This window comes from Lagopus muta, chromosome 2 (genome assembly GCF_023343835.1).
Source record: "Lagopus muta isolate bLagMut1 chromosome 2, bLagMut1 primary, whole genome shotgun sequence".
In the NCBI taxonomy this organism is placed as follows: Eukaryota; Metazoa; Chordata; class Aves; order Galliformes; family Phasianidae; genus Lagopus; species Lagopus muta.
The window spans coordinates 12,805,466-12,877,554 of NC_064434.1; positions in this window are offsets into that span (position 1 = coordinate 12,805,466).

The following is a 72,089-nucleotide window of genomic DNA, read 5'->3' on the forward strand; positions in this document are numbered from 1 at the left end:
CTTGTAGTGCTTAAGACTGATCCTATCTAACGCTGTTTACTGACTTTTAGCACTCTGTCAGGCTTTTAGAACAAACCATGGAGCTACTACAAATTTTAGATTTTTTTATTCCCTCAGTGGATAACTACAAACTGGCACTTATAGGGACATTACAAAAGGTTTGTTTCATGTATTGCATTGAGATAGAAATTCTGGCAGCCCAAAATTTCATCAATTCAGCCTAGAAGGCATGAATAAAGTTAATTAAGTCTAACAAGAAGGCACTGGGAAGAAGTGCAGAGAATTGAGAGCTGTTATCTCTTCTTTAAGATTGAGCTTTTAATGCATTTTGGTCTCATTTTGGGTACATATTCTAGGAATCAGTGGTCTGATAGATAAACATGCAAACCATTTTTAATATGAAATTAAAAGGAGCTGTATTTCTAAACTACAAAATTATAATTCTAAGTTATGAGAATCCTTCTTTGTTTTTTTTTTGGTTCAAAGCTTGCTTCCTTAGGTATTTTGTTGAGGAGGCAAGTGATGGATTTTGTGTGGCAATCAACATTGCTGTGTGGACAATTTTACATCTTTGGAGCTGTTTGCCTCCGGAAGATAATGCTCAGGACTGTTTACTGGCAAAAGATCTAGCCTGTTACCAAATAACTCCTGTTTGCTATGGAAGGCTGGGGAACAATGCCACTGTATCCTGCGAAGGTAAGGATACCTCTTATCTGCTGGCAAGGCCAGGAAGATAAGAACAAAGAAGTTTCCTGCTGAGGTCCCAGAGCCAGAAGGTGCCACTCCAAGGAGAGCTGACAACTACTTTGGATTTGCGCTGTCACTCCAAAGACAACTGACTCGACCACTTTGAAACTATTGAAAAGGGGCCGTCATCGTGCTTTGACGTAGTCGTCGTCAATAGAACAACTCTGCCCGACGACCCACCACTACTGAAGATCAAAGACTGAACTATGAACCTCGCTGGATCCGTGGTGGTGACTATGTCCCTCTTGCTGCCTATAAAGACTCCTTGCTTCTTCTCTTCTATCTTTTCTATCTCCCTCCTTCCCTTCCCCATTACCCTAATCATAATAGTGTCCGTCCTCCCCTTCCCCATTTCCCTGATTAAGATTTGTAATAAACTGGTTGGACCAACATTTGAATCATTGTTTCTTAATCTCACGCCGGGTATATAGATAATAAAAGAACCTCCTCTCCCTCCTATAAATTGGAGCGAGACGTAAGTACTTTGAAAAATCAAGCTATAATCATTTTATATTGGGTACCTGAAGACAATATTTTGTTAAATGTAAAATTGGAAAATTTCTAAATCAATTGCTGATCTTCATATGATGGAAAACCTTCCTACGACCTTATCTTTCTATCCTCTTGGGAATATCTTATCTTCCAAATTCATAACTATAGCACTCAAGTACACGTGCTCAAATGAATGATAAAAGTGTTATACTGATATTTCTAATGGTGGGTTTTATAATTCTAGATTCTTAACTTGATTTGAATATGCTATCTCAAATAAGGCCTATTGGCTATGTGTAATACAATGCGTACAAAGTGAGTAATTGAAATTGCATTCATTGAAAGGGAGGAGAAACAGTAGAACTGGTCCATGAAGAAAACAAGAGAGGAGACTATGGGGATAGTCAGAGCTGTGACCTGGGCATAGTCCTGCAGGATCTGAGCAGAGAAGGGAAGGAAATCAGTCTTGTCTAGGGTTTATGAGGTTAGTAATAGAAGGACATAGGTCCAGAAACAGAACTGGAGACAAAGCAACCTACACTGAATATCCAGCTAGGAAGAACAGAATACAGATAAGCACATCTACAAGCTGTTGGCCTTGAGCTAAGCTGAAATAGGATTTTGGTGATGTGCAAGTGTATGGGAAGTACATGAAAGGACTGCCTAGGGCTAGGAAAATTTTGTGGGGTCCTGAAAAACCATTTCAAACAGTTGTCGTGTTGTTGGGTAACATGCTTGGTCATCTTCTGAACAAGTTGTTCTATTTGGCCAGATGAGAAATTGAGCTGAAAATGAAAAGGTAATGTTAATCCTCATTTTTGCTAACTTGCAATCTTTTCTTTTTTTCTGTTGTAGTTTATTAAAGATCATATTTAAGCAATGTAAAGTTTCTTTATTTTTTTTTATTACCCATTCCCCCTCCTCAACCCCATCCTCTGTGACATAATTAAGGTAATAAGGTCTTGAAACTGAAAAACAAAATGTCATGGTTTTATGATTTTTGGTTATCAGTATTCCACATCATAACATCATGTAGTGCACTGGGAGTTAAAGTGTTAATGCTCCATTTCTGGGTACCTGTCCCTGGAAAGAAGAACTACATTCCCCAGAAGACTGTTTGCTGTGCTGTTATAATTTCTTCTACGGGGGAGCAGATATAAGGCTTTGGTAAGTCTCTGATGGTTCTGCTTCATCAGGCTTTCCTCCCTGCTGCTTAACTGGACTACACATCTCACCTCAGCATTATGGTCAGGCCTATCCACCTTTCGGACACTCTCTCTCATTATATTTGATCTATTAGCTTCAATTCTAATTATACTGTATGATAGTATGTTATCTTGCATACCAATACCATATTTAGTAAATTAGTTTGTTTCTCCTCAGATCATTGCTGCTGTTTTCAATTATTTTGAAATATGTATTCCCTTTTTCAGAGGTGCAGATTTTGCAAAATCCCTCCAGCCCACTAGTCATGGAACCGGGCCGAACCAGCCCGTCAACCGTTGACACAAAACAAAACAAAATAAAATAAAAAACAAAATGGCAACAGCAAACACACACAAAAGAAAGAAAGGAAACAAATCTACAGCCTCTAGGAATCAGGTACGCTCTTCACATCATCTAAAAATAGAGCAGTTGAGAAATGTGAAAATGAGGCAGGCACTTGACTTTATAAAGCCTCCGATTTTAGCTACTGAACAACTACAGGTACAAATACATCACCTCACAGTTTTATTCTGTTTTATGTGTCCCTTCTCATGCTGCTGATGGCTGTCAGATGAGAAGCTCAGTAGAGATAATACAAAAAATTCTTTAATCTTCTATAGCAATAGATATATCTTCTATAGCAATAGAAGAGGCACAAGAAAGTTATTGTCTCAAGAAAAATAATTCTGAGTGACTCGTGCTATTTCTGGGAAATTTTCATAACTATAAAAACTAGCAATTAACAAATATTTTGCTTCATTGGAACATATGCTAACATTTATGTTTCCCTGTATAACTTATTCTCTTAAAGTATTTGGTTTGATAGTGAAACTAATTTTACAAACCTTTCCTAGTTAATTCTTTTTTTCACCTTCTTAGTTCAACAATTTCTTACATAGAGCATCATAAATGTCTATTCAAAAGACATTAGACAAGGAGCAGGACCACTGATTACAAAGAAACTGAGTTGGTTAAAAGGACATGGAAATATGCTCTAGTTTACATTTAACATTTAAACTTGATTGAATTCAGGGAATGGGGGAAACTGATTGAGTTGATTTCTGAAGTGCACAAACCATACTGCCTCAGCATCACATGATTTTTAGTGACGTTGTGTGGATAAATAACATGATCATCTAATATTTTCTAGCAGAAAGAAACAAGATGTCAAGAGAATATAAGTAAAAAAAAGAAAAAAAATAAAAAGGGAAAAGACGCTAAAAAAGACATTGCCAGGAACATTAAAATTAGGAAAAGTTTTAATCTCCATTTATGTTCAAATGTTTGTTTCAGAAATGTCTTAGTGATGTGTGTTAGTCTTCACTGGTCTGGCTAAACTGCATTCTGTACCCAGAATAGTAACACTAAATCTAGATCAGAAATTTGAATCTTTGCTTAGCCATACTCAAAACCTTGAGCAACAACATCAGTTTCAAGATAAAGGGTCCCATTACAGTCTTGGCACAAGGACAGGCAAAGGAAGAAGACACATCCTTCAGGGTGAAATGCATTCAACTAATCTTCCACTGGAAATCTGCTCTAGTCTGACCAACTTCAGGGTAGTGGATTTCCTGGTACTGATATTTGACATCACTCACAAATACTTACATGAGCAGAAACACAATACACTCAAATAAATGGCTGTATGTATCACCTCAGACTTTTCAGGATGAAAGCTTCTTGTGGGATTTCTGTAACTTTGGCTAAACTTTTGAAGGCATACTTCAAAACTGATACACACAATTATATTTATAAAGTTCTTAAATTCTCTTGGCCCAGACTGACAGTCCTATGGAGTATACCAATATATAAACTAATTTTATTTGATTTCTGTTAACAGTACATTCTTTTTCACTGAATGCTACTTTTTTCCTATATGATTGGCATTGAAGATAGACCTACTCAGGGGATTTCCCTAAAGTTGTTTGTTTTGAGTCGAGAATAAATCAATCTCAAGAGTTAAATTATTGGCAAAATATATAAGCAGCTGATGATGGAACCTTTTATTGCTAAATACCAAGTAGATCTCATAAAAAGGATGTGTTGAGTATCATTCAGGATACTCAAAGCAAGGTTGAGAATATTATTGACAAGAATTTAGTAAACAGTAAGTAATAAAACTGATATGAGTCAAAACTGGTAATGAATCAAGCAAATAGAATTTAATATCATCTTCTCCTAACAACCTCCAAAACATAGCTAAGGATAAAAACATTTAAAATAGAAATGCTGTTTAGGAAATTTTAAGAAAAATGCTAATAGGATGACCTTAATGAAAGTATGGAGAGATTACAAAAATGTAGGTTACACAAAATAATCTCAGAAAGTAAATAGACTCTGAAAGTAATGAGTTTTGTAACTGATTTTGAGAAAAAAAGATTGAATTAATAGTGGAAAATTTTGTAAGATCTCTGCTTTTACTGCAAAGTTGTAAAGCATCTGATGTCTAGAAATTTGTGGAGCTGCTGCCCTTAGTGTTCGTTTAGCTGCTTTTCATTGGTTCTGTGGACTAGGACATATGACTGCAAAGTTTATGGGACAAGAATGGGTGGCAAATCATCAGTCCCTGAGGCATTCTTACTTGGAGTAATGCTGGGTGATCAAAAAGGAAAAATGAATCCCCATGTCTGGATTGCTCAGAAAATCTCAAGACTTTTTACAGCTCCACGCTGATTGAGTTTCTCAGATCTATGGACAACTGGATTCATAAGTTTTCAGGAGCACATATAGACAAATTCTGTGCATGTTTCTGCCTTGTTTTGCCTCATTCATACAAGCATTCTTGACTCCATTTCAGTCTCTCATTTGTTCCAGACTAGAGGTCTGATTTCCTTCCATCAAAATTTGGAGTAATTACCATTTTTCCAGTAGGCTTTCTTTACCTTATATTATATCCTTTCTATCTTCTCTGTTGCTAATCAGTGATTCTTTTTTTAATAAAATTTTAATCTGTTTAATTAGGCAGACGTGCCATTACCCATTAAAAGACAGATTTAAAATGGATGTGTGAGAGATTTTTCTATTTGTAGATTCTATTTAAAGTTAAGTAAGGACACATATGTGGTTAAGTACAAAGTATGCAAGAATTTACCGGTGTACTCATGGGCTTCATTTCTGTGTGTAGGTAAAAGCAGATCATGTTCACAGTTAAAATACACTGTACATTCTAAAATACAAAAAGATATTTCCCAGTCTTAAATACAATTTACATATTAGAAAATATTCTTGAAATCATACGAATGGAGGAAGCTTTTCATTTTTCCTTTTTGTTTTTCTTTTTTCTTTCTATGAAACTGATTAATTTCTAGTATTAAAATCCCTGTGGATCTTTCTGGCTCATAAACTTACTTTTCATCACTTGGCTAAAGGTGAAAATATCACACTTCTCTAACTCATCGTGGATTTGCAGATAAAACATATTAAAGAATGTCTGTATTTTCAAAATGTCATTAAGGATGGAAGAAATTAATCTAGTTCTGAGAGAAGACTATTTCAGAACACTGAATGTTGTTATTATTATGGTCTCTCTGGCCTCAGAGAATAGAGAAGCATCTATCAGGCTTACCATATCATTAAAATTTTGTTTGTTTTATCTCACCAAGTTTCTCTTTCTTTCTACAAGTGCTGAACTAAATAGGTTTCTGTGAAATAACACTGTCCTTTTATGTTATGGTCTATCATTTTAATACTTGATTTTCCGACCCTGAAGAATTTACCTTTCTTGTTTTGGAGACCAGTAATGAGTTTGCCCACGTTATAATGACTTAATTTAAATGTAAATGAAAAGTTTGAGTATAAACATTTTTTCCTAGGCCTGATAAGGCTCACATATAAGAAAAGGTGAAAAGGAAGACATTCATCCTTGGAAAAAATACATCTGCAAAACAAAATAGTAATCAAAATAGTAAATATCCTAATAGTTTCATACCTCTTTAAAATTAATTGAGAAAATAAATGAAAATTAGTTAGTAGAATTGTTTATACAGGCAAACATCAGTTACTTATTTCTGGTTGCTCTAGAAACATTTCCAACTCTAACTATTTGAAATTCACTTGCCATATGACATTAATTCTACAACTATAAGTATTTAAAACTTCTGGTAAGCTATTCAGAATATTATAAGCTTACTCTTGTTGTTGTGGAGTGGTATACTTGGTACCTCAGTTTGAACTGTTTTGGTCATTGTCCTGTTAACTACTCAAACTTTATAGAAACATCAGATCCTGCGACACAGCTCTTCCAAGAAGCCGCTGGATTAGGGATGACAGAAAGATGACAGAAAGAAAAAAATTATGATCATGACTACCTAAATAATTTGGCCTGTCTAATCAGAATCATGCGCCAGAAAAGGAAAACACACTCTATACAACCCTTTAAAATTATGCAGATAAAACAAATATAGTTATATAAATATTTAAAACGCAAACACAACCTCTGTGGAAATATTGTCACATGTAACAGTGTAACAAGATGGGGATTTTTTAAAACTTTGAATATCTGATTTTACCAGGTGACTAGTGTTTAAAATGGATGACTTTTTCTGAAACAGTTTTTTTCTGGAGGTCTCAAGTTCATTAGAACCTCTGTGGAAAATCAAATACTGGTTAGAGTGACATTATAATCTGGAAAATGTCAATGTATCTGCATGGAGACAAGAACAATTATATAAAACTTCTTTTAGCCCTTCTGTGCTGCCAGACCATTTGTGTGCTTGATTTGATTTTGTATTCTATTGTCCGTCAGCTGCATTATTTCAAAAGTACTAGCTCCAAAAGCAAACTCTAGTTAATTACATCCCTGCAATCCCAGCTACCTCAGTAACTAGGTTTGTTGAGTTTTCCTGTCTATCCTAGAGTCCAATGACAGAAAAATGTAACTGTAATTTCTAATTTGAATATAAGATAGAAATATGAGTGAGTGAGCACTAAAACACTGTGATTCTTTTTTCTCAGGTTATCTGACTAAAGATTGCTTAATATAAAAGAAATAACAAATATGGAAAGTGATAAACACATGAACTGAAACATTAAGGAGCAACTGCTAACAGAGGCAGTAAGATCAAAGCTTTTCAGTCACTTTCAGATTGCCCATTAGAAGAGTTACTTAGGAACAGCTTTCAAAGGGGTTAGCCTGAGATTTGCAACAGGTAAGGATGGGGAAACATGATAGCTGTGAGTATTGTGGGATACATAAAGTGGCTTGTGGAAAAACAAAATACAGGGATGGAAAAGGAAAGACCAGGATAGATCAGTGAAGAACAGATACTCATAACATCCTTCACAGTGTGAGATTTCCTCTAGCACAGTGATATGAATCTGACAAGGATGGGGGAAGAGTTTAATATACAACTCTGACAAAGTCAGAATTATGGAGAAAATAATAATTCCAGGTGAGCACCAGAACAACGAAAGCTTGGAGTCATAAATATGTCAAATACCACCTAGAAAAAAAGAAAATGTAAACAACACAAACATAATTTTTTGCTGTAGTCACATTGCTTTTGAGAAGTCTGTGATAGACTCATGCTCAAAAGCTGTTACACTTAACTTACGTCTGAAAGAAAAGAGCTTCCAAAAGAAAGAGATTTTCAAAAACTGTTTTTATTTTCACTTGCTTGGCAGTGTTCTAAAAATGATCTCTTACTGTGCAGTTACAGTACTGTTTGATGCTTTTTATTGCATGTTGTCAAGAGTGTAAGAGGTCTGCTTTAAGATCGACAGTTCCAGTGTTGTGAGTGACTTATAGTAGCCTTTTATTTCAAGGATAAAACTGCAGCATCTGAAATAAAGGATTTTAAATTCAGAGTTAGTGCCAGGTTTGTTGTTGTTGTTGTTGTGATCAAAACCTCATTATTTTCCTCTTTAATTGAAGTTCTACTTCATGAAACAGTTTAAAGTTCCTATAAGAATTCTGTAAATATTCATCTATAAGGAGAGGAAGGAAAACAAAATCCCGTCAAAAAGACCTTGAGCAATGTCAGGGGAGTGATCTTTAAATAATTTCAGTTGACAACAGAGCTCCATTTCTCCCCTGCAACTTGCAACATGCAGACTCCAGACAGTTTGCATGAACTATCTTCAGATGGAAAAGGAAATGAACATGGGAGATACTGAGCAGAACATTAAAACTGAGTCCAGTATTTGGCAGGAAGCTGAACATGAGGGGAAAAAAATAAAATAAAATAAAATAAAATAAAATAAAATAAAATAAAATAAAATAAAATAAAATAAAATAAAATAAAATAAATACCTCACAACAATAATAATTTGATTAGAACATAAAAAAACAAACAACCCAAAACATTATGAAACCATTGCCAGGCCAATGAGATCATACCTACCTACACATTTTCTCTGCTACAAAGCCAATGGAGAATAAGAAATTGTTCACGAAACAATACTGACCAGATGGATGAGCAAATATTCATACTGAAAATATTGTAAGCCTGTGAATGTGAAGTATAAGATTACACGTTTGCCATACATGAAAAATCACCATCCTAAGATGATATGGAACCTGGATTGCATTGAATGACATTGAATCTAACGCATCCAAACATATTTTCATGACATACACTACACTTTCATGGTAGCAATGCAAGACATGTGTTGCAAGAAACAGATAAATTTACTCTTTTTCCCTACACAATATATCATTTAATCAGTTTCAACAAATTGTTTCCAGTTTATTGCTTATGTATAGGTCACTTGGAGATCTGCATAATGAAGAGCTCTATTCCATTCCTTCTGTCAGAATCCATGAATGGTAAGCTGCGAAAGTGTTAGTAACCACAGTTACTACTGAAGATTTATGTAATACTTCTAAATTGTTTCCTCATGCTGAAAACTAAATCATTCACTGTCTTGAATAGCTGTCTCTCTCCATTGACTTGAATGGGAGTATGTCTTAGATATAGCAATTTGAAGGGCTTAAATTTGTTATGATGTATTCTTATTCAATACTTTTGACAAAATCTGTATAAAAAAATTGTTCCAGAAACCAAAGCAGAGCCTGAAACATTGTCCTATAATCACTTCTTTGAAGTAAGGAATTATTTACTCCTTCCTTCTGTAAAGTCTAACAAGGATTCCAAAGACATTGTCACTACACAGCATTTTCTCCTTCCTTCTGTAAAGTCTAACAAGGATTCCAAAGACATTGTCACTACACAGCATTTTATCTGTGTCTTTCCCCCCCTTCCCTCACCCCCCAGAAAAGTGGAGAAAAGGAATAAACAATTTTGTGAAAACTACCCAAGACAGATCAGTTGGGTTTTATCAAGATATAGTTAACTTTAGTGTAGACATAGATGTACAGTAATGTTGAAAAAACTTTAAAACTGCTGTAACATATTATTAACTTTGTTTGAAAAATTTTCCCATCAGAGGGAAAAAAATCCATTTCTTTCATAGAAACAATGCATATTGAATCTGCAAATGCTTAGCCAACCAGCTGCCATGCAGTTGTGCAGTTGAAACTAGAGAAGAAATCAATATATCATTCTTTAGCTCTTAAATGTATTCTAGACATTTTCTCTATGCTCAAGATAAATAAAAATATTTTTTCTACTTCATTTCTATTAGTAATATTTGAAAAAGTAAAATAAGAATTGCAAAGTTTTCGACAATGACAAAAATAGAGGGTTATGGTATGCTGTGAAAACATTAGGCAAATACTGTCAGATACCTTTGACCTTCTGAATTATTGTGCCTGTAACCTCAATGTCCAACACAGTCCTGCAATCAATCTTTATCAGACTTACTGCCAAGACCAAAAATCAATTTGCCCGAGGGATGAACACTGCTTTTTCCAAGTGATTCTTTGAGCAGTGACATGCCATAAAGGTCTTAGAAAAAAAGAAAGCTAGTTCAGATAGGATGAAATTCAAAGAAAACAGCATTCCTTAAATAAAAAGAATTTTAAAAGTCCATTCCTAGAGTTAGGCTGATGCATCTTGTATATTTTTAATAGTAATGAAATAGGAGTAGGATAGATAATTTAAAGACAGGTTAGTTGCCTGGTGCCATACTTTTTAGGTATACGACGGAGTGTACCATACTAAAACTTGTATCTGGAGAAAGTGTGTTGGAGCTTTTGGAGGAGTGGAAGGTGGTCAGGCTGTATCCATGGTGAATCCTTCTGTCTGAACCCTTCCAATTTTGTCTGCTAGAATCAAGTGTAGTGTCCTTCACAGATTCCTAGAGAGACTGAAAGATCCTTGAGAAGGATCCCTAAATATTTCCCTTTTCTAAAGATGGGTGAGAATCTCCTCTGCAAATGGTGTAAATGGAACCACAGTGAAGTATCTGTTGCTCCAACTCTGAGAGTCTACGCTTTAGTTCTGATGGAGGATTGCCACTTCAGTGTCTTATAATCAAAGGAAATATAGTCATTATCTTCCAAAACCCTTAGAAATCTCAGTTGTGCTGAGAAGTTATACTGTCCTCTGAAATTGCCTATATCTGTCAGTATGATAGGAAAAAAACATGCACAGTGCTCAGTAAAGTTTAATGCCTCTTAAGGTAGGTTAAATATAATGTGGTAAAATGTTTCTCTTACACATTAGAGGTATCTGACAACAGCCATGCAGTGTACTGAATGGAAATCAACCACCATCAATGATGAGCATGGAGTTTGAAATATGTGAGCTGGTCCAGAAACATAACACAGACCACAGGAAAAAAGAATCTCAATAATGAATAAGTAATATTTTGAGCTATGTAGCTATAAATATAAATAAACAATAGCCTAAACAGCTCACCACAAGTCTAAGGATGCTCACCCCTATGGTGGCTTTGAAGAACTCAGAGAGATTGGCATGTCCTGTCTATGTACATACAAGGAGTGCTCATGAATAAAGCTACTAGCAACCTTACAGATATACTGTTGAACTATTTCCCACTTCTGTAGCTTGTATAGTTGTACATTCATAGTGTGAATATATGTAGAGAAAGAAAGATATAGAGAAACAGACATACCAAGTTTGGCTTATCACCTTCTGTGTGGTAAATGAAGTCAGTATAAACATATTTAAAACCTGTCCATCGTTTTGATCTGAGAATATTCCTCATCATCATGGGGAACATATTCTGCTTAAGGCTGGTAAAACAGTGTTTTCAATAAACGAAATAGAAATATTTTATAAGATTGTAGATATAATTTAGTTTATTAGAAAATTTTAATTTTTATTATTAGTTTGTGCTTTGTTTAGATAGACCAATCTGCTCCAGCTCCTGGGGCACTGGTAAAGAGTTCTGATCGGCTGCCATTACGCTCAGGTTTCAACAACAAATTATTGTAAATTTGGCTCTACTTTGTTGGAGAAAAAGTTTTGAATGTATTAAAAGGGAAAAAAAAAAAAAAAAAAAAAAAAAAAAAAAAAAAAAAAAAAAAAAAAAAAAAAAAAAAAAAAAAAAAAAAAAGAGAGAGAAACCAGAAATGTATGCAACAAAAAATGTATGAAAAAAAAGTACTGACTACTAAGCTGACAAAGCATCTAATACCAGAAATCTGGTAATAACTGGAAGAAAGAGAAGGCAATCTCATATGATGACATTTTGGGTGTTTGGATGTTTATAATAATAATTAAAAACAAACAAACAAACAATACTTTAAACATTAATATAAGCTTAGAAGTCAGGGGTGCTGATGCAAAATTAAAGAAATATCAAGTCTGTTCATTCTGTTGTATATTGTTATTAAAAAAAAGTATCCTGCAGTTAAATAACAGTTAGCAATAGAAGCATGTTAACTTTTTATTTATATTTCAAAATGGAAAAATGTTCATTGTATGGTACAAAGAAATCTTTAAAATTTTGACATGAATTCATAAATTTCCCTTCCCTATTCGGCAAATATTCTAATATTACTTGAAATAGCTAGCATACTCTTTGAAAAGAAGCAAACAGTAAACTAAATTTTGTTACTATTTTTATACTATATATACCCATATGTTTATTGTGTAGTCAGCTTACATAATAGGTAACCAACTAATACTGCTAATGGTGAATGAGGAGTAAAGATTTCTAAATTAAATTGATAGGTTGTCAACCTGAAAAAGTTTCCTTACGCTCTTGTAGCAAATCAGAAGTTTCTAGCTGGAAGAAGTATTGTTAGGAAAATAGATCTTGTGAGTTTTCATCTCCAAGCTGCATCACTACACTGTGATTTTGTTCTTACTGTGTCTTACTGTGAAATGTGTCACATTCTGTAAAGGAAGGTTTTGTTGCAATTAAAGCCATACTTCTGTCTCTGAAGGCTTGAATCTCCTTCATTTTCTGTGACTGACTCCTTTGTTTCCTTTTGGATTTTATTATGGGCTTCACCTTTAGCCATATTAGTACAATTTAAAGTAGATTTACTTTAATAGTTCTTATGAATGTGTTGAATTAGTTAAATAATCTAGTTTTCCAGTATTCTGTAATTTCTTGAATTTGCAAAGTTTTCCTTAATTTGATTCACTGCAGTGATGTCAACTTTAATTTTAATTCCACTTATCAAATATGATAAGAAGAAAACTCTTGAATAACCTCAGATACTTAGCTTATATTAATATAATGTATCCTCCTTCCCTATGGGGACAAATTTAATATTTCATACTTTACTGACACTACCATGTGCAGTAAGTATAATGTCCACTTTTCCCAGTTATGACAGAGTTCAACAGCAGTTCAGAGAATTTCTAGTGTCACATTACTAATCACTAGGCTTGTTTTATTTGCATTATTAACATTATTTTCTTTTTTTTCCAAACCACAGAAATTAAAGCAGGCTGAACATAAATCATTAAAATTTATGGAATTCCTCTATTTAAAATGAAAATTGTAAAATGACTATTGAAATCACTGTTTAAGAGATTCCTATGAATTTTCCCCCAAATTAAGTAATATGTAATTAATTTACTAGCATAAAACTTGAAAGCACAACGTGCAATTACATTATCAATTACTTCCTATTAAAATCTTGTTTTAGAGTTTTTTAAAATTTTCTCAACCATATCACCTGGTTTAAATTCTCAATTCCTAGTATCTGGCTCCAGCTGAGATTTTTGAAGGTTTTCAGTGATTTGTACGTGTATGTGTTTTCAGAGAAAAGAGACAAAGGAACAAACAAAAAACCACAAGCATGTTAAAAACTATTATGGTAAAGATCACTTTGGAAATGTACGGTGTTCTCACATGTAATGGAACAAGTATTTTGATGTTTTTTAATGAAAACACTCTCAAGGATTTGTAATTCATTTTGTGATGTTCTTTAATAGGAAATAATTTATTTTGTTTTGCCTTGTTTTTCTTCTCTGGCAAAAAAAAAAATATTTGGTGAAATTACACTATTTGTAATTTAACATTTAAAATATAAATTCTATGTTGGATATTCTCTGTATATAGTCATTACAATGGTTGCCTTCAAATCTATTTAGTTTTAATTGTGTTTGCACTGTTTGCAAAATCTGTGGATTTTGTGTTTCTTTGCTTTTTGTTTGTTTTTCTTTTAAAGGCATGTATATGTATGGTCATTTCTGAGCCATGCTTCGGTGCTCTCTAGGTGAAAGTTAGTTAGAATAAGGAAAAACTGTATCAGAAATGTAACAATATTCATGCCTGTAGACTTTGTATTATGCCCATGCCTTCTCTCTGTATCACCCATGTTCTTTCCTGATTCTTTCCTCCAGTATCTTAAATGAAGGTATCTGATGCAAATACAAAACAGAAAAGAGTTGGAATATGGAAGAAAAAGAGAACAGACAGTATGATTCCTTGCAAGAAGGAGGAAAAAAAGACAGGAATTATGTAAAGAAAAGAGTTTGCTACCATATCAGGAAGAAAGTTAAAAACAAGCAAGGGAAAATGCGCAGGACAAAACTCACTGTTGAACAGTCTAAAAACCATTCATCTAGGAGATAGAGAAGAGGGCAAATAGAGTAATGAGACCTGGGAACTGCACAATACTTCATGTTTTCAATATGAAGTTAACATATGTCTTCACACACTTTTGCATGGATTTCAGGATGGCTAATTATCTCTGTAATTATCTCTATACAGATTCATAATTTTTCTTCTGCAGGGAATTTAAAAGAGGATAAATCTCAGCTCAGTCTAGTCAACAACAAGAGGTAACTAGTCCAAACACATTAGCCTATATTTCCTGAACGTTGGATGAGGGCATCTCTTGTGGGCAAGCAATGTCATCTTAAGATAGTTATCTGAGTTAATGGAAATGCCAATCCTGAACTGCTAGGAAGCCTGCCTATTGATTGTTTAGGTGGCCAAAGTTTGATGAGATCAACCACACCTATCAAGGAAAAAGTCTGGGTACAACATGGGCATGCACACATTTTAGAAAAAAAAAAAATAAAGGACATTTTAAATATTGTTTATTCATATGTTTTTTCATATGTCTAGAAAACTTTATCTTGTAATATTTGAAGAATGTAAAAAAAAAAAAAAAAAAAAAGATAAAAAAGGTGCTTGAGTTCAATTTCCTTAGTTTTGTCTCTTCTTCCAACAAGATTTACATTGCCATATTTTGTAACTGTAATTCAAAACACATACTTTAAATTAAATCAGCCTTCTCTTCTCCAGGCTGAGCAGTTTCAAGTCTTTCAGTCTTTCTTCATACAGGAAATGCTCTGGGCCTCTCTCATCTTTGTGGCTCTCTGCTGGACTACATCCAGTAGTTTCCTGTCTTTTTGAACTGAAGAGGCCAGAATCGGACCCAGTACTCCAGATATGGTCTTACCAGAGCAGAGTAGAGAGGGGGAGGATCACTTCCCTAAGCCCGGTGGCCACATTTTTTATAATGCACCCCAGGGTGCCATGGCCTTCTTGGCCACATGGGCACACTGCTGGCTCTTGGTCAATCTATTGTCCATGAGGACGCCCAGATTCTTCTCTGTAGAGCTCCTCTCCAGCAGGTCAGCCCCTGACTTGTACTCTTGTATGCATTTATTCCTCCCCAAGACTCCACGTTTGCCCTTGTTGAACCTCATGAGGTTCTTCCACACTCAGCTCTCCAGCTCGTCTACGTCTTGCTGAATGGCAGCACAGCCTTCCAGTGTGTCAGCCACACCTCACAGCTTTCTATCAGCACACCTAAGGAGTTCTACTTTGTATGTTAAAAAAATATTGCCTTGCCACTCTTCTCCTGTTTTGTCCTTAACTCACATCAGATTGTATGTCTGTTTTAGTCATGTTGTGAGAAAATTCTTAAAACTCTTGTATATAATAAAGTGTATAGAAACTCCAGTATCCCACAGTTCTGTGCATTTGGATGACTGTCACACTTTGATATTTTGAAACCTAGTAAGCGTGCTTATGATTCTTACATTATTTATTCTATTATGGATTGTCTGCCAGTTAACAGTAACCATAGCCCTGACCTTACTCCACAAATTGTCAATGACATTTTTGATTTCTGTCTTCATATGTACGTGTAAAATCCTTCTCTATGTTGGCTCACACTCACCAGGTCAAGGTGAAATACATTATCTGTAAAAGCTCAGTTAGGATTTTACCATCAATACTGGGTAGCTGTCAAAAGTGATATGTTACTTCTGGAATATCATCCTCCTTAATACATGAGAGGATTTTTTAAAATAGTAATACATTTACTAAAGCAGAAGCATTTGGGCATATATTTCGTACTAGAGATAAAAGCTGTATATCCCAGGGGTCAGTACTGGCTTCAATCATTAATTATTTGGATGATGGAGCAGAGGGCACCTTCAGAAAGTTTGCAGAAGACATAAAACTGAAAGGAGTTGCTGGTGTGTCAGGGGGTTGTATTGCCATCCAGAGGGACCTAGGCAGATAGAACAATCAGAGAATCAGCATCAGTTTCACAGTTCAAAACTTCTTTCCATCTACTCCTTACCCCAGTTTCTCTGTTTATAGGTTTTGTTGGTTTTTTGTTGTTGTTGTTGTTGTTTTTTGTTTGTTTTTTTGTTGGTTTCCTTGTCCTTTCTTGAGGATTTTTCTCAGCCTCTACCATCTCTTCCTATGGTATTAATGAAATAAAATTATTCCTCTGCTCTGTATTTATTGTAAGGCTACCCATTACAAGCTGTAGACCATATCTCAGGCATTTTTTATTGCTGACTTCTAAACAAAGTATTCGGTAGTTTCTTTCTTTAGCCAGAATGTTGAAAGCTGCAAAATAAACTTAATAATCAATGTACACCAGCAGCAAAACTGTAATAACAGACACAAGAAAATTATGATCTGCTTAGAAATTTTCATGAGTTGAAGAAGAGGGAGAAAATTAAAACAGAAAATAAGCTAGTATTTGTGAGTGATTCAAATCCCAACACTGTCAATAATGAAAAATACAATACACAGTAACCATCCTCAAATTGGACCCTGTAGACTATGCTATTAAACTAGAAATGTGTCCTGCTGTTAACAATGATATATTCCAAGTTTTTGCTTGTGTTTTACTCCCTCCATACTGTCAAGTAATTTAATCCATTGGTCTATAGAGATTCAGATTTTTTTCTTCTGAGCAGTATTCTATGATTCTACAATTCTATGATTAATTCAAAACTAGATTATGAGAGACTACAACAGTATAGTTTCACAGAAGCTATAACAGTACACTGTTCAAGTGTTACTGAATTAGACTGATTTTAAGACAGTACCTGACAGTTTGGACAGGAAGATCAACATTTGCTTTAATAACTGAAAAAATCAACTCATAGCCCACAGTCCTCTGTATTCAATATTGATGAAGAAAACTGCAAAAACTGGATTCAGAAATGGTAAAATGCAACATGAATGATGTTCCTTTACTTAAAAACAAAGTAGTTTTCTTCCATGTGGTATTATTAATTTACAAATTATGCACATAACAACTTGCTACCTGGAACTGCAGGGAATAAAATATTCCAGTTCATCAGTTTTTTCCCCTCAACTTTTAGCCAAAATCTAAATATTACTCAGAAATATCCTTCATACAATACTTGAAAAAGTATGGTTGTTATTACTGATCTGGCTAAACTTCCTAAGAGTAATCCTTTAAGAGTAGTTCTTTTTTCCTTCACGTTTACTGTCTTTCGAAATAAAAATAATAGAAAGTTTCTCAAAGACCTGCACTGGCCATGTTACATAATGCTGAGTAATGAAAAATCATAACAATTCTGGTTGAATAGATCTCTGGAGATTATCCAGTCCAATCCACTTTCAAGCCAGGACCCACTAAATTGGTACATAATATTCTTTATTTCAGATGAGCATCAAATCTCTGGAAATTTACCCCATCGTTTGGAAGATCCAGTGAGAAATGAGGCTTAATGGTCTATAGTTTCTGTGTCTACCTTTCTCTCTTTCTTGAAAATGCAAATGATGTTTCCCATTTTTCAGTCATCAGAGATTTCGTCTGACAGTCACAGTCAGTCACAAATATGACGGAGAGCAGCTCAGCAACCACATCAGCCCGTTTCTTCAGAACACTGGGACACATGTCATCAGATCCCATAGACTCATTTCTCTTATAGTCATTTTGATTACATTTTTGCTTTCTGAGGTTCATCTTCAACTAAAAGGGACATTGCAAATAATGTCTACCTTGCCCAGCTGGACAAATCTGCAAAATCTATTTGTTACCAGTTTTTTTTTTTTTTTTTTTTTTTTTAGAGCATATGGATGCATGGGGATTATTCCATTCCAGGAGCCAAATTTTGAATTTGTCTTTGCTAAAATTCATATTATACTTAAACCATTTCTACAGAATGACAATGCCTGACTGAATAGTGAAATTTTCCTCTAGCACAGTCAATGATTCTCTCAAATTTTTATCATCCACAAATTTGCTTTCATTCCACCGGATTCTCCATGTCATTAATAAAGGCAGTGAAGACTAATACTTGTTTACGAACCCCTGAGGAATGCTGCTTGTCAGTGGTCACTATATGGAGTTTGTACTGCATCATAAATCCCAGTGTTAAATCTATTTCTTAGGTGACCTGCCTAAACCATACCTCACCATTCAATTAAAACAAACAGCAGCAGTAACTCTTTTTTCATTCACAAAGCCAATCACATTTTCACAAAAAGCTATTAGTTTTGTCAGACATGATTTGCTAGATATTCCCAGTCACCCTCCTGTGCTGTAGCATTGTCCTTTGCTATATATTCAGTTCCTCATTCCTTATGGCAACTGTATCATGCAAATGATCAAACGAAAAGGATATATTTGTAAACTGCTCCCTCAGGTTTACTATTTTGCAGTTTTTCAGTCACATGGGATAAAGGAAATTCATCAGTTTAAAATAAATCCTTTTTGTTTGTTTTCAAAATCTCTTCATGCATATGATAAAAAAAAAGAAAAAGCAAACCATAAGACCCTGCTTAATTGAGGGGATAATTTTAACAAAAAGCAAAATGTAAGAAGAAATAACTTGCTGTGAACATCAAATAATCCTTTGATTCCATAATTAATTTTTTGTCTAATTTTTATTTGCATTTTCCATAATAAAATCTGAAACAAATCTGATTACTAAGGAAGACACTTTAGAAACCTGAAAACACTACTGAGAATAACTTTAAGCATTCTGCAAATGGACTTACTGATAAACTATGTACAAGGGAAACAACAACTCATTAAATAGTTAGAATGAAATTAAATTTAGCTCAGCTACTTCATTCATAGTTTTCTGTGCACAACGAATGATACAGTAGTTTTTTTTTTAATAAATACATGTGATTGAATATATCATACTAAATATACATTAGGGATAAAAATATGGTCAGACGCATATGTGATTTTACTCGATACTGTCACCTTGTTTACTTATAAATATGTTTACACAAATAGAATTAGATAGATGTATAAATGTTCATATGCATGGTGAATTGCACCATTCTACTCCCATAACTATCATTTTACTCCCTAACTTTTCTTATTTTGGCATTTTCTATAATTCCCATTCCAGCAACTATACTCTTATATAAATGTCTGTACCTTGCCTAGTCCTACTCACTAAAGTTATAAAACAGATTCATAAAGTGAAAGAAAAACAGAATATTTACTAATTGTGTCTGACCTCCTCCATACATCACAGGCTGTAGGATTTGCATGTGTTTTTGAAATATAATTTCCAAAGCTGTCAAAAGATGTGAGGTGCTGCCACTTTTCTTGGTATTTTATTAGAATTATACATTATTCTTATTTTCCAAATTGAACGTATTCTGTTTAAACTTCTAGTACTTATTTCCACTTTTCTGATAGCTTTTATAGCCATCTGTACCTAGTGGTCTGTTTATGTGAAGAAAATTATATACTGTAATGAAGTTAGCATTCAGTCTTCTTTTTACAGAATATATAGATACAGGTCATCATGATCATAACTTACTGTAGCACATTAATCCTCCAAATCTCCTTTTTGCACATGTCATATTTTTTTGCCTCCTGATATTTCCCTCAGAAAACCAAATGCTAAATGCCTAAGTATATATTATGTAGAAAAGCAGACTTCCAGAATTTTTGGTGTACAATGCTCCTGCTATTCTTATTATTACATTTTTATTAATTCTATAAAATAACAGTTGTAATTTTTTTGGCTGAAGATCCTTGATTTGTAAACAAATTAATGAGGTATTATTTCCATATCTGCGCTTCTTACTGAATATATAATAACCAGTTTACTTGAACTTCAGCTCACTAATTATTCCTGGAATTATGTTCATTTATAAACAAATAAGTAAAATGAGATATTGAAACTGATGTTAGCTTTATTCTTTATGAAGATTTCAGTATAATTTACTGTTGGTTTGGGAATGCATTGGATATTCTTCAGTATGCTTATTCAACTTCTATTAAAGGAAACAGAATAGTAATATTTGCTGATGTGTTATTTCTGCCAGATGCAGTGGGAATAGCTGTTTCAAAGCAAATGAAGAGTTTCTAGAAGCAGCAAAAGAGAGTTCAACAGATGCAGAAAATTGTTTCTTGTATTCTTTTTATTTTAAGCTCTGTGGGTTAGAATTTATTAACTTACTGGAGTGCAGAATACATCTGTGTAGAAAACAATTATTAGAGTGCTTTGTCACTGAGGCATATGAGCTGACATTGCAGGGCATTATCCTTGTGATGTTTTCATATATATAGTCCACTGGTAAAATTTCCATTTTTACTACTGACAGATTTAATTGTACTTCTACAAGGACAACATCATAGATGTTCTGTGGATTTCCTGAACAGTAATGAAATGATGGAGTAAAAGCCTACAGGGAACATACATGTTCCAAGTTAAAACTGGGGGGAAAAAAAAAGGAAACTTTGAAACTGGAAAATAAAATTTAAACCTATAGTCAGAAAATGTACCATTTTATAAGCACAACACAATGTTTATCCCTAGCTGAGGTTTACATTGGTAAATACTGGAAAACATCAGTGAAAAGAGATGATAGCAATGATTATGAGAGGTCTTTAAACTCCTAGTGAAAAGGAAGATTGAATTCATCAACACACACTTGAGACTTCCCCACTGAAACATGTTGGGCCCTGCTTGAGTTCTGCATCCAGTCTGGTAAGGGTTCCTATGGCACAGGCTGGAGCTGAGGGATGCCACAGGTATCTGGCATGAGCTGTGTGAGCCAGTGGTGAGACACTCCTGGGGCAATCCTCTGCCTGTGGGCTGTGCTTCAGCCCCAGTTCTCACCTCTACAGCTGGTCATACTTGCTCACTACTGACACCTCCCAGCTGGACCTGATGAAAATTCTAGTTTTGGGATTGAACTTCAGTTCTGCTTTTCTGGCTCTCTGCAAATTGACAGAAGGAATAATCGCGAAAGGAAGAGAAATAAAAATTCAAGGAGTGGATTTCAATTGACAATTTCAGTTTATATTTTTAATGTTGGTGTTTGAGTTAGTGAACCAATAATTCCTTAAAATGTAGTGCAAAAAAAATAGGCACAACTAGAGAAACATCTAATCCTAAACATGCAGTCCAGTTGGATGGATATCTGAAATGGCTTATTTGTCTATTAGGTCAACTAGAATAGAGAAAGATGTGAGTGTATCTCAATAAAATGAAAGCACTCCTTATTGTCCCAGTCTGAACAATGCTTGGCACCTTGGGAGAAGACTAGAATAGAAAACTTAACTTTTAGACCGTGATATTGACAGACACAGACAAGTCCATAGAAAAATAATTCTCATTTGATTAACTCCATGAACATGAGAATGGAACTTCTTTTGCTCTTATAAGCTGTAAGACAGTGTCTCTTACCTGTACTACATCATTTGAATCTTGCAGAACATAATGAACAAAGAATTTTGGATGAGCAAGGCAAAGTAGATTACACAGTACCCTAAAGCCAGTAAAGTTTTCTTAATTCATTAGGAAAAAAAAAAGGAAAAAGAAAAAAGTTTTTTTTTTAGAATTTAGATAGTATATGGCAGATGTTCCTTCCAAAAATAATTAAACTAAATAGTTTTCACAAAACTTTATTTATTATGGGATGTGGCAGACCTCTAACTTAGAATGGAATTAAGGATGTTATAAGCAAATCTTAATCTTCCATTTGAGCTTAATAAATAAATTATAATTAAAAAAAATGTCTTTGGGCCATCTCTTCTGTATTCACAGTACCTTTGATTTTGTCTAGCCTAGAAATATGGCCAAAATTACTTGCTTTCAGTTCAGAAGACTGAAAAACAGGGCAAATGAAAGTCAATGCCTTTATTTTATTCATGACAGACAAAACTTCAGGTGAGGTCAACAAGTAAGGAAGGAAATTTTAGAAAAGGCATAAAAATAAGATAAAAGATTATTTTATTGTTTGAAAACTTATGTAATTAAAAGCAATGCAAAGGAAGAAATAATTGAAGTATGATTATAAAGTAATTTTTGTTATAAGTAGTTTGTATGATTGCCTACAATTCAGGTAATGAGGAAAAAAAGATAATCTCTTTCAAAGTGCAGTGACCAAGTATTGTTTAGCAGGCAAGACCAGTCATTTCAGTGAACATGAGTACTCCGCTCCTTTCCATTTGTTCATTGTTGATTACAATTCACAAAATGATTTAGAGTATTACAAATTGAGTCATTACTCTAGAGCTATATTTATAGCTTTTTTTTCTGCTTCAGAAAGGTTCTTTTCATAACCTGAAGCATCTGAAGCAATCTACATAGCTCAAGGTCTTAGAACTTTCTGATGAAAATGATCATAAAAAATTTATGCAGTAGAAAACTTTGATGAGGTCGTATAACATGCAATTCTGTTCTGCAGTTTCCATCTTAAATTGTTGTACGAGATTGAATTTTTGCATAGTTTTGTTGGGTCACAAGAACTTCATAATACATCCTTCTGGAATGTGATTTTGAGGTTTAAAAGGAGAATGGTTGCAAAATAGTTTGAAGGTGAATTGTTAAAATTTCACTCTTCGCCCTTATTTCTCACCTGGAATGTTACATGCATTAGAAAAGTTTCAGGAATTGAAAAAAAAAAAAAAATTAAAATTAAAAAATTTGTTCTTTTGTTCTCCTTTTAGGCACTTTCTCCAGATTTTGCAGTGCTCTTTTTTTACATGCTCTCTGTCTCAACAAAAATTCAAATGGAGGTAAGTACTTGAGAATTTCTGAAATCATAGACAAGCATTTCAAGAAATCTGTTGACTGTTGAAAAAGAATTCTAGATTTTAACACTTAAGATAAAATGTATTCGGGGTTTAGTTATTGCAGTTAATTATATACGCACATATGTTTCATTTCAAATATATATACATTTTAATATTTCTACATTCCTTTTCCAGGATAGGAAAGAATTACTCCTTAACCATTTTTATAAATTACAGTCTGTATTATCACCAATACAGCACTTTACATAATGAAATTATTATCTCTCCATACTAATCTTTATCATGATGAAACTGGATGGGGCTCTGAGTGCCTGGTTGAGTTGTAGGTGTCACTGTTCATTACAGATGATTTGGACTAGGTAGCCTTTTAAGTTCTCTTCCATCTCAAATGATTTTGTGATTCTGTGATTCTGTGATTTCTTATTAATGTCAAATGAAACTTACTGAATGATTCTTCGTGTTTCTTCAATAATTCTCTTCATCTTCTGCCATCTTTTCTACTTTTCTTTTACACAGTCCCAAGATGATAATAATTTTCTTATTTTTCCCTGAAGATTAGTTGCATCTTCTCAGATCTGTACAGACATCCATTCCACACAAAAACAATTTCAAGCATCATAATCATTGGAAATTTACTGCCTGTTTGAATGGTGGATTGAAGTCTTCATAATCAGAAGTCTTTACAGAAAATCAAGTTTTCCTAAAATCTTTTAGGACACAGTGCAGGTGTAAATAGATTACAGCCTATAGACTGAGATTTCAGAATACATTAGTTTTCCCTTTCAGTTTTGGAAGGATGAATCTTCATTTTATTCCACTTCCTTCTTCATATTTAAACTGCTAGACTGTGAAATGTTCTTCCATCAGTTTAAATACTTTTTAATCTTTTTTTTTTTTTTTTTTTAAACAGAATGGAATTGACAGAAACCACTAGGTGAAGACTCTCATATTGCTTCCACAAAAACTTCAAGTGAGATTTATTTCACTTAACATTATTATTTTTAGAAGTGACAGCTATTAATCAGAATCCTTTCATTAGGCTTATAACATTTCCATGTTATATTCCTCCAGAAAATAGACCATATTCTCTTATCAAAAACAGGTAAGAAGAAATGAACAGTTTAAAAAAAGTTAAGTAAAGTAAACTTATGATGTTCACCCTAGATTACTTAAGATGGCAACAACATAAGTCTCTAAAGCATTAAGAGAGTAAGCAGAGGACATTCCAAATAGTGGCAAGGGGCAGCCCAGGATACCTATCTCTGAACAGAATAAAGAAGGGAATGAGAAAACAGTATTGTAAATAACTTTTGAAAATGTAAGGGAAATATTTTCAACAGACATCAAGGAAATAGATTATAATGAACTGATAAGGAAAAACAGCATGGATTTATTAAGTACATCATGTAAAATTAACTTAATTTCTTGCCATGATGGAAGACTTGTCCTAGTGGAAAAGGGGTAGGTGATTAATGTATCATGACTCTAAAAATCTTTTTGACACAATTTCAAGGGACTTTATCATAAGTAAACTAAAAATATGAGAAAAATATTGGAATAAGGAAAAACACACTAACTGAAATCCTGTTCTCTGAAATCTGCATATTAAATTTGCATTTGTAAGGTCGGTCCATGTTTACAAAATCTTTTATCTTTTATAAATCTTTTATTTAATCTTTTGTAGAAGGGCGTGGTTTGAACTTCGGTTGCTGCAAAACATGGGGATACACAAAAATTACTTCATGAAATGTGAATCAAAAGATGTAAGAAGAGCACAAACGACATCTGAAGACTGTTGTGATGTATAGAAGAGCAAGAGTTTTATAAAAACATACAAATACAATTAAAAAAAAGATCACATCCATAAATTCATTACAGTATTTCCAAGTATTTTCGAAAAGTATTTTCGAAGGGAAGGGAAGGGAAGGGAAGGGAAGGGAAGGGAAGGGAAGGGAAGGGAAGGGAAGGGAAGGGAAGGGAAGGGAAGGGAAGGGAAGGGAAGGGAAGGGAAGGGAAGGGAAGGGAAGGGAAGGGAAGGGAAGGGAAGGGAAGGGAAGGGAAGGGAAGGGAAGGGAAGGGAAGGGAAGGGAAGGGAAGGGAAGGGCCTTGGTTCATTTTCATTAATGTCTAGTAGGTTTAAAGTCTAGCTTTTCTCGAATACTCTCTATAATGCTAATGTTTTATCAATTATGCTGTGTCTTATGGGAGCATAGAAATTGTTTCTAATGATGTGTCTCTTCAGTCACAGCAGTGTCTATCCACTCACTATAACAATAGCTTTTATTTACTGGCCTTTGTTAATATCAACGAGATCTCTTTTTTTTGTCAAACAAGAGAGGGAAAAAAACATTCAATGGAAGTTATTGTGGGAGATGTCTGAAAACAGACTTTTTATCATTCCTAATTATTTTAATTACATTTACACAAACTGGTGCCATTTTTATAAGTCATATCTCTTATATTACAATTTGCAAACCACTCATAATCCTTTATTTCCTTCATTTCTGTAATTTCATTCACAGGCTTTTTTTCTTTTTTTTTTTTTTTCTATTGGTAGTTGAACTCACTGATGTAGGTACATGTCAACCACATTTAACTAAATTGTAATTTGTCCAACAAAGTAGACAAGTGACATCTTAAAAATGTCATACTTCAATACAGAATGAATTGCAAAAAGTGTTGAGTTTGCTAAATCGGTGGAGATGAGCTAGAGAATTTGGCAATCAACTCTATTTGTTCAAAAAACCCAGGCAAAGCCAGTGACAGTCTGGCATTATAATAATTAGCTTCCACTGATCTTTCTGAACTAAACTGGCCTAGTTGTGGTCTAATCTACTGTGCAAGTTTTTGAGATTTTAATTGTGGAAGTGAACGTTACAGGTTTTTTAGATGTGGCAAAAAAGAAATTTTCAATAAATTATATGAAATAGAGTAAGAGCGCTGTTACCATACAAGACGATGTTCCCATTTACTGTTCTGGTTTACAGAACCAAAACAGGTGTTGAGATTTGGTTTAAATGGCAGTGTGAATGCATGAAGAATTTTAGAATAATTTCAAGAAAATATATTCCTAAGCTTTCTAAGATGAAAAAATGAAGATTAGTTTAGTTTTGAAAAAGTAAACTTTCAAAGGACTTACCAGAAGAATTTAGGTCATTTGTACATTTTATGTAGGATTTCTACTACATAAGACAACACAATAATAGTATAGACAATGAACTCCTTCAGAGATATGAACAGCTATCTTTTCAGCCCCTACAATTATCAGTCCAAGATTTTGACAGTGTCCACGTTCCCACTACTATTTCTAATTGATGGACTGTTGGATGCTTTAGCAAGATGGAAAAAATGAAACTAAATGACTGCATTAGTCTATGTCTGCAAGGCAAAACCATTAGGATGCAAAAACAGCCTTTAGTTTTATTCCATGGAAGTCATAACTTTATATTAGCAAGAAAGTACATTTTTCCTTCAGTGAGATATTTTTCTAAGTGCACGTGCTGTAATTGCAGGGCTCAATATATGAGATTTAGTTCCATTTCCCCCTAGATATAAACCATAAAACATAGACTAAAGGAGTAAAGTGTTTTTTTCATGTAAGTAAATGAAACAATGAAGCTGGGCTTCCATCACAAGGAGAGCAAAATACCTCAGCTAGAGTAGTTAAGGGAAGATAATTACTGCTTTAATTTTTTAGAATCCAATAATAATTGCTTTATATTATGATATACTGTTTAAGCATTTCACTTAATAGGAAGGTATTCTCGTATAGATTTAATGATACATGATAAGCTGCAGTTAAGAGTATTCAAAAGTGCAATAAACATTTTGTGGAATGTAAAAAGGACTATATACCTGCTCAGTGTCACTTGTTAATCCCAAACTGGGTTTCTAATTTAATTTCCTAAGTAAATAAAACTTACATAATAGCTCTGCCTTTCTGTCCACCTGCTTCTCCCCACATCTGTCAGTTTCCCTTAGTAACTTTAGATCTCACTGGGCACTTGGGAAAAAAAAAAATTGACAGGTGGGTTAAGGTCTCAAAGATAATAAATTTCTATGTAATATTAAATTTTATGAAACATGATCAATGGCTGGGAAAAGGAATGCTGAGTAATACCTTCACCAAGGAAATAAGTTTGTGCAAGAGTTATTGGGGTTTTTTTGACTGCTAGCCAAGCTACTTACATACCCCACTTCCATTTTTCTAACCAGCTGCAAGATTTCCTTGCTTCAGTTGTAGAAGAGAATTGAAGGGAGCAAAGAGAAGGTAGGAAACTGTAGGAAAATGAAGATAGGATGTGCAAAGAAAGGAAGAAGGAACAGGATAAACAGGAATATTATAGAAAATATGTTAATGTTCTTCTAATAAGGGAAATAGAACAGCAATCCCTGGAAAAAGAACTTCTGTTATTTCCATTTGTTCACATACATTACACGTAACAGATAACAGTTAGGTGTTTGTTTCTTTGTTTGTTTTTCATGCAGTGTAGAATACATATACTGTAATTTGATTTTGTCTGTACCAATTTTTTTTTTTTTTTTTTTTTTTTGCTTACACTTGTGAAACCTTCACAGGGTATGCAAAAGGATAGACATTTTTCCATGTTGAAGAATGTACATTGCACAGTTTTGATTAATATGAAAGAACTTTTTCAGGAAGATATCCCTGATGAAGTATAAGAAGTGGAGAACAAAGGAAGACCTCACTGAGGCTTTTTTAATTAAAAGTAAAAAAAAAAAAGAGATAATAACATAAAAACATTTTTTTCACACTTTTTAACCTTACTGTCATTTCAAATTATCATTGCATTTTTGATGGTATTTTATTATCTTTGGAAGTCTTTGTTCTGAATTATGTACATGCTGATTACAACATAAATGTATTTCTATTACATATAGATTGTTCCAATTTAAAATTTAAGCTTTTAGATTATTATTATTATAAGCTTTTAGATACTTTAAAATGTTACCAAACAGAATGAGTAGTATTTCCTTTAGTAACTTGTTTATTCACTGCTGGTGGAACAGCCAACTTCAGACTGGGCTTGACACTGCTATCTTTTCTGATCCTCAGATATCAAAGCCTGAACAATTGTGACAGCCTTTTCTGAACCCAACAGGAATCCTCTCACATTCTATCTAAATACTTCACTAACCAAGAAAATTACATATTGATTCAACACAGAATATTTTTGGGTGGTTTTCACTTGCAGTGAAATGCTGCTTGAGCGCAGCACATATTTTTGAAGCTTATATACAATGCAATGCACTACAGAACTGGCTTCTCAGTGCCAAATTCATCAAGTCTACACATCTTGCTAACTCTATTGTACTTTGCATTTCCATCAACCTTTATAGTAATAAAAACTGTATGACCAATTAAAAAAAGGAATGTAATAAAATGAAAAACCTGAATTCTTGCAAACCTGTGAATGGATGATAATTGATATAAGTAGAGATCATAGCAACTGCTACAATTAGAATTCAGTCCAGTAGAAAGATATCATTTTATGCTGATAGTGTCACACCCAGCACAGCAGTGTCTACACTGCCAGATTTTATCTGATTCTTCCATTACTCATACTAGTCTTAAGCTGAACTTTTATTTGAAAAGTTAACTAAACTGTATGATTGGTTTCTGTGGAAATATATAGGGAGAGGTATAATAATGTTGTTATTATATATATATATACAGATATTCCAACATGAAACTAAAAGATTCCTGAGGTAGGCATTTAAAATCTGATAGCAAAGTTTAGGCACTGATATCTTTTGAACAGGCTGATATGCATAAGATAAAACAAGCAACCAACAAATAAGGTGACAATAACAACAAAAGAATAAACAAAAGCCGTTGACGAGTTTAAAAGTGTGTAAACCTGGTGAAGAAGTTGTCAAAGTCCATGTATGGACACAGCATGCTTCAAATTAATGTCAGGACTTTATTAGAAGACTATCATCCAGACATTCTCTGTCTTAGAAATAATTTTATTGGCAGGAACTGCAAAGAAAATTTTCTTGAGGAACAGGTGTTATTCAGTGAGTTTGTTTTGCCCTACAGGAACCCAGACACAAAGATACAGGCTATATGACAAAGAAGAAAAATGCTAAGAAGGACCTAACTGCTAGATTCTGCCTTCCATAAGCATCTTCCATAAATTAATGAGCTTGTCCATATTTTTGCAGAATGGTTCTCCATGAGTCTGCAGTTGATTGCCTTGGAAAAACTGTTTTGTCACTTGCTTCTCTAAAATATATAAAGCCCAATCTGTAACAGGCTATATATATAACTTCCGTATCAGATTAAAAGTGGCAGAAATTGCATGATTTGATTCCATAGACACAAAATCTTCTTTTTTTTCCTAATATAGAATAATCTCAAAACTGCTTAGTAGAAATAATGCCTTGCACACATTCAACTCTGAACTAGCCTGTGGATTACAAAATGATCTGGCCAAAGCCATTCTAAAGAGCACACTGATATCTTCTGGATATTTACATCAGACAGCATGCAAACCTATCCACTGGCCCTGCACATATGAAAACAGTAATATATTTTCCCTGTTGCTTCAGTTCCAAGATTAAAGGTTGCTTTGGTTCTCTGTCTGATATCTCCTGGCAAGATTATCAAAGTTGCCATGGAAATATTTAATTTTTGTGAATCTGAAAAGCCAGAAAATTTTTTGTAAATTTCAGATTATTTTCATTATGCAAACTCTTCTCATTGAGTTTTGCAGGGCCCATATGTTATTATCAGGTGAGTCACACGTTTAGCAAGCGTAAAAACCCAAGAAATTTTAAGTTAAACCTTAAACTTACTATAATGTCCTACTAATATTTAAAATGCTCATGTCTACTTGAGTAGGTTAATTAGCAGCTGCTAATTAGAAAGGTCATTATTGTGTCAGATGTAACTATTTACTGATCTCTATATTAGTGTTTAAAAACGTAGTTCTCATAGCATATAAAAAAGAATTGATGCAATTATATTAAAATATGGTTTTAGTTCTATAGTTATCATCTTAATAATGAATTTTCTCCAAAAGATAAAGAGTGGGTAATTGCTTCATGTAACTTGGTAAAAACAAAACACAGCAAACATTATTGTGAACTGAATAGCCACAGGAATTTAAAATAAATATGTATACAAGTACAGGTACTGAAGACAATAAATTTGTCTTGGAAATGTAAGACCAGAAAATTATTTATTATAATTTTCAGTGATTTAATTGCTAGCTCTATAACAATGTTTTTCAAAAAAGGTACCACGATACTCAAATTTTGTTTTTAGAAGGTTTCTTCTGATTTCTTTTGCCACAAATCTAAAAGGTTTAAAGACAACCTCTAGATGGATGTGCAGACACTTGAAATCCCCAAATATTTTCTTCATGATCTGTCTGACAGAACTACTTTGAAAAGTAATTATGGAATGTGCACTTATGCATACAAACCTGATAAGATATAAATATCAGTGCAAGTCTATAGTGATATTTCTTTGAAAGCACACAAAATCAATATTGTGTACAAGCATCAAGATCTGTGGATCTAGAATGGAAAGTTATGCTCTGTAAAAAAAAAATAATCCAATTCTGTTAGATTCCTTTTGTTAAATTCATACTTAAAACTACTATTTTAAAGCTGTGGATGACACTCAAGGTTGTGCCAAAGTAAGATTTTATTGTCGAGTTCAACTAAGCTCACCTTTAGACAGTAGGAAGAACTAAATACAAAAGGGGTGTTCAGGGTCCCTCCGGGATGGCTTCCTCTATACTTTCCTGCAAAGAAAGAGCTAGCAGACACCTGAGTTTACCTTCTTAGAAGAGGAAGCATCATCATCATAACCTTTGCCACTATTTTTGTAGGTAGAAATTATTCAGTCATAAAGCGAATATTATACAAAAAGACAGCTGAATAGAGACAGAGGACAGGTTGTGAAGAGTCCAGGTTCTCCTCTGAATGCACTCTAACAAGTCCATGTTTCTTCTGTACTGAAGACTCCACACCTGGAAGCAGTACTCCAGGAGAGGTTTCACCAGCACAGAACATGGAGTGGCAGGATCACTTGCAATGACTTGTTTGCCATGTGTTGTTTTTTTTTACACACCAGGATACAGTTGCCTTTCTGGGCTGTGAGGGCACAGTCCTGGCTCATGTCTAGCCTGCCATCCATCAGTATCCTCAAGTACCTTTTCGGCAGAGCTATGCTCAATCCTTTCATCCGCCAGCTTGTACTGGTACTGGAGGTTACCACAACTGAGCTGAACGACCTTGCACTTGGATTTGTTGAACTTCATTCGGGTCCATTCCCAAATAAATGTAATAGAAGTAATTTCAAAATTAAATTTGAAAATATTCAGGTTTGCAATCTCAGTAAAAAGCAGTAAAATGTTGCAGGAGGAAAAACTCAACGAGGCATTTATTAAAGAATTGAGAAAGGAAGATAAGGTTAAAGCAAATTGAACTGATAAGTTCCACAGTTATAAAATCTTGTTATTAATTATGAATTATTTATTTGTTTGATAGTTTTTAAGAATGTGCATGAGCGTTATGAATTGTTGAATTTCTATAAAAATATTTCTTAAATGAGGCAATTTTAATGAAGCTGTCTTAAGAATCTGTTCCACTGAGACTATTAAGAGTGTTTCTAATTTACTATTTATCCTTATGAAAGATTTGTACTATGCTTCAGTACACATACGTGCTGAAGATGCGGATATTGCCAGAGAATCTAATGAAAGATTAGTGCACTGTTACAGAGGCAAAAATCCCACCAGGACCGCTAACATTAGCTCTGCTGTCTGGACCAAATTTGGATTAGCATAATTGTACTCCACATACCCAAATTTATCCTACAGGGGATAAAGCAGGCAGTTTAGTCTTCATGGTCATTACATCTACCTCATTGAGAATGGCAGCAAAGTTGCCAAAAGAGCTAGTTAGAAGGGAATCTGAAACAATCATATATAATTGTTTTACTAAAAGTGGCTATACCTGCCAATGTAATTCATTTGCAGAAATAATGACTATAATGATCTTAACAAATTAATTGGCTTTAAAATTCTAACAGAAGGATACTTGAAATTTCTAACAGTCATTCAGTAATCATATTGAACTTGAATTTATATATCTGCTTCTGCAATTTGTGCAGGTGTTTACACAATATTTCTGGTTTAGTTTTAGGATGGAGAAATTTACATCAACACTTCTAACAGAAAGAATCAACACATAGTACGTAGAAGACAATATTTCGTTAAAGAAACCTATGGCATTGCTGAGGTGGAGATGTGAGTTATGATATTCTTCAAAACAGGGCAAGTATTGCAGCAAAATCTGTTCTAGCAAAAAGTTTTGTTCTCTGTTCCTGAGATCAGCTGCATGTTCCATTTCAATTGTTAACACAGAATATCCCCTAATCCTACAAAACAAGGAAAATGCCTACAGGACATGGCACCTGAACAGTGTTAACTCCAAAATTGTGCAAGGGAACTTCATAAACAAACTTTGGATGTGTCAAGATAAAACTGAACAAGGAAACACTTAACTATCTCAAAGAACAAAGGCTTGAATTCATATCCTGAGCCATTGACTGAGCAAAGTTTAATTTACTACAGCCAACAAAACCCATGGAATTAGAGCAAAGGAAAGCCCTGAAATAAATGCTCAAGCAGTCAGGAAATGTTTCTCCTTTCACAAGAAATTAGAGAAACATGAAATATTCTCAGATATTATATATATTTCCAATAATAAATTGCATAATCTGTAGCAACTCTACTCCAAAACACACAGGCACAAGCATAAAACCACAAATGATTTTTACTTGGGAATTCCCTAACATCAAGAATGTCAATTAAAAAAGCATATCTAAAAATTCACTGGAATAATTCAGAAAGAATTTACATACTTCACAAAAAACATGGAAAAATTTGGGTCTTCTTTTTGGAGGGGAGGCTGGAGAAAGGGTATAAGTGCATATATAAGACGACAAGGGGAAATGTCTTTCAATGGAGGAAGGTAGATTTAGACTAGATATTAGGAAGAAATCCTTTACTGTGAGGGTAGTGAAACACTGGAACAGGCTGCCCAGAGAGGTTGTGGATGCATCTACCATGAAAGTATTCAAGGCCAAGTCCTTGGGATTGTGAGAGGTAGATTGTGTTTTTGCAGTAGAAGCTCCCAGCTTCAAGTATTTTCTGTACGTAGTATAGGCCTTTACTGAACTCATAACTCTCCTGTGAAATAGCTGTTTCTCTTCCACTAAGAAAAGCTGCTGAACAGAGTAAAAAGTTAAGATTTGGGGTGCTCTGACTGTAGTAGAATTGAGCCAGGTACAAGATAAGACAAATATGTAGGGTGGAGAGAGCACCTAGCACAGGACAGAATGAACGTGCTCATGCTTGGAATTATTGCCCTCCTATCTTCATGGAAGAGTACATAATATACCAAAGAAACAGTAGGTTGTTAAGGGGCTGTAAATGGAAATGTATCATAGCAACGTCAGGGACGTTGTTGCTATGATGTTGTTGCAGGTTCCCTGGTGTAAGGAACCTGCTTTGGCAGGGGGGTTGGACTCGATGATCTCTGGAGGTCCCTTCCAACCCCTACAATTCTATGATTCTGTGATTCTGTGAAATTCTGAGTGTGAGACGCTCAACCAGTGAGCATTACCAGCATTGGGTTTAGGGTATATATTGGAGTGAATTTTGATGACCGGTGCACAATTTCTCCCTTGCCAATAGTGAGAGTGGGCCTATTATTGCAATAACAAATAAACTTTGCTGCTATCACTAAGATCCTTGCCTAACCTGAAATATTTGACTTGGAGTGTTTCTCACAGGATGAGGTCCCAACCTGGTCTAGTGGGGGTGTTCCTAGCTGTAGCTGGGGGGAAGGATAAGATGATATTAAAGGTCCTTTCCAATCCAAAACATTCTATGATCCTGCAAAATACCTTTATTTGGAACTTTTGTCAATAGATGGACATTATCACTTTTTTTTTTTTTTTTAATTAAAGTTATATCTTTGGCTCTGACTTATCTACTAATTATGGAAAAAAAGAAAAAAGAAAAAAGAAAAAAAGCCCACCTTCAATTGTATATAATAAATTTAGAGTGTTCACACAGTAAAATGAACTATCAGTACTTGTAAATCTCACCTGCTGGGACTTCTTTATCATTCACTTACTTATAATCAGTTAAAAATTACTTTTAAACTATGCTGCAGAGAAATATGTTGCAAGGCATATGAGATATGTTGGCAGTCAACCTGGAATAAAAGTGTCTAGCATTTCAATTATTTCTAAATTACATATTTTTAAAATTGTAAACATACTTTAATATTTAGAATTTTAAAATCTTTACAATAGTTTCATAAGGAATTCTTCAAAACTAATGCATAATGTAAATATCTCTTTTCTGAACAAATGTTATACTATCAGAGAAAAAAAATTAGGTATGAATGCAGTATGCATTAAAAATAGTCTTATTCAAAACTTGAGAATATTTATTCCTGGCTGTCAGTCTTGCTTGTTCTCATTTGTATTGGTTTAAACTTGAGACAACTGCAGCAAAGTCAATGAACTTGAACTTGTATTAAATGTGGTATAAAACTGGGATGAGCAACAGCACTCTCTCTTGTGAAATATTTATGCTTCAATGGTTACAGTTAATACTTATTCCTGTGACAATGTGACAATTTGCAAAGATCATGAACTGGTTATTTTATGTTCATATTTATTTCAAGCCTCATTTATGGCAAAGGAACATTAAGATTAGAGATGATTAAAAAAGAAATAAAAGAAGAGAAAAGGAGGACTATGGCTTTTACTCATAAAATTATCAGTTAACTCTTACCAGACTTTTTGTGGAATGGAATGGATTCATCAAATATTTAAAGAGTGTTTGTTACAGTCATATATAGTAGATTTTTGGTTTAAGGGAAAAAACATACAAACAACAAAAACATCTAATAACAGGATGTATAGGACTCCTATTTAAACCCTGTGTTTAGTAATAGTAGATTGGTGTGTTGGGGGAGCAGAAAGCTTTTCCTTTTCCTCTCTGTTCCATATAGCCCTCCATAAAGCATTTAAATATCTTACCATTACCTTGTTAGCAGGGATGGGAGGATAATTCAACAACCAAAGCTGTCAGAAAAAATCCTGACTCCTTTAGAATGATTAACTATCTGTTCTATTTCAGAAATGCACAGGTATTTTATATATACATATATGTATAATATTATATATTCACATGAAACATTGCAGTACCCAGTTGTTAAGGTATTGTTGATTGCAAAGAACTGACTCTAGATCAACATGCTCTTCATTAGTGATGTAACTGATGGTCTCCATGTCTTACCTATTCATTTATTTGTTTTCCCTTATGTCATTCTTTTATCTCATGCTTAGATTTATTACTTCAAAGGAACAGAGTTCCCAAAAGCAAATGTTTCTATTGCTAAGAAATATTCATTGAAACACTGGCAGTCAGTGGCTTCACAAAGCAAAGTAGAATCTTGTCTAAGGATTGGATACTTTGAATGTCTAGGGAATGTGAAAGGATCATACCAGTGCTCCAAGTAATTTGATCTACTTTTTTTTTTTTTTTTTTAAATTTCTGAATAGTAGATTTCCTGTAACAGACATCAGAATCCCTCTTTTTGAGTACATATATATAAAATCTGTGTTTGCAGTGCAGCTGGAGTTTTAGACAATCTTGAAGCAGTTCATTCCTGCAATTAACTGTGAGAGTTGTAGCATCTTTTAATTCTATTCTATTATATTATTCTCTAAATGCCTACCTGTAAATGTCTTTTCTTTTTGAACACGGTTGAAGTCTTGGCTTTAAAAGCTAGTGTGACATTACTTGCTAGGGGATTTCTATGCACTTTATGTAATCTGTTACATTTTATCACTGCTTGTTGTGTATCAATTTTAGTAAATGCCTTTGTTCTTTCTCCATGAAAATAAATATGAGTGCCAGTTTACCATTTGTTAGTTTATAAGCCTCTGTCATAACCCTTTTTACACCAGTCATGAGCAACAGCACACTGTAGAGAAAAACCACACTCTAGAGAGACAACTTTGGTGGATTTTCAGTAGCTATTTTTGAACACTTCAGTTTAAAAGTCTCATGCAATCATTTGTTTGGTAAAGAATCTCATTTGGCTTGTTTAAAACCACATTTTTTTACACACACACACACACACACACACAAATGTATATTGAAAAATGTAATATGGCATGCCAAAATTACTGAAAAGCAGACAAATATATAATCACTTTTCTGACATTAGTTGCAGAGCAAAATGATTTACGTTCTCATGCTAAAGCTTTATTTCAGTGATTATTTGTAGTGTTTTACAATTTGAGCCATAATATCCTAGTATGTGCATTATGAAGTTTTACATAGCAGTATATATATTTCATCCTAAAACTGAGAGATGGTTACAATGTTTTTTTGTTGTTGTTTGCTTGTTTTATTTTTCATTTAAAAAAAAAACCCTACATGTTGCAGGGAGAGACCTTATTATGAGTAAGGGAGATATATCCAAAGTTAACATTTAAACTACGTATGTAAAGGGCTGATATTTAAATCTCAATGCTAAATATTTAATATGTGCTGAAGATGAGAAAAAATAAATAACCAAACTTTATTAGGGAATACAGTGTAGTTTCTTATTAAGTATTCTTTCTAAAATCCTAACATTTAAATTGTTATATTATCACCAGAGGAAAAGCAAAGAATGATCTAAATAGTTTGTACATCATGCTGAAAATCTGTCTCACTTTATGCCACATTTGCCAATTGAATACATAAAGGGGAAAAAATACTGCTTATATTTTCTAAAAGGCAGGTATAACTCACATGCATTTACAGTGATTGACAGACACAGCATCCAAGCTTAGGAAGTGCTGTTCCAAGGCCTATCTTTCCTCTGCGTTGGACATTTTGTACTCATTCCAGTCTGATAATAGTTCTACACAGCTTGAGCTCAGTGTTCAAAACTATCCAGCAGTATCAAGTATGGACTATACTGGAAGTATAAATATTGACACTTATTAAAAGAGATTCTATGTGTTGCAAACTTGTCTTAAGTGTATACACAGACTTTCTGAGTAGGTCAGAAGAGTCATAATGAAAATTATAAAAAAAAAAGTTTTATTTTTTCTTCTAAATTAGGGAATAAAGTTTTGAGAGAAAAAGAGTAAAATATACACTAAAAATGCATCAAAGCAATGGGATAATCTTTTTGAACACTTGGATTTGGAGTTTGCTTCATGTTGCCTGTTTGTACCAGACCGATGCCAGTATAAAGCTGATAGACAAGACTGAAAACCCAAACAAGTTTCTGGAGCAACCCTGTCATTTCAGTATTTTCAACCTCCTGATGTTTTTTTTTCCTTGCTAATGAATTTTTATCTCCCTCAGTGCCTTAGGCTGTTAGCTTGGAAGAGCACTTAACTTCAACATCACATTTAATCAAAAGTGGGTGAGGGAAAATGTAATAAAAAGAAGCTGAAGACTGATCTTGCTCCAGTGAGAGATGCAGCATTTTATTTGTTCAGAAATAGTAATATTGCGAGCTCTTTCTTCCTAAAATGCTCATGCTCTCCAATGGTTCTGTTTATCTACTCTCTGTTAGAAAAGAGGGCAATTAGGAAGTGCTACAGGGATATCCATGAAGAAATCAAACTGAATTTCAGTGATAGCTGGGAACTGATTTTGAGCTGAGGTTACAGAACACTGAGGTTCACATACATGTGGGAGGGAGATATTTCCTGGGTACTGAGATGGTTTGAGGATGTATATACTGAAATACAGTAACAGATGAGACCAGCATCCTGTCTTTGCCCATGACTAATTAAAAGTATGTAGCTAAAAAACATATGGCAAGTGATAATTTCCTTACGTATTCCAAATATACATATCCAAATTTTGCACAATCCACAGCTTAAAAGGGCCTCCTAAAATATACCTTCCACTGAACAGACCTTTATGAATTTCTCTTTGCCTGAATATTTTTAAATATAAGTTGTTTAAACTTCTGAAATACACAGAAACCTGTGGCTGTGAATTCTACAGTCTAGATATATCTTGAGTAATAAAACCTTTTTTTTTTTTTTTTTTTTCCTAAATGTCTACTTGTTTCTTCTGATGCCTACAGAATTGTATTAGGAAAAAAATAACAGGCACACATTACTTCATTTCCCCAAAACACAGGTTTTAATTTCTCTTTGTCACAAACACCCTTCAGTTACATCTTTCACAGAAGTTGTTTTCACCATTCAATTAGTCTTCTAATTAGTATTAGGGATAATATCGGTCTTCTGCTGAATGAGGGAGGTGTTCCTGGTAACGGGGGATGCTGAGAAGGCGGAGATGCTGAATGCCTCCTTTGCTTTGGTCTTCACTTCAAAGACTGTCCCTGAGGACTCCTGGGCCCTGGAGGGAAGAGAAAGAGTTCAGGAAATGGTGATCTTCCCTCTGATTGAGGAAGAGGTGATCTGGAAGTGTCTAGTGGGATCAATGTGCACAAATCCATAGGCCCTGATGGGATGCATCACGTGTGTTGAGGGAGCTGGCAGAGGTGATTGCCGAACATCTCTCTATCATCTTTGACAGGTCTTGGAGAACAGTCTTGAAGACTGGAGGATAGCTAGTGTCACTCTGGTCTTCAAAAATTTCAAGAAGGAAGATCTGAGAAATTACAGGCCAGCCAGTCTCACCTATGTCCTTGGAAAGGTGATGGAACATCTTGTTCTAGATGCCATCTCCAAGCAATTGGAAGAGAAGAAGATCATCAGGAATAATCAGCATGGATTCACCAAGGAAAAATTGTGCTTGACCAACATTGTAGGTTTCTATGATGGCATCACCAGCTGATTAGATGAGGGGAAAGCAGTGGATATCATCTACCTTGACTTCAGCAAGGCTTTCAAATACTGGCTCCCATGACATCCTGATACTGAAGCTGAAAAGGTGTGAGATAGATGAGTGAACGTTGAGGTGGGTTGAGAACTGGCCGACTGGCCAAACTCAGAGGGTTGTGATCGATGGTGCAGAGTCTTGTCGGAGACCTGTGACTAGTTTAGTCACAGTCCCCAGGGGTCAGTGCTGGGTCCAGTCTTTTTCAGTATCTTCATCAACAACCTTGAGGAGAGGATAGCGTCCACCCTCAGTAAGTACACTGATGATACAAAGCTAGGAGGAGTGGCTAACATACCTGAAGGCTGTGCTGCCATTCAGCAAGTCCTGGACAGACTGGAGAGCTGGACAAGTCTAAACTGGATGAGATTTAACAACAGCAAGTGTAGAGTCTTGCACATGGAAAGGAGTAACCATGAATATCACTACAGTTTGGGGCCTTACCTGCTGGAGATGAGCTCTGTGGGAAAGGACATAGGGATCCTTGTAGATGACAGGTTGGCCATGAGCTAGCAGTATGCCCTGGTGGCCAAGAAAGCCTTTGGTCTGCACTAAAAGTAGGGTGGCCAGCAGATCAAGGGAGGTGATCCTCCATCTCTACTCTGCCCCGGTCAGGCCTCACTTGTAATACTATATCCACTTCTGGGCTCCCTGGTACAAAAAAGACAAAGATCTCCTGGAAAGAGTCCAGCAGAGGGCCACAAAGATGATAAAAGGCCTGGAGCATCTCCCCTATGAGGAAAGGCTGAGTGAACTGGGTCTGTTCAGCCTTGCGAAAAGAAGATTCAAAGGGGATCTGATTAATGTTTATAAGTATCTTGAGTATGGGAGTCAGAGATGTGGTCAACCTCTTTTCAGTAGTTTGTGGGTACTGGACAAGGGGAAACAGCCATAAACTTGGAAATTCTGCACCAGTATGCGAAGAAACTTCTTCACAGTAAGGGTGGCAGAGCACTGAAACAGGGAGGTTGAGGATTCTCTCTTGGAGATATTCAAGATGTGGCTGGACACCTATCTCTGTAACCTGCTGCAGGAGGCCTGCTTTGCAGAGGGGTAGGACTTGATGATCTCTGGAGGTCTCTCCCAGCTGCTACAACTCTGTGATTCTGTGATTCTCTGCATGTTTCTGGTATATTTTATAAGAACAACAGATTTGGCTAGGAAAAATGATACAATTCACAGGCAGGTTTTGAAAATCCAGGGAAAGAGACTCCTCAACCTTTCTGGGCAGCCTCTTCCAGTTCTCTGTTACCCTCAAGGTAAAAAAGTATTTGTATGGGACTTCCTGTGTTCCAGTTTGTACCCACTTCCCCTTGTTCTGTCTCTGGGCATCACTGAGAAGAGCCTGGTCCCCTCCACTTGACTCCCACACTTTAGATATTTATAAGCATTGATAAGCTCCTCCTTCAGACTTCTCCAGGATGAATAGCACCAGATCTTGTTTCCACCAGCCCTCTTACAAGGTTAGCAAACTTATTTTTACAATAGTTAAAAGTACTATTTCTTCAAATCTACATTTGTAGATAAAAAATATTGCAGAGCTTCTAGGATTTCCAAACTTTGCAGTCATCCAAACAGCTTGTAGGTACAAGCACTTACCATCTCATTTGGATTTGTTATCTCTGAAATATAGACTAGAAATTTATTTCCTACCAATCCGCAAAATGTCACTATGAGAGATGAAGTGACTGGATTGCAGAAAGGACTTTCTACAACAGATAAAAAGTCTCGCTTTTCATGTGGAAGTGCAGAGAGATATTTTGGCTACATATATACACATATAGGAAAATAAATAGCACCAAGTCAGGACTCTAAAACACAAGAATTATAGCAAATGAACAAGCAAATAGCGGATCTGCTTCTAGGCAAGTATTTGACCTGCCCAAGTAGCACCCTTTATTCAATGGCTTGGCTTTAGGAGTTAGACTCTCTCTATGTAGCCACCCTCTTTAGAAAGGTGAAACCTGACAATTTTCAGGTTGTTGGTCTTTATTTGATTTTATATTCCTGCTGGAGGAAAAGCACTAATTTCTGCTTGTTTTTCTTACTTGTTAAAACTTTTTTGTTCAGTTGTTTTTCTGCTGTCTATAACTTCCACTGTGTTTAAGCTATAGTAGCTTATATTTGTAATTATGAAGTCACCCAACTCAAGAAGTAAATGAAGATGTAATAAATCCTTTATATAGCAAATAATAAAAAGTTACAGTCTTCCAAAATTATCATTATCATACAGATATAAATTTAACCTACAAAAAAAAAAAAAAAATCAAAACGAGTTTTGTAACTTTCTATAGTTTTGATGGTGTTTTTGTATAAAGGGAGGGAAGAAGAAAATCACATTTTGTCCAGTTAGATGTTCTGTGATTTCTTATGCATGATAACAGAAAGAAATACTATACATGTATTAATTAATGAAAGAAGGAGGGGAATTATTCAGATCATATTGTAAAAAATAGGATGTCCTTTGTTCATTGTGAATACAGGAGAATATTTTGCACTGCTTCATCAACAAAGATGATAAGAGTTACTTGGACAGCCTGGAAAAAAAATATTTAAAATAGATAAAAACTTAAGAAATTCCAATTTCAGTATGCTTAAACATTGATTATGAAGGTGATTTGTTAATAAAACCCTACAAAATGAAGCTTACAAGAGATAAATAATCAAATCAAAACTTCTATATATTCATTTGAGAATCAGAATGTCCTGAAAAAGGTATCACAAAGCAAATAAACTGGAAAAGCTCTAATGAAACATCAGAGGCACAACTGAGAGCAAAGCCAGAGATTTTTAATAACATTTCAGAATGATTGGTGCCTTTGACACTTTTGTTTTAAGGATGCAGTCCATGCCAGATAAAATACAATTTTCATAAAAATATATTCTAGACCACTTATAACAAGCACTTTTTCATTTCTTGACTTCTCTGTTATAGATAAAATAAAGCATTCATGACAATTTATAGTATTGCACAGAGAAAAAAAAAATGTTTTGAGCTGTCTGAAGGTTTGTGTGCTATACTTTGCAGCAGATAATCACATCCATTTTTTCTTAAAGGAATGTTTATAAAATTACTTGAGGGATGAGTGGCTTCAGAGATGTGGCAGTGGTACTTGGAGGCTGCCTTATTTCTTGCTGTTTCTCTCTGCAGAGTCCCTGGGCAGTGTTTCTTTGCAGTTTGGAATACCTGCAAGTTCTTGTCTGACCCCATGAAATCCCTCTTTGTTCTGGAGTGACAGATTGGACGAGGAACTTTGGTTTACATTCAAGCCTGGGACATCTACAGCTATAAGTTAGTCTTTATTTTCTTTGTTATGAAGCTGAGAAACATTCATGATGTAGGCGTCACCCTGCCTTGTGCATTCCAGTTGAAGGCAGATGTTAATGTACAACTAGCATTTCAAAAATATATAGAATATTCAAATTAGGGAAAGGAACAGGGAATGCATTTAATGTGTAAATTGAACACACTTTCTTAAAAAAAAAAAAAGTTGGAAGGGAACTAGAATATGTAAGCTCTAAGAAAAAGTGTGCATTGATGTGCCAGACAACCTAAAAATGAACAGAAATGTTGGGAAAGGCATGCAAAGTTCTAACTTAGTAAAAGGAACACACATATATATATTATTCATTTTAAAACTAACATAAAGCAACTAAAAGATCAAGAATGTTTACATACTGTGCAAGTATGCAATTTCTTGTCACACGTTACAAAATTAAATGGATAGAGGTTAAATGATCTGCCTGATAATGCAGACAGCAGATTTTTGTCATATAAATTTAATATATTTTTCCCTATGCTTGTGGGATTTCTTTTGAAGGATTTTTTATTTAATTGTAAAATGTAACAAAAAGAGAATAAGACATTGAATACTAAAGGAAAAAGTATGAATAAAATAATAAAATGCACAAGATGTCTACTCCAAGATTGGCATATCTAAAAGTAGACATATGCCTGAGAGTTATTGGCACTAATTCTCTTTATGGTTAATTGAAAAAAAATGGCATTTCCAAACAAAGATTTATGCCAGTCTGAAATGGAGATTTGGATAAGGTCAATCAAAACACCTTCTGAGTTGTTTTTTTTCCCCCCAATTGATTACAGATGAAATCTGATGTGTCTATGCACAGATTGAGATGGCTAAAATTTAACATGCAACGATAAAAGAGACAAAGCTCACATTTTCTCAATTATTTCATAGAATATTGACATGTTGTACAAGAGTTTAAAAATACTCATTACGTATTTAATTTTTGCTGTGATTCAATTCAGAATAAGTCTTACAAAATCTTAATAGAACAGAAAGTGCCAGACACACAGGACAATGAAGAGATGTTTTACAAACTACATGCAGGGGATTCAGAATCAGGTTTACATTCACAAATGCTTCTGAAGGTGAATTTGGGAAAAGCAACATATCAATACATTTATATCAAGAGTACATATATGTCAGAAAATGATAGCTGAAGATGCAGGCCAGATTGCTAATATTTTCTAGATAAACAGTTAAGGCATCAGGGATATTTTGAATGACTCTTGATTATATGTTTAGGTATAAAATGAACTTTAACAACAATAAACACAGGCATTGTATTTTAGGAGACATTTTTTTGTCATGTGCAATGCAAAACACGTAGATCTTTAGGTCTTAAATTCCTTTTGTTATTATTATTTATTATTATTTTGTAATGCAGATGTAAAACATCCATCTGATAAGGTTACCCTATGTTAACTGTTATTCAATGACCATATTTAGCCTGTGATTTATGCAGTCATTTTACTTATCTATTTCTGATTATATAAATCAGACCCTTGAAGTAAATATTTCGAACCACTGTCTGTAAAAGGTATCTAAAGATCAGCTTAGAAGCACATTAAATCATATGTGTCTTGTTCCAGTGGTTAGCTAAAAATTTCCAGATATTAATCCTCAGACATAGCAACACTGCCAGGTAGCAAGAAATGCTTGGTATAGCTAAACACGTAGATCAATAAATGAAAATACCTTAGATCTGTAGGTTTCAACATTTATATTTATTAAATCTATAGTTACTTTCCAGGGAAGGTATAGATACTTGAAGAGCAAACTTCTATATACTATTTGCTTATCGTTATTTAACCTTAAATTGGAATATAATGCTTCACAACTATTGCATTTGGGGTCAGAGCAATTTCTCAATGTCACTGATAAAAAGGAAACTTGAAAATCACAAAAAAGTGATAAACACTTTGCACACAACCAAGTACCATATTCAAACTTTTCCATCTTCACAGCTTTTTCTGTCCTTGCTTGTGACTTGAAGCATTAGAACAAAACTCTTAAGGAGCTGTGCTTCTCAAATGGCATATTATTTCTTTCCATTGACAAATGAATTGAATACCGAATCAAATTCAGTCATGTCCAAGACCAGATAATCATATTTTTTCCATTAAATATATGATTCGTTTTCCTAAACATGAGCGTTTAATGTAATTTCTATTGATCTTGGACATAGAATGCTATCTCTAATTGATATTTCAAGAGGCTTTTGGTCTACATTTTTTGGTCTGTGTCTTTCTTTTTGGTCTTGTGTCTGAGAATAACTATGTCAAACACTGTGGGAACATGAAAACTTCACTGTAACCGTGTAGGAAAAGAATTTGGAAGTTAGAGGTATAAAAACGCATTAAAAAATCACTACCTTTTTATTGTTCTTTCAACAATGAAGTGTTAAAACAAACATTTCTTTGTTTGTTTGTCTGCTTTTAATGAAGAAAGGCATTCAAGGAAAATACAGAAACAATATAGGGAAGTTTATGGGGATGTTTGGGGTTGAAATCTGTTCCCACACTGAGACTTCTTCAAAAGTGCATGGAATCTTACATAGATGCCTACTGAGAAAGTTAAATAGGACACACAACAGCACCTGTTTTGCCATGGAAATGTTGTTTACTGTGACAAGTGATCCAGAAGATTCCTTGAAATAAAATGGAGAATATAAAATAGGCTCCTTATAACTACTGCCTGAAGAAATAAAAGCACTGTGTATGCAGTCTATTTTTTTTCTATAAATTACATTTACTTGCTTTTTTTTTAATGGAAATGCTTAAGCTTCTTTACATTGAGTAAGAGTATTTTAAAGTTGACATTACATTACCTATTAATTTGGTTTAATATGTTTACATAACCATATAATATGGCTACATATTCTGTACCCTTCCCTCACAATTTGTCTTGACGGAAATGTGGCTTGGGTATATTCAAGAAAAGTAAATTAACTTGAGCTTAATGTTATTGCTTTATTATTGTTCTTTCTAAAACAATTTTAGCTATCAAATAAAATACATAGAAATGCTGTAAACCTTTCTATATGAATAGCCATTATTCACAAATGATCTGAAAAATAATTAGTATGCACAAAATCAGTTGAGTAAATGTCAAAGAAAATATAAAATATGCATTTCCAATTGAAAGATACACAATTATACATGTGAATTTTTGATATGCAAGATGGAAAATTTTAGTTTATAGTTATTAAATTTTTTATGAATGACTTATAAATATTCTTTTATTATTCTGCACTCCTTAGAAATATTAAGTGGAAACAGCCTATGCAAGAATCTCTAGAGCTCAAAAAAGTGTGAGAAAAGGAAACATCCAAAAGCTCGTATGACACTTAAAAAAAAAAAAAATTCTTTTATTCAGAAGTCTGAATATATTTAGCAACATATCTAATCCATCTAATCCCTAATTTTAAGCATACAGAATCTTGTTTTTGTTTCTATACACAGTGAAGAATTGATTAAACCATTTGCATTGGTTTACACTGCTGTTGATTCTAAATCAAAGGTGTCTAAATATATGAAAAATAAATTTAATTCCTTCTTCTTTGCTAGGATCTATCTCATCTAACTTCAGTAACTGAAAAGATAAATACTGACATTTTAAAAGAAAATTCACCCCAACACAAACAAGTGATTAAAATAAGTCGGATAAATTTTTATAAGGTTATGCAGTGAGTGAATGAGGGAAAATGGCTTTAAATTAGAAGAGGGTAGATTTAGACTAGATATTAGGAAGAAAATCCTTATAGTGAGGGTGGTGAGACACTGGAACAAGTTGTCCAGTGAGGTTGTGGATGCCCCCTCCCTGGGAGCATTCAAGACCAGGCCAGATGGGGCGGTGAACAACCTGTTCTACAAGGAGGTGTCCCTGCCTATAGCAGGAGTGTTGGAACTACATCTTAAAGGTCTCCTACAATCCAAACCATTCTATGATTCTATGATTCTATGAATTATTCTCCAGCTTCTTGACGTTCTTTGCTGCCTTTGAAGATTTCTGAGACTGCTATCACAGGACGTCCTTTCTTCCTCACATTTTATAGGTTTTGCATATTTTCCCAAAACACTGTCATTCCTAAAATTGTATATCTCTCAACTGAAAGCTCAAAAAAATTTGCTGACTAGCTATTGCTTAAATAATTCATTAAAGACATCCTTTTATAATATTGAAAATTGTTTGAACTTAGCTTGATTGCCTTTTTTCAAAAAGCATTTTCTCCACCATTTAAAAATGGTCAAATTAAGTAGTCCTTTAATTCATGCAAAAATCACACCTGCATCAAAATTGACTCTGGTTTAGTAGTGTAAAGAAAACTCATGCAATGAGTTCAACCATTTCTAGACTTGTATTAAGATATCATTTCCTTTATTTTTCTGAATTTATTTAGTATTCATTAACTTCAAAATTGTTTTGCCTAGTCTTGCCTAGTCTTGACATAGACAGGCATGTAATTAACATCTTTGCTACTTAATTTCTGGTTTGTGACATGAGAATGATCAGAAGGTTAGAGCACCTCTCCTACGAAGACAGGCTGAGGGAGCTTGGCTTGTTCAGCCTGGAGAAGGCTTTTGGGTGACTTCACTGCAGCCTTCCATTACCTAAAGGGAGCCTACAAACAGGAGGGGAGCCAACTCTTTGAAAGGGTAGATAATAGCAGCACAAGGGGAAATGGTTTTGAGTTAAAGGAGGGAAGATTTAGGTTGAATATCAGGGGGAAGTTCTTTACAGAGAAAGCGGTGAGGTGTTGGAACAGGCTGCCCAGAGAGGTTGTGGTGCCCTATCCCTGGAAGTGTTCAATGCCAGATTGTATGAGGCCCTGGGCAGCCTGGGCTAGCGTTAAATGTGGAGGTTGGCAGCCCTGCCTGTGGCGGGGAGGTTGGAACTTGATCTTTGAGGTCTCTTCCAACCCAAGCCATTCTGTGATTCTGTGATTCTGTGATTCTGTGATTCTGTTTGAATACAGGCAGCAGGTTTTCCAAGGAAAGTCTATTTTTTCTTATTTTTGTATTGTCTGTCAACATGAAAGGCCTGTTCACAAAGGCAAGCTAAGAAATAGAATTGATTGTTCCTCCTACTTGATTAAATCTGTCTTAATGGGAAGACCCCACTACTACCTCCACCTCCACCTGCACCCTTGTCCCCTCCCCCCAAAGAAAAAGAAAAGCAAAAATTAGCATCAGAAATAACCTGGGTGTCAGAGAAATTGACTAAATAACGCTCCTTTGTTGATTTTTTTTTTTTTTTAATAGCAGGATATTTTTCCAATATTACATCCCCACTCCCTCAAAAAAAAAGTAATGCTGGCAAGAGCTGCGTCTAATCCTTCCCTGTTTAGCCAAGTTTGGAAATTAGATGGAAAACATTTTTATTGCTCTTGTGGTATAGCTGTAATCCAGTCAATGTATTATAAGCTGAGCATCCTCTGTATGCAACATATGCATACAGTATATGCATAGTAGGTTTTGACAATGTGGATCTTGAATTTTCAGAGCGTGCATCTTGTCTCAGGCTTAGTCTGTTTTTCCTTCCTCTTTTTCTTAGCTATGAACTGCAATGCTAGTACACTGTATGAGAGCAAGACAAGAATCCACAGAAGGTTCCTTTTCCTGTACCTTGTTAGCCTTTATTAATCTTTTCAGCAATGCTGTTATGAAAAATGCGTGTTGTCCTACGATAGTAGAGTTGCTTGTGAAATTAGGAGGTAAAGCATATTTTTAGATTTTTCCTACGATGCTTTGCCCTCTTTTCTTTCAAACTAATCTGATTTCTGTCACTGATTGGCTTATCTCCACCTCAGCCTGAGTTTCATATGTTTGTGTCCATGCAAATTCAGTCCCTCAGGATGGACCAAGTATGTTAGACAATGTAAGGACTATGACAACAGTGCATGCATCAGACGACTGCTGCACAGAAGCAAGGAATAGGCAATTGAGTAAGAGATTACCAGTTTGAGTTAGTCAGGACACTCCTTTTTCTGTTTTTACATCATATATTTCTGCCTGTTTATTCTCATTTTAGAGAAGTAGTCCTAGTGTGACTTTTGTTAACCAAATCTCCCTATTCCTTAAATAATTGATATATAATTATATTTTAATTTCAATGTACTCAGTTTAAACTAATACCGAAGTATTAACAGACTTTTTAATGAATACTTCTTTCCAGATGTGTATTTTGCCATTGTTTCCCCAAGATCCCTCATCTTAAGTCTAAACTATTTTAATGTATGCTATTTTAGTGCTGTAGATTTAAAATAAATTAACTCTATTATGTAATATTGCCTAAAAATCTTTTGAATGACATACTTCCAAATACATAACTACAATTAATTCAGATATACTGAATGATTATTCCTCAAAAGTACATGGCTTAAAACACACCTTTCAGAACTATGATTGATTCTCCACTTCAGTTAAAAAATAACTTAAAATTGTTGACTTAAGAACAAAGAACACCAAAATATTGCCTCTTAAAACTGGAAAGGATTTGAAAGCATAATTTTTTCTTAGAATTGTTATTTAAATAGTACTGGGATATCTTCTTATCACATACCAAATATACCCAAATTCTGTGACTACAGACCTGGATAGAGGTTTACCTTTTTTAAATTATGCAAATTAACGCAATTATTTTCTTTGAGAGAAAACTTTCATCATAAAGACGGAAATTTACATAAAGAGACCTACTAACATTCTTACAAGCCAAAAACACCTAAGATAATAGGCATTTTCTTGCTCCTAAAGCAAAATTTATTGAAGTCAGTCACTTTCTTAAACACGAAACGCTGAACTACAATACATATTTTTTTATAAGTATGCCCTAGGCAGAGTATAATCATATTTCAATTAGAAAACATTTTTAAGAGTTTTATGTCAGTGCTCACATTTTTACTGTTAATAAGGTGGAGCTTTTTCTTATATTTTCAACTGCTGAAGGCCAACTTTGCATTTAATGTTTTTTTTTGTTGTTTCGTTTTTTCTCCAATGAAGCATGCTGTTTCATGTGATTCTTTGATAATTTTTTCAATGCGAAGGATATAATTCATTTAATCAAATGCACATGACCAAATGCTTTGTATTCTAGTCTCATTTTAAAAATAGTAAAAAAAAAAAAAAGAAAAAAGAAAAAAAGAACATTTTAATTTTAGCTTTGGAAATATTGTTAGAGAGAAGTGGAAAAGTATTAAAATGATGTTGAATAGGAGTCATATACCTCAAAACCTACATGAAATTGAAATGTTTTGTTCTGTGTTCTTTCTAGTCTTCCTTATGTTAATGACAATGCAAGATGGCTCTCACATGCCAGTTTAAGAGTTTATACTGTCCTAAAAGAAATGTCAACTATCTCTGAGGTGGAGTGCATTAAGATGGTGTGGGCTTCCCTCTACTGACTACAGAGGAAGCTATCTGATGTAAATTCTGAGACAAAAGAAAGATTAACTGGGATTTAGATCTGGCATCAGCTGAAGAAAAAGCAGATGTCAGACCATGGAAAAACAAGGCAATTAGGAAGCCATTTTTCCTTTTTAATCTGGGTAATATCAATGGAGATTCTCTTTATTTTTTTTTTTTTTTAACAGGACCCTGGGAAGAAAACAAATAAATAATTTTCTGAAGTATATGGAGATAGGGTTAGGCAGTCACAACCATAAACATAGGACTTTTCAGCCAGATGTCTAATGAAATAACATGTGCAACAGAAAAGATATTTTAACTAGTGGACATATACAAGAAGGATGTTTTACCAGCAGCATGTTTCATTGCGAGGTGTAAAAGTATATGGCAGCAGGCAGATAGCTAAAGCTGCTAATCCCAAACCATTTCTGCTATTCAGGCAGATGTGATTAGCCAAAGGTAAAGATGTTTGAGTTATTTCTATTCTAGATCTTGTACAGCTACAATATTCATTCTGATAAGAAGAAAGTGGACATTATTTCATTTTATACATTAGGTTAGAAACACTTTTATTTTTTAATATTTTGTACTAGAAACTTTCTTTTCTAAGATTTCAGACATTTTGCTCGGAGCATCAATCAGAAGGGCAAGGTGGGAAGAAAGACTGGTGGCTCTGTCTGTTTCAGCTGTCTGATTTAATCCTCTGTCGCATGTCTGCTGGAGTCTTCAGGGAGATAAAGCACTGCCAAGGATTAGACAGACTATTAGTGAAATAGATTTTAATTAAGAATATTGACTTATTGAGAATTTAAGTTTATAGTGTTTTCTCCTGTTCAACCTTGAGAAAGCAAGGACAAAATATTCTAGAGCTGCTTACTGACATACGTAAAGAAAAGGCCAAACAAAATTGTTATTTAACTTCCACTTAAAGCTGCTAGTTTCTACTCAGTGTCTAATCTTAAATTACACTAAATTACTCGAAGAATTAAAAGATATTAAGTAACTTCCCTGAATAACTTCTCTAAGAGAATCAATCACTCCTATATGCTAAAAACACATTTGCTTTGAGATTAGTGCAATCGAAACTCCCTGCTGTGTGAGGTTTGTTGCTTTACATACTGTCCTGATCCAAGAAGCTTTTATTCTATGCATCAAAGTCAAGCTGAGAAGAAAAACAGATGTGATGCGATGTGGCAAGAAAAAAAATGCCACAGATTCACTTCTTATTCTGCTGTTATTTCAAAGCCTGTGTTCTGAATCATCCTAATCAATACATTTAATTTTATATAATTAATTGCCTATAGCTTCATGGCAGCTGGAAAAAATCATTCAGAGAGTATATTCTGTTTCTTTTCCATCCAACTGCTAGGAATGCTGAATCCCTAGAGGAAAAAAAAATCCTTACTACTGCATAAACAGCATTCTGTAAAGAATCTTCTACTGCATACAATGTATGCAAGATTGGTTTTACATACAGTTAAAAAAACTGTTCACTCTGGAGTTGAAGATTAGAATACATTAGAATACAGTAGAAGCTGATATAAGAAAACAATTATTTTTTACTTCCAATACAAAAAAATAAACACTACTGCATGGAGAAAAAGAAATAAAAATGAGCCTTTTCATTTTTATTACTATTATTTTAACAAAATGTAATATTATATGTAGTCATTCTTTTTGTCACAGAGAATTGGAATGTTATTAAGCAAATATACAGAAATACCTCTCATGTCATATTTCTTTTGAAAAAAAGTTCCAAAAATAAGAGCAAGAGAAATTGTTCAATCTGCTGTGTTCATATTATTATAAGCATAATTTATAGAAATCATATTTGAATGTGCTGTTTAGTCCAGTCTGATGAACTGGTGGCCTGCTGAGGAAATGTTAGAAATGTTACTGGTAGATAACCAACCAGTATTATCTACCACGATACTTCTCTTAGTCTTCGTTAAATGTCTTTTCCTGGTAGCTGTGTTGTAGAAGAATGTTATTTCCTATGTTCTTTGAATATCACAAGAAAACATTAAAATATTTTTCCATAATACATTTGACTTTACCTGTTGTTTGCATCTATTGTGGCGAAAACCCATATTTGTTTTTGCATAGTTTCAGTTAGGAAATTTTTACAGCAACAGATGAATGCAGTTTACTCAGTCCTAACTTGAGTAATATTGTTTTTACCTTTATAGTTTCTGGAGTAGCAAATTATCTATTCTTGTATATATATCACAATAGTTCTGCTTTATTAACTTTCTATTTGTCAGTTTTCATTCTCTATGACTTATAAGCTATGTGAAAACTTCACTCATGAAGGTAGTCTTCTGAATGGCCAAGGACGTAAATGTCCATCACAAAATACAAACTCAAAGGAAAACATTCTGAGAGCATTTCTCAAATGAAAAAATTATAACATTTTCTTCACCTTCCACTGCAGTGTGAGGTCACACTTCCTTTGCACCAGAGAGGGGATCAAATCGCATATCAATCTTTGAATAACCTCACACATGACATGATATTATCCTCTGATCTGGAAAGGAGGAGAATAAACCCTACACAATTCAGGTGGAAACAGAAACCTACTACTCCATCTGGACTGCCAAAAGTCCATAGGGCTGGTGAGGTGTTTAAAGCACAGGTCTTATGAGGAGCAGTTGAAGGAACTGGGATTGTTTAGTCTGGAGAAGAGGAGGGTCCTGGAGAAGAGGAGCGACCTTATCGCTTTCTACAACTACCTGAAGGAAGGTTGGGGTGAGGTGGGGATTAAGGTGGGGATTGGCCTCTTCTACCATGTAACTAGCAATCACAGAACATAGAATTATAGAATTGCTCATGTTGGAAAAAATTGTACACAATAAATATTGCCCAAGGGATATGAGTGGTGTTCTCCCTAAGATCTACCTTCAATAATTTTCAATTACCTTTCTGAGCCAGATGATCCAGGAAAAATGTCTTTACATTTACACATATATATATGTGTAATTTATACATTTGCTCTTCACAGATACAGACTGTCGTTTAAAGTTCTGTGAAGGATACCATAAACATCTAAAACCATGATTTTTGGAAAGAGCTCTAGTGGTATGAAAATTATCTCTCTCAATGAGCCAGAACAAACCCAACTCATCAAACATGATTTTGATAATGAACATCACCATTTTACATTTAAATACCTCCCAAAATGGTGGCAATTTATTAATGTCAGATTAAAGGGCTCAATTCATTATTCCTTTTCAGTAAAGAGGCAGTTAATGAGTGATGCTTGCACATGGACAAGCTTCTAATTAGAGCTTCTGTATGTGCTGAAAGCTTGGTGCTAGGATACCGAGTGGCTGCCAACAGACTATTGACTTTTTTCCCTCTTTGCTGAACATGCCTATTTATACAGCTTATTGCTAATGAGATGCTAATTGAGTCTGCCATATCTAAATAAAAATTAAAAAAAAAAAAACAACCCTTGTGTTTATTGCTGAATCCTCTAAATGAAGCTCTATTTCAGAATATTCTCTCCTGACTCATTCTCCTCAGCACTCTGACTGATTGAAAAATAATTTTCAACAATAAGGACAGGATGCCACTTTATAAAATTGCATTATTTCTAATATTGTCTTAGAAAAGAACCTACTGAATTTATGCTTAGGTATTTACATTTAGTTTTACGTAAAACAATATCAAAATGCACTCAAAGATATGGTGCATGCTCTCTATGTATAAATGCAAGTTTCTATGCCCTCAAGCTGTTCCAATATAATCATTTTGCATGTAGTGCAAGCAACCAAAATGACCTATCTAAAACAACAAAGCACATTAAGAAAAGTAGAATGAAGGCAAAAGTGAGATTAGAGAAATCAAATCATTTGGTTAGCTAGTTAAAGGTTGCGTAGGAGTAAAATGTAAGTGCAGTAGAGCACTGTTTTTATGATCTTCAGCTTATTATTTAGCTGACAAATTCAGTTGTGTGCATTCTTACATTACTTTTTTTTTTTTTTTTTTTGCAGAATTTTAGCATAATTTAGGATCAGCTATGGAAACATTTCTCTAAAAATATGTGATGCTTCTTCAGGTATCATACTGTGGCTGAATGCCTGCTGGATTTGAGTTTTGTTCAAATTACTTTTACTCCTTTTTTTTTTTTTTTTTTTTTTTTTTTTTTTCCTCTCCTCCATGCTGTTATTTCTCTTCAGCTTTCCAGTTTATGAACAATGCCTTTGGGATAAAACCTTTTTTGGGCGCACCATCTAAAACAAGTCTGCAAAACCCTTCAGTGCATCATTCGGCATTATGTTTTGTACTCACAGCAGTATGCTGTGAGGTATCTCACACTGTTGTTTTCATGTCTCTCAATGGCTTTAAATTCTCATAGGTTGTAATGGGTAATTACTAATCACAGTGAATACACAGACCTGGAAACGATCAAAGGACAATAGCAGGCAGAGAAAATGTAGCAACATATTCAAGAGCACTGGATCATCTACTCCAAATGTATCAAAAAAGAGCAATTAGATCACTACCCCTGCTGAGAAAACCCTTGAGACACATCAAGAAAAGAAGGAACATGAAGGGCTTGAAAACTATAAGAATTATTGCTTAAGTAGGTATAGGATTTTTTTGTTGGGATGCAGTAGGAAGTAGCTGGAGTGTTTTAATATAATTTTGGAAATGTGAAACTTCTTACGTGATATTTTGGAGAAAAACTAAAAGACGAAAAATAAGATTTCAAGGTGGATCAGTGAGAAAATAGCTTAGAAAAAAATAAAGGAAAAGATGATAAAAGAGGGCAATTGCCTATAAGTAGTGATTGGTCAACAAGTTCACCCAAGCAAACAATGCATCTGTTAACTGCAGTCTATCAAGTATTATAAAATCTTCTTTCTAACTCTCTTTGGGATGGATGTGTGTTCTTTAGCTAACACTCTGTATATACGCTAGAGTACATACAGCCAAACAAGGCGGTGGGTAGGTGGTCTGTGTGATAGACATTGACTTTCTGTCCTCTCTGGAGAGAGGGGATTGAGGACATGAAAGCAACTGCTGGATGGATTGATTGTTTAAAACAGGAGAGATTCCATTCTGATGTGTGTGTGAGTGTTCCTCTAGTCAGCTTCAACCCTGGTGAGCAGGAGGTGAGGAATAAGGCTGAGACAGATGCGTTGTTTGATCTCATAGCTGACTGGACCTCAGAGCATGAAAATTCAGCAGCCTTGCAACTAGTGGGCTGAGAAAGGATAAATCCTTCTGGGCCCAGAAACCCGCTGAATTTATCTCTAACAAACTATGCTAGAAAGCTCAGCTCTCCAAGTCAAAGAGGCTGTAGAGCCTCCATCACTGGAAATGTTTAGATTAGAGAAATAATCTGTCAAGAATGGTATAGATGCAATTGATCTTACTTGGGGCAGAATGGACAAGTTAAATGAGGTCACTTCCAGCCCTATGATTTCATTAATCTAAGTCTCCTGGACCATTATTCACACTCTAAAAATAAAGACAGCCATTGACAGAGCTGGGCTTGCTCCATCTGACAAGGAGACTTAAGGGCAAGCTTGCAGCCCAAAGGAGGCTCAAGGAGTGAGATGCAGTTGCCTGAAGTGCAGTTATAAACAAGAGTCAATCTCTGCTCAATAAATATATAATGGTAGAAGGAAGACAAATGAGCACAAATTGCAGATTGGAGGGTTCAGAGTAGACAACTGGGAAAATATTCCTCATTAATGAGTAATGAGGCTCAACAGCAAGTTTGCTAGAATAACTGAGGAAAACACTTTACCTTTAAAGATATCTGAGGCTCTTTTGGATAAAGTCACAGATGACCTGATTGTCACAAGCCATGTAACAAGTGGGAGAAGAACAGGAAGACCTGCAGCAATCCCCTAAAAGCAGCATTTCTATCATTCAGTGATCACTGCAGCAGCTGCTTTGAACAACAGACTTTAGGGAAGGTTATTTTCAAAAAGTTAGATGGCAGGACTGATAGAAGCTGTCATGATTTTTCTGGGAGGCTAATATGAATATGACTAAATTTTTGACACTTGCATGGGATCGATACTGTAGTTTTCCATTTCATCTTGAACACCACACCTTTCTCAGCATTCAATAACTGGGCTGATACATCAGAACCAGCAATGTCAAATTTTCTAGAAGATATTCTTAGATGAAATGAACAACTTACATAGTATACCACAACAATAAAGCAATTCTAGTTATATTAGTGTGATATTTCAATAGCATCTCTAACATCTAAGTTTCTGCAAGGGCTGTCCACCAGTTCAAGGCAGTTCAGTGAAAGGATTAAATGCCAGTTTAGAGTTTTCAGACACTAAATTAAAAAATGCATACATAAATTGCCTTCATGCATTGGTTATGATGCTCATGAGATGACATGTGGGTGTGAATACAAAACAATCTCCCTTTACAGTCAGTGGAAAGATTTAGGCATTGTGAAACGTCATTGATGTCACCTTAAGTTTTATATTTCAAATAAGACAAAGAAATTGCCTTAAGGTTTATATTTCAGATGAGGCAGAGAAATTGTGTCCTTGTTTTTCAAGGACTACAAAGGGACTTCAGAGTGGGTAGCTGAGATGTTGCTGTCTACTTTGTAGACATTTGTATGCATAGGTGTAAGATAAAGAGGTATGCTTTGAAGCCTTATAATATCTATATTAAACATCTATATATGTCTATATAGACAGCATTGTAGCATAATGTCTATGGTAACATGAATTCAACTTCAACTGAGTAGTTGAAAAACAAAAACAAAAACAAAACAAAACAACAATCTTCCAGGCACTTTTTTCTAATACCTTATAACCTGAGAGGTAAAATGCTTCTTTTCTAGGCGAGTTTCAGAGAGAATTTTTATTACTCACTGGTGCTCCTGGGCATCCTAACCTACACTGCATGAAGCTTTCTTCAGCTGATTATTGGAGTTAACAAGTGGTAATATCTTCACTATGAAGTTTTCTGATCGGGGGTTTGTTTTGGATAAAAAAAATGGTACTTTTCTATTTCCCCATACAGTATCACAGAATTGTAGGGGTTGGAAGAGATCTCCAGAGATCACTGAATCTATCTCCCTTTCCAAAGCAGGCTCCCTAACTCAAGTTGCACAGGTAGGCATCCAGGCATGTATTGAATATCTCCAGAGAAAGAGAATCCACAACCTCCCTAGGCAGCCTGTTCCAATGCTCCTTCACTCTGACTGTGAAGAAGTACTTTCACATAAGTGCAGACATTCCTATGCACCAGTTTATGGCCATTTTCCATATGACCTGTCCCTATAGACCTCTGAAAAGAGGTTCATCATGTCTCTTTATCTCCCACACTTAAGATATTTATAAACATTAATTAGATCCCCTTTGAATCTTCTTTTTTCAAGGCTGAACAGACCCAGGTCACCCAGACTTTTTTCATAAAGGAGCTGCTCCAGGCCCTTTATCATGTTTGTGCCCCTATCTTATCATGTCATCTATCTTCCTCCAAGAAGGCTGTCTATTCAAATGAGTTATGTAAGAAGGACATTGTGCAAATGAGTGTTACAGAATTTCAATATCTGTTGAGTACAGCATCCTCAATGAGTCTTTCAGTGCTTTTCACATTTTCACATTTTCCCCATTGATGGGCTTACCCTCATGAGCCCATCAGATGAGCCAGTCAGACGAAGTCAGAAGAGGGTTGCCTAATTCATAGATTCTGATAACAGTTAGGTGAAAGTTTTTGTCAAGACTAATTCCTTCTTGCCGTGCCTAGTAGAAGAATTTTAGATGTATGGAAAATTTTGACACCAAAAACTTAAGCTTTTCCTGTGATCAGTTTAATGCTTTTTTGTTTAAATGAAAGTCTGGCACATACTTTGAACCAGTCCTCTGCTATGAATAGAAAGAGACAGATGGCAATTTATCGTACTTATTTTAGGTCCCTACATTTGGACAGAATGAAAAGCCTTCTGGTACTGCTTATCTTTTCACCGGATCAAATTTCTATTTATGTTCTTAATTCCAACTCTGAAATGTGTTATTGAAATGATGCCTGATATAATTACATGTATATACACCATAAAATGCAGCAGGATTTAACACAGTAAATCTTCCTGAGATTGAAAAACTATATTATATATTGTTATTCCAGACAAAACAGTTGAGGGCACAAAATGCCCAACTCGCTAATTATAAATTGAAAACATAATAATACTTCTTGTTAATATAAGATTTATATAATGCACTATTGTTCTGTGTTTTTTTAATAAATATTTGTCAGCTTGACTATAGTTTAGTAAACACTGTTTCACATCTGCTAGTGCTTAAGAGTCTTAGAGTGCTCTACATAGAAAAAAAAAGGAAAAGAAAAAAAAAAGGAAAAGAAAAAGAAGAGATTGCTTAAACCTGCAGGCTGGGCTTATCATGTTTCTCACTGAAAATAATCATAATTTTAATTCTCAAGTCTTTCAGATTATTTTTAAAAAAGATTTATTTTAGAGTCACCTTAGTGTATGTAATATTTGCAGTATCTAATATCTTCATGCAATCACCCTATGTTCCCTTATGAAACAGTGAGATAAATGCTTGGAAATAAGGAAGAAAAAATCAATAGTAGGTGAAATAAAATGCCACAAAAACTATACATACACAAAAAAAACATAATTGAAATAAAACCTATCTTTACATTGTTAACAAAAGTAGTAAAATTCTTTTTGAACTGAAAATAGCAGAAACATGATAACAAAAAACATTGTGATGCATTATTTCTTGTACATATCTCCCTGTCTTTCTTTGAACACAAGAAAGTTCTTTACTTGCATTTATAATTTATAGCTTATAGTTTATAGTTTACTTGCATATAATAGTTTAATGCCATCTCCAGAATGACACCAAAGCAAAAAGGCAAACTTTATGATACTGTGTGATAAGTCAGTGTTAGAAATATATTTCCAGTTGTAATATGTAAGTAGTGGTGCTGCAATGGAAATTACATCTAAATTGCTATATATTTGTCATAATTTACAATCAGAAACAGTGAATATGAAAAGGAAGAGAAAAAATATATTAAGATGATAAGTAGAATAAAAACTTACACTGAGAGAATCCAGAAAAAGCAAAAACTGTTTAACCTCACAAAGTTGAAAAGGGATGTGAATGTACACACCAACATTTATCTCTGCAAGCAATGTCCAGTGTTCCTGCACCACACTGCCTGCTGAAAGAGACAGTGCTACCAAATCCTGCATCTTTGACCAGAAGCTTCAGGCTCAAGTACAGCTGCACACATGTTGCACGTGGAAGAACATTTCTGTTGGCACGTACTGAGCTAGACTGCACTGCAGTGAGTGTTGCAGTCTTTATTGCTTCCTCTGTTAGGCTGTCTCTCAGTCTTGCTCTGTAAATAGTGGTCAGTAGTAACACAGAGACCAGATCGCATAAGCTGTCCTTTCACTTTATTTGGATAGATGGGAAGGGCACATTAATGAATCTTTTACAAAAAAAAAAAGTAAGGATAGTATATTTTTAAAGATCCTCACAAGTTACTGCAAGGGTAGGTACTTTTCTATGGCATCCTTATCTGCAGTGTGAGAGAAAACAAATTTCAGTCCATTAATCTCATTGTGATGCTATAAATAATTAAACAAATAAATAGTCATAAAGAAATGACAAAGCAAGCTTTTCTGTTGGCTATGAGAAATCCAACAGATTTTAAGAATAACATTGCAACATTATACGCTGAAAATATGATAATCCAAAAAATATCTTCACAAAGGATCTGGATACATTAAGCAGGCAGAATTGAATAAATAAATAAATAAATTCTTGTTTTAGATAACTTTATCTTCTTTTGTTTTGTTCTTGAAACCTCCCTCTTTCTACTGGGAATAAATGCAAAAATTGAGATAATGAATTAGGAATCCAACTAATTTTTATCTTCTGAAAACACACCACTTGTTAGGGATAATCACTTTATATAATAGCTTACACATATGTTATATACCTATATATTTTTAATCAAGTTTGTGTACTTCTATACACTACAAGAAAATATATAAAAACCAACCAACTGCTGCATTTTTATATGTATTTAAGTGACATATTTCTATTTCCAACCTTTTGTACAGATAGAATTTCATAGTTGCTGAATTACATACAACACATTTGGAGATTGTTCTAAATAAAAATTTTGGTAAAATAGCTGATTTAAATGCATATTGAAATCTTGAAATACAGTAATAGAAGCCACAATACCTAGAAATATCTATAAGCAGCAGAAATTATTCTGATCATTGCTATTTTACGTTTAATTATTTTTATAGTATCTTTCCATTTTCTTTTTTTTTTTTTTTTTTTTTTTTTTTTCCCCTTTATTGACCACAAAACTAGAAGTCTTTCACAGGCCACTGAAAGTAATTTATGTCACAGTAACTCTAGACTTATTCAAGGATCACTTCGGTATTTCCAGTGTCTGAACACATTCTTTAATTTGATTTTTGTTGATTATATAATTACATAAAATATTCTATTTTCAGTTCATGGCTGTACTTCATTAAGTGCGTAATGACACTTTAGGAACTATTAGGATACATTAATAAATTTAAATATTCTGAGAAGTCTTAACTACAGAAATTAACTTACCAGGATTTTAGTCTGCAATGAAACCATAGAAGTATCATCTTCAGTCATCAACTGGTGTATATAAAAAGACAAAACATTAAATACCCCAGTTATAACATGAAGTTTACCACAGTATGAAAAATCACCAAAATGTGTAACTTCACCAGCAAATTCTAATGCATGTATATATAGTAGTGATGGAGAAAATGATTTAATATTAACTCTAATTCTATTCTCTGATTCTATGATTCTATGATTCTAATATTAATTTGCAGAAAATGGAAGTCATCAGGATTTAAAACTTCTTTCCTGACAGAAAAAAGTCTGTTTTCAGTTCCATATAGTGTAGTTTATATCTTCCTTGTCTTTAATTGTCATAGCACCCACTCTTTCACTGTTCTCAGACTCTATATGCTGCTTTGAATTTATTTAGTCCATCGATCAGCTAACTGGTGCTTTGTTTATTCAGAGCACAGGTGTATGTCTACAATATCAAAGCTGTCCATAGGGATGGAGAGATCCATCTTTCCATTACAATAGATAATTAAAAAAAATAAAAAATAAAATAAAAAAAGGGAATTTGGGTCATATTGAATACAAAACTTACCTAAAATTTGAATTTGCATATAAATTTGGATTTAAAGTGTGTTTTTCTCAACTTAGGAATGAATCTTTCAAGAGGAAGATCTATGTGCCTTGAAAACATTTTTGTTTTTATTTTTTTAGCTGCATGAACTTGTCTGTTAAAAATTATAAGCTCTTTCCACAGTCCTTCTGCAGATTCAGACTCAGTCATATGCTTGTGCATACACCATTGCAGATATGGCAAGTGCTGACCTTTAACATAAGCTAAGATATTTTTTGGAGTATGTGCTGAATATGATCTGGATCTTACTTCTTCTGAAGAAAGTATTCCGTTCCTGCTCCAAACCTACAAAGAAGCATTAATTAAGGTATTTGAACTGCCTAACTTTATTACATATGATATTTGGCTGTATAACACCATTTCGTTTATTCTATAGCTCTTGCTCATGCAAATCAATTGAAACAGCTTGGACAACCTTATGCTGAAATCAAGAAAAATAATACTAATTTTTTTGTTATCTACATCTTCCAGACTTGTCCACCACTCTGCTGCAAGAAGTTATCAAGTAAATGACTAAAACTTGGAAACTGGGATTAATATTTCAGGACAAAATATCAATATAAGAAATCTCGATATATTTAAAATCTCAAGGGGACAGTGGTATTTTTGCATTTAATTAAGCAACAGTAAGAAATTAAGGAATGAAAATTACAGTAATTATTCTGTTTGCATTATTGTACTACAGAGTCAGAGTCATAGAGCAGGATCTACTTTTACTAGCACTGTGGAAGCACAAATTATGTGTGTATAAATGAAAATTAAAGGTTTCCTGTATAAGCTCATAAAATGTGTTTACCTCTCAAATTTATAGAGTGTCTTAACTACATTTTTCATACTGACATTTTCTAAGTTTTTCAATATTGAAATCATAACTTTAAAAAAGTTATGTTTTTACTTGCAAGGAACCAAACACCCCGATGGATGATTCATTTACCTTTCGTATTATAACCATAGTAAGAACAGGTGTTGTCTTTTCTAGTTCATCAAGCTTAAAAAAGACTGCCAAAGTCCAAATAAGACTGGCCAGCTTCGCAAATCCTCATGGATATACACTCTGTATAGGACACTCTGGGATGATACAAATAAATCTGGGAAGCTGAAGTTGCCTGTGAGAGAGCAAGACACAGATCTCATCTTCTGGAGGAAAATTAGGCATTTTCTTTCACTCAAGAATTCTAAGCTTAAAATACTTCAGTTGAATCTGGAGGGATGTAGATAGGCTTTCACTATTATTGTAGTACCTCACAGAGGAATCAGATGAGCAATCTGTATTCTTTCCACAGCTACCTCTCATATCAACAGCCATCCTTCACCCTTTGCAACATACCTTGACCAATGAGCTATAATTTATTAAGGGGTTATTTCACACTTTTTGTTGAATTTATTCTTACTGTATAAAGTAATCCTGCCTCTCTTGGAATCAAAACATACCTATCAGATTGGAAAGAGCAGGAATTCAAATAAATTCAGCTTGTGTTAGGAAGACTCAAGTGGAAAAACATTCTCTTTATTTATTATTCTCACCCTGCTTCTTAGTATTTTTATTATATTAGTACATAGAGTCACATACTCCAAAAAGTTATGCTCTCATATTTAAAGCAATCTTCAGATCAAGCTACACTCAGAAGACATCTCAACTCTAATCCCTGCTCCAGATGAATTAAAGTGGGTATTGGAAGCAATACTTCCCACAGCTCACAGAATCACACAATCACAGCTGCCCAGGGCCCCATGTAATCTGACCTCCAGGAATGGACGGGGCTTCCAGAACTCTCTGGGCAGCCTGTTCCAGCACCTCACAACTGTCTCTGTAAAGAATTTCCCCCAACATCCAACCTAAATCTCCCCTCCCTCAACTTGAAACCATTTCCCCTTGTCCTGCAGTTGTCTGCCCTTTCAAAGAGTTGATTCTCCTCCTCTTTGTAGGCTCCCCTTAGGTATTGCAGCCTTCTTTTCTCCAGGCTGAACAAGCCCAGCTCCCTCAGCCTGTCTTCATAGGGGAGGTGCTCCAGTGCCCTGATCATCTTCATGGTCCTCCTCTGGACCCTCTCCAACAGCTCCCTGTCTCTTTTGTACTGGGGGCTCCACACTTGGATGCAGTACTCCAGATGGGGCCTCCACCGGCCTGTGGAGGCCGGTATTGAGTGGCATCCCCCAGCGGTCTGTCTTGGGACCACTGCTCAAGCAAAAGTTAAATTTCTTACCAATTAGCTATTTTTGCATTTTTATGAGTTTTAAATGATATCTGTGCTCTGAAAACTTCTGCTTGGCAGGTATTATATACCTTCTGACACTGTGCATGTTGGTGCCATTAGGATTCTACCCAGAGACATAAATTTAGACTATGTCTATACTTGTAAATTTCAGAGTGGCAAGGACTATTCCCAGCACTGTGATTCAATCATCTGCAATGTTCAGTTCAGATTGTCTCTGATAGCTGTGGATTTGGCCAATTCCTATTTCTAACAGCTATTTTTTAAATGGGTACATTCTTTCAAAGTCTAAAAGTCTTTATTGACATCAACTTCTGGCCTTTAGCACCTATATTTGATTTTGGGTAGAAACAATTGATTTGTATATACTGGACACTTTCGTTTAATAATACACATAACAGCTCAGGTGCCTGACTAGAACAATAATAATAAAGAATAAGATAATTATGGAATTAGGTAGTTTCAAAATATGTTGAAATATGAGTGTCTTAGTTTCAGCTGGGATGGAATTGTTTTCTTCAGATTACCTAGTAGGAAATGCTATGATTTAGTTCTAGGAGAAAAAAACAGTGTTGATAAAAATCCACTGTTTATAGTTGCTGGTAAGCAGTGTTGTACAGAGAGCCAAGGCCATTCCAGTTTCTCAGCAAAGGAGCTGGGAGGGGATAAACTGGTTAAAGGGATATTTTGTACTATGTAATATCATGTAGAAGGAATTTTTTGAATGGAGTGAGAGTTTATCTGACTCCAGTTCTCTGCTCAGAGTTCTGTACTTTTCCTTTTCTCTATCTTAGTAAATTTTTATCTCAGCTTAGGAGTTCTACTTTGTTTTTCTTTTCCTGATTCTCTCCCACATCCCCCTTTGAAGAGAAGAAGTTAATGAACAACCGTGGTGCGTAGCTACTTGTCAGGTTAAACCACAACAATAAAGAACAAAAACATGCAGATTCATGCCACATAAGTTTCATTTTCCTCAGGGGACAAGATAGTTAGATTCTTTGGTTTAGAATACAAGATAGCCCTTTAGAAGATAGAAAAATTAATTTTGCTTCAAGAGCTCTAAATTCCCTGTTCACATTTCTGTTGTATGAACTGCATTTCTGGAAAGATTGATTCAATATAGCTTTTCATTTCAATTCATGTTGAATTGAACTAACTGACCTTGTTAGTATATAAGCAGATATTTTATTTTTATTTTTAGCTTTTATCTCCAGGGCATTGTTTCAATCAATAAGTGATGTACAGCATTAAGGTGATTTTTTTTTCCTTTTGTTCGTTTCTTTTTAGTCCTATCATTTGCATCTTTGCATTAAGTATAAATGATACGTGCCTGTTTGTAACAAGCTGAAGTAGCTGAGAACTCCATTTGGTGTCGCATGCTTAAAATTTGAGATTAAATTAAATTCAAATTAAGATGGATATATCTCTTCTCTAATCAGTACCTGTAATCCAAATTTAAAAAAAAAAAAAAAAAGGTTTTTCATTTTTTTTCCTGAGGGAAATATTACATCCTAAACTATATGAAATCGGAATTTTGTGGGTATTTTTGTTGTCATTGTTTCAACAGTAATATGTGTGTTTTAAAAGATTGTTAAATGCTTAGCTTATAAAGGCCTTAAAAGTCTGAGAATGTTTTATTTCTATATAGCATATGCAGCGTTGTTCTGGGAAATTAAATGTCTATTCATAATTATTAATAAATAAAGTGGTAATTTATTATCAAAACTAAGAGAAACCTCGTGATACGGTAAAAAATGTCTGAAGTCATAAAAATAATCTGTTTTTGTTACTGTGCACTGAGGACTACTTATCTGGCCGCAGTTACAGTGAAAAAGCAGACAAAATTCTTTGAATTTTAATTAATAATTGGGTTGTGAACCTAAAAGATAGTGGGAGTCTAAAACATAGTCCCTTGTTGAGTATCTTGGCAGGTTTTGTTGGGATTTTTTGTTCTTTCTGCAGCTTTACTTGTAAGCTTGGTTCTTGTAGAATGTTATGTGAAACTGATTTTATAAGGAGCCTTTTATGGGAAAAAAAAAGAAAAAATCAATTTAAAATGGCAATTGTTCTGCATAACATGGGATTTAGTAGTATTTATAGATCACAATATGTGTAGATAGAAACATTTATTTAATACTGTCAAATACATTTCTTTGCCATGTGGATATGATGTTATGGTCTGCAATCATCTTTTAATGGCATACGTATTTCTTGTAATACTAACACAGGAAGGCATATAGCTTTTATAATAAAGTTACTTATGTGAGTTACTAATGAGTTACTTATGTGAAAAAGATTTTCTTCCAGAAATTTGAAACAACACGGGAATAACAGCTCAGAGCTAATCAGATGGATCTATTCAGGATCTCAGAGCAACAGATAAAAATAATTTTGAAATGTGAAAGGCATTAAATTTCATTATGAGTACAAAAAGACAAGAGAAGTAATTTGTTTATGACAGACTTTAAAAATAGAGGCATAAAACATGTAATTGTGTAATGTCTAAAAACAAGAGAAGATGGAGAAATAAAAGGAATATCAGGAATATTCTATTTTTACAATAGTCAATGTATTACAGACAGCAATCTAAATACTAAAAAGCTTTGAGGGATGTAGATATGAAAAAAAATTACATATGTTAGGTATAAATAATGCCGATTTGCATTCAGACAAAAAGCTAAAGTATTAAAGTGGGATACTATTAGTATAATGAAAAGGAGAATATGTTTTTTCAAGTACGTAAGTAGTGTAGGTCAGGACAGTCCATACTTTGGATCTAAAATGACCAAAAAGAAAATAGAAAAGGAATATTTACTGAATTAAAAGACAATTAAGAAATGGATATATTTAAAAAAACAAAACAAAAACAGGATAGGGAAAAAAGATTTAAGGGCTGAAGATGCTCACTGGGATGTTGAACAATGAATTTGCAAAATGTGATGGAGTTTATGGAGTCCAGTGTCCATTTAACAATTCTTGAAGATTCAAAGTCCTAGAGGATTGACAAATGCAAAAGATAAAATATAGCATGATAGAATATTATAGTTATTTTGGTTGGAAAAAGACCTTCAAGATCAGATCCAATTGACGACCTACCAAGTCCCTTGCCAGACCTACCGAGTCTCATAAATAGAATATATACATTGATCACAAAAAGCAATAAATGCCAATAAATTAAATGAATAAATAATCTGAAATATTCAAATTGGTTTAGATTTCTTGAGAAGACTCTTTTAGTATCGTCATGTTCCTCAAAATAGTAATATATTTGATAATAATGAAGTGAAATATAAGTAACGTGATTTTCAAAACAGCATTATCTAAATATAAAAGTTGATTGTCTGAAAAAAAATGTATATACAAAGAATTCAACAGAGACTTGAGAGTGTTTTACATATATGTTATTATTTATATTTGTAGTATGACAACGTATGAATGCTTTCTATATAAAAAACTAAAAGTTCATTGAGTTCACCTATTTATCTCTATAATCAGTGAACAGCAGATGCTAGGGTGTGCTGAAAAAATAATGAAAAAAAGATAAAATATAATAAAAGTAAAAAATAAAATAGGAAAAGCAAAAGGAAATGCTATAGCTTCTGTCTAAAATTTAGAGTAACTATTATTAAGGTGCTGTCATAAAAAAAAAGTTAGCTAAAGAATTGCTGATTTTTATTCACTGAATTTCCTTCCCTTTAATACATCATTAAATCTAGCTTACTGTTCACTTTAAAGAGCTAAAATTGAGGCACTCACATTAAGTAGAATGCTTAATAGTCTTTCAAGAAAAAAAAAAAAAAAAAAACACGTTACAAAAACACTGCAAATGAAAGATTCTTAAAAGTATTTTTAAATTTGGGATAATGAAATAGAATTATAACAGTTGCATTTTTTGTAATATTAAAAATCATAATCTGATGAACTAGTGTTGTTCTCAAAATAATATGACCCTTGAAACTGATTCCTCAGTAATTTATTATTTCAACGTCCAAATGATATCAATTACAGACTTTCAAGGGTATGCTATGTGGAAAAGGGAAAAAAATAAAAACTAGAATCATATTATTTTTTTGGTAATACATCAAAGAAATAAAGATATATTGGAACATAAGTATAATCAAGATGATAAATCAATAAAAATACAGTGTTTTTCAAATGGAAATGAGCTGTCTGCAAAAGAGACAGATTGCACACTTTAGAGAATGCATCGTGAACTAAAGTCAGGGGTAGATTTATGGAAAAAGGCACATCTTCACTATCATTAAACAGACAAGACTCTATTGTCTGCTGAGAAATGTTACTTTTAATCTGGATCTCTAAAGCCTATTGGGACAGTGTTTCATCAATGACATTTTCTTGGTACAGTCTAGATGAATCTCAATGTGACATGATGGCTTTTCATAATCACACATTATAGTATAATAGCCATTGCCAGTCTCACATTTGCATCCCTAAACTTTTGCAGGAGCATTCAGCTGCATGCTCATGAATGAAGTTGAATCTCACGTTGTGCCAGAGGAGGGTAAGATAATCAAGAATTTCTTCACTGAAGGAGAGGTTAGACATTGCAACAGGCTGCCTATGGAAGTGGTAGAGTACCCATTCTCAGAGGTACATGAACATGGAACTTAAGGAGAAGGTTTAGTGGTGAATTTCACAGTGTTATGTGACGGAAGTACTTCTGAACTCTAAATGATTCTATGATTCTATAATTATTTCCTAGTCATGAGTAGTGATAATGAACACAAACTCTACTTCTATTGCTCCCTGTAGAGAAGTTAGGTTTGAAAGATGAATGTGTACTTGTCAAAAAAGGTATTTAACTTCACAAAGAAGTTCTGATGAGATCAAGCGCTGGAGGAATATTGTTTTTTTTACTGATACCAACAAGACACAATCAGATGTGTTCAGTAAAAAGATCAATTAGCTTGCATCCAAAGATATTGCTCATTTGTCTTCACTAAAACTATCATCAATAGAATTAACTGTTCTATGGTGCTTACCTTTAGTTATTTTATATGTGCATATATATATATGTATGTATGCATTGTAAGGATAGGCAATAGCACTTATAGTTGCTTAAAACCAGTTTCAGATCACCCAACAAAGGCTGAGATCATAATCCAGTAACAAAGAATGAATTATTTACATCTTTTGGAGAATCAGGACTCACCAAACACTCCAAAAGAGGTCATCTCCTAGCTGCTAGACCTTAAATGAGTTTAGAGAGTGATAAACCCATTGTTCGCCCTTTGCAGTTGCACAGGTGAATTGCTTCCACTTTACCAGATACTCAGTCACTGGTTCTGGCCATGATCTAACAGTTCCCATACATGTATATAAATGTTCCCTCTAAAGATTGTTTTAAGGAGAAATGTAAAATATATACACGATGATAGGCAGATTTGTATGTGTATCTAGATAAATGTGGTACTCTATAATTTAAAACAGAAAAAAGTTTTCTATAGGGTTCTCTAAGGATTTTTAGATGCTGTTTGTTAGCTAATTTTTTTCTGTGCTAACAATATACTGTACCTTTTTGGACACAAAAATGATCTGGAGCTAACTCAAGCCTTGATCATTTTAATTTTGCTTTGGTATGAGTGAGAAAGGAGTTCTGTTTGCTAGAGATAACAAAGGTCTTTATATATAAAGCAAAGAATGTATTGCCAGTGTAACTGAAGTCTTAACAGTCTAATACAAGAATTAGCCCTGACCTAATTAAAACAGGAAAATAGAAGGGATACTTCCATTCAGAAGAATTTTTAGTAGCTTTCTATAGCATTAATAAGACAATTAAAGTTATATAATGTGGGTTTTATTGTTCTTCATTTCATGTTTTAGATCCACAAGAGTCTTTTCAAAACATCTGCTATCACATTTTTATATCTTTGTTTGCTCTGTACTGATCTGTTAAATTGTTCTATTTCTTACCACTAAAACTTGCTTTGCTCTAGTTATAGGTCCACACTTCTTTACTGGTGAGCAGCTTACAGACATGGTTGTTAGTGACAAGACTGTGTCCTCTCATCATCCCAAGGCTGTACTCTATTTAGCCACCATTTCTCAAGGCCTCTCTCGGCATCCCAGGTCTGTATTTCTCGATACCACATATTTATGTATTACTATGATAGAACCATAGAGAGACAAAATTAAAACCAAATAGTCAGAGTGACCTAGTCACTTTGAAAAATCACTGCCACAACTAAATCAATAAAACAGCTGCACAGAGGTCAACATTTTTGTAACAGAATGAACTTTACAAGCCTGAGGCCCTGAAAACTTGAGACACAGCCTGTGGCAAGTTGCTAGCAATGAAAGTTCTGAATGATGGGGTTAAACGCCTATAGCAAAAAAAGCAAAACAGAACAGAATGAAAAAGAGAAAAGTTCCTTAAATTAAACATGAAACATTTTGGAGTGTTTAAAAACCAGAATTTTTTTTCACAGCTACCCAATGATGATTTGGCATGTCATATGCAGCATGATACATCACTGAAACATGTAAGTTGGCGAAGTAAGACAGCTTCAAACACAATAGGAGGGAAATATTTGTATTGCCTGAAGTGGGCACCATTAATGGTGATTCTTCCGCCAGGAGGAGAAAACGTAAGGTTAGTCAAGGATCTGTCTGCCTTCTTTCTACTTCTGCTTTCACACTGGTGTTATTTTTCACCCAGAAAATTTAATTACTGTTTTTTCCTAGTCAATGTGCAGAACGTAAAGAACTTCCATATTTTCTTCTCATGAGCACATTTATTAGATTATGTGCTTTAGAAATGTTTAAATAAAAGACATTATTAGAAACCAGAACTTACTGCTTATTGAGTGAACCATCGCATAGTCACTGGATAAGATACTTAATTTAATAACATAAGATTCCTGTAATGACTTTGTGATAACAATAAGCAAAGTACTATGCTGACCTCTTGAATTTTTCCTTCAGCGAATGCCAAGATTTAGACTAACAGTCTTAAATCTCACTGGCTAACTGCTGTTTGGCATACACTGAAGTACAATTTAGGTAACATTTGAAAAAGAACTACTGCCACTGGCACTCAAAAATGTTAACACGCTTATGAATTGATGTAAATTTCAAATGGTAGTGGCGGATTTTAAGAATTATATTTCAGAAACAGATTTTATTAATTGTAGCTGTAAAGTAAATAGGGCTATTTGTGGAGTAAACAATTGCTCTTCAGAACTAGCTACTTTATGATAACATAAAATTATTACTATGAATGAAAAGCTCTAAATCTCATAAGAGCTCTTCTGTTGATAGTACTTGAGATGATGCAAGATATACTTCGTGCAAAAAGATAGTTGTTCCATAGAGATAGGAATTAGGCAAATGAGCAGTAGTATACCCTAAAGGTCTGTTGTAGAAAGTGTAACTTTCTTTGTTACTTAGTTTTAAGCCCTGTAAATGAAGTACAAATGTCTTTACAAAAGAAAGGAATGATAGACTGATCTTGAGAATTGTGTTTTAATTTTTTTCTTACTTTGCTCAAAATTTGTTAATTTGTAAATGTCATATGGGAGAAAAGAATATATGTAAGAGCTGTTAAAATGGCAAAAAAAAAAAAAAATAGTTGTTTTAAGCCAAGGACCTTGTTGAACACACTATTTTCAGACAATTAAGTGATTCATTCAATAAAATATTTTCGTTCTGTCTTGTTATTTCTCTGCGTTTTCTTCATGTTGTTATATTGCAAGATCTCACAGTAAATATCAGCCTTGGTAGGCTCACCTGAATGTAGCCCCAAAAAATTCTACATCAAGGATCAAGATATATCACATAACAAAGATGTACCAATAGTATTTTTGGAAGTGCAAATGCATCAAAAGTGTGTTTTAATAGAGGAGAATAGAACATAATTAATATTATTGGTTCAAAAAACTCACAACATTTTACATTATTAGTGCCAAAGGATTTCATTATCTGGGTTACTCTTGGCCCGTGATTTCTCTTCTGCCTCATTCTTTGTGATCATATTGTCAAAATAATTTTTTATTTTTATTTCTTCTTTGGAAAGGAAATTTGTTAAATATATAAATTTATGAAATTATACACATTTGTGTATGTTGCAAATAGATTTATTTCCATTTTCTATCTTCCCTTTCCTGTAATGGCACACTAAAAGGTATCCAGCTGTGAAGGGATCAGTGGGGAGGTAATCAATGATTTGGTGCTCAGCAAATCTCTACCAATTGTTGAACTATTAACTGACTACTAATCAATTGCTACAGTGTTCCCGTGGTGTCAAATAATGCAGATAAAGCACATGATTGACGAGAAAGGGCAGCAGGATTCATAACATGGGACCTCAAAACTTATGAACTGGAGGGTAGGTGGTAATGAAAGAAAAAACAAAGAGGACAGAGTGAAAACAAGGTCTAAAAAGAGGATGATTTTATTTAAATCTGCAGATGCAATTATGTGAATGTCAAGTAATGCTTTAAGATGGTAAACTGGAAAATGATAAAAGGATGACAAAACAATTTTATTTAGGAAAACTTCAAGAAAGCTTATACACTATATTTCCTATCAGAAACACTAATGGAGAGATGAAATAAGAAAGAAAAGGCAAAATAATGGAAAACAAGTCTAAATTAGCCATAAGCATATACCATATTTGCTATATAATATAAGCACAGTGCAGCAAAAAGACACAATGCAACCTTGTCCAAACTGCTCTTTCCTTCATGTTCCTCCATTCAGCTGGGAACAGGTCAGAATTAGTAGGATTAAAACATGCTCAAGATGAATTGCCAATATGAATCCAAAAAGACATGCTAAATCTGAAACAAATTAGCATAGAAAATAAATGTATCAGAAATAAAACAAATTTACAGTATATTATGCAGGGGCTGCTTTCAGATATTTTATAATGTCAGCCTACATCATCATAGGCAGATGTTGGTGGTATTTTAGTAGAAGCTGAACCTTCCCGACAATATCTCATTACATTTTGC